Raw genomic sequence first — 71,412 nt, 5'->3', positions numbered from 1 at the left:
ACAGGCCTCAAAAGTTGTGAATTTCGGTATAAAGTAGCCCAACATAATTGTGTACAGTATATATGCATATCTATCAAAATACCTATCTACAGTCTCTCTCTCCACGAGTATATACATACAGACGCAAATAATTTAACTGTGCACAACACCAGTTGAATGCTGCTCCATTAATGCTCCTGTAAGGCTGTTCGAAGTGATGTAAGCCTAAAGTTAATTAACACAGAACTCCTTACTTACTGCATTAACTAAATTTACTTCTCTTTTCTTTAAATTATGTCATTTCTTTTACATTCGCGGAACTGTTTTCTTCTTCACAAAACATAACTCTTACTATTGGACTTAGTCATTTTTTTCAACTTAACGAAAGTATTTTAGGAACTAAAGGAAAGTGTTTTCTTGCGCCTCATTATAATTACATATTTAAATAATTATTCAGTAAGTCTCCACGACCACGTCTTCGCAGCTAAAGATGATCAAAGTCTGCTTCTGCATTCACGAGTCGTGGATGAAGAAAACACGACTGACGGGTGGTAATCTCACACGTTCAGTTCGAATTAAATAGCCAATCAGCGGTTAATGCAAGAGTGCGAAAAATTTAAAGAGGGATGATATTAAAATGCAGTATAGTGCCCTCAAATGCGCCCAGACACCCCCACAAAGAGCCCATAGAGGAGCTAACGACAGCGCGGCGGACTCGGAGCGACAACGGCATAAGTCCGCCCGGGCCGCGCGCCCCTATGACCCGGAACTCTCCCGCCGCCACCACAGCAGGAATACTAGCCTACCTTCCGGGCGAGCCTTCCCCAACCAGTTAAGGGGTGGAGCTGCCTATCCAGCTCCCGCCAGCACCCCACAGACGGCCTGTAGCCGCTTACCCCTCACTAAGGAGACGGCCTGTAGCTGCTCTGAGGGTTTTAGGGAGATGGCCTGTAGCTGCTCTGAGGGTTTTAGGGAGACGGCCTGTAGCCGCTCTGAAGGTGTCTTCCATGAGACGGCCTGCAGACACTCTGAAGGTGTCTTCCTCGAGACGGCCTGTAGCTGCTCTGAAGGTGTCTTCCTTGAGATGGCCTGAGCCGCTCTGAAGGTCCTTGAGACGGCCTGTAGATGCTCACCCCTAGCTAAGAAGATGGCCTGTAGCCGCTCTGAGGGTAATAAGGACACGACCCGTAGCCGCTCCCACCTTCGTCAGGAGACGGCCTGTAGCCACTCCGAAGGTGTCCTTCCTGAGACAGCCTGTAACCGCTCTACCCCCCTGAAGGAGACAGCCTGTAGCCACTCCCGCCTTCGTCAGGAGACGACCTGTAGCCACTCCGAAGGTGTTCCCCCCGAGACAGCCTGTAGCCGTTCAACCCTCCTGAAGGAGACAGCCTGTAGCTGCTCCCGCCTTTGTCAGGAGACGGCCTGTAGCTGCTCTGAAGGTGCCTTCCCTGAGACGGCCTGTAGCCACTCAGCCCTCCTGAAGGAGAAGGCCTGTAGCCGCTCCCGCCTTCGTCAGAAGAAGGCCTGTAGCCGCTCTGAAGGTGCCCTCCCCGAGAAGGCCTGCAGCCGCTCACCCCTCCTGAAGGAGACGGTCTGTAGCCGCTCTGAGGGTAAGAAGGAGATGGCCTATAGCCGCTCTGAGGGTAAGAAGGAGACGGCCAGTAGCCGCTCCCGCCTTCATCAGGAGACGGCCTGTAGCCGCTCTGAAGGTGTTCCCCCTGAGATGGCCTGTTGCCGCTCAACCCTCTTGAAGGAGATGGCCTGTAGGCGCTCTTGCCTTCATCAGGAGACGGCCTGTAGCCACTCCAAAGGTGCCTTTGGGTCTGCTGGCAGCTGCCCACTCCCTCAGGCCACAGCCAGTAGCCGGGCCTTGGCGACGGCCTGTAGCTGCGCCCCCAGGAAGCCATGGCCAGTAGCCGGGCCCTACGGCAGGAGACGGCCTGTAGCCGCTCCTCCGTCTGAAGGTGATGCCTGTTCCCCGACCCATGACACAGAGGGAGTCTTGGGCCTGGAGGAGTATTGGAGATGCCCCTTAGTCTCCCCCGGCCTCTGCTACCTACAACCAGCTCTGGAGGAGACCCACCTGACGGACCCCGACACAGACCAGTGCCGTAGCCCCTTCCTGTCGGCACCGCCAAGCCCTGGGGACCGCAGCCCTCAGGAACCCCAGACCGCCCCCAGGACTCCCAGGCGGAAACTCCCCACACGTCGATGTCGGAGATCTTCGTCCTCCGTCAGGAGCCTGAACGGCCACACTCCTGTCCCCAGCCCTGAGAGCGCAGGATCCTTCGCCACCCACAGTCCTGGATGAGAACGGACACCCCTGCACGTGATCCCGTGGCCTCTGGATACAGAGGCCCCCGGTGGTGCCCAGCCCCGTCAGTAGCGGAGCTGTGATGCCCCTCCACCCTTGCACTTGACCGCCACGATGCCCAGATCCGACCGGAGTGACAGTAATAGTGCAATGTTAATGATCAAGTGATGTAAAGGCAGAATAGTCAACTAACCCTCTAATGGAAGGCAGTAATAATACCCAAGTGGTGGAGTGAATAACAACTACGGTGAACAGTGTATGTGACCAAGGGGTATAAAGACGAAGCAGTGAGCTACCCCTCTGACAGGAGTCAATGATAAAACCAAAGTGGTGGAGTGAGTGACAGCAACTGTTTAAACACAAATACAGCCACCCAATGAAAGTCGAGTCTAACGGGGTAAATATACTACCATCAGAAAATGTCTCCTGAGACTAAGACCATAATCAGACCCGAGTGCCAAAGGAACACTCCCCGGTAGGAAATAACCTTGGTAACTCCACGAGTATAGAAAACCTGACTTCCCCTAATTAAGGACACTCTGCCTCAAGTGCTGTTCACTGTGACCCAAACAGTATTCTGCGTGATACTGATAACCATATTTAGACATAAGAGTTTGTAACTGCCCAGTGTACTGGTGTCTGTAACATCTACTTGCTCCCCTGTCCAACTCAGTAATACACGTGTAAGGTTGTTGCCTGGAGTTTTTGTGTCCTACCTCTCTCTTATTTGTCTAAACCCCGGTTTAGAAAGAAAGCCCCGCTATATGCTAGGCGTTTACGGGATGGGAAGCCGAACCTAAAACACCTAGCATTACAGATATGATAAATTATAATTCAATATCTTTTTGTGTCTTCAAAAGGTAATTATATTAGGCTATATTTTAAATGATACATAATCACTAATCAACCTTTGACTTTCGTCTCATTAGTAGCCCAAGTAAGCCCAACTTACTTTTAAAGTAGCCTAAAAAGTCGCATGCAGCTAAATTCAAAATTTAGTAGTGCAAGGCTTCCAAAACCAGCCCAATTCGCTACTTGTAGCCCAAGCTGGCTTTGAAGGTTGGCCGCACAATCATCCTTGGCGTGGCGATCGCAATTCCAAACAAATGCCTATCGACTTGCGCTGAGGAACACTGGACCGACCGCGCTCGTGCGATCGTAAGTGTGAGCCAGAGCAATCGTATAGAGAGCCAAGGGTACTAAAGAAGATCAATCGTATACGCGAAATATCGTAAACAGAGTGCATCGGATGGCGAGGGATTACTGTATGTATATATATATATACAGTAAACCTTCATTATACAATGCCTCTTTGTACGATGTTTCGCTTATACAATGTCAAAATTTTAGTACCCTATGCCCACTATACAATGGGAATGATTTGCAACAACGATGGATCATCCGCGGCTCAGTGAACAGCGAATGTGCAAACGCAACAAAAACGTCCTCACACTGTCGGCATTAGACCACACACACTTGTCCACTGGTCCAGCCTCATTAGCTAGCCCTGCCCAGCCAGCCAGCCCTGTCCAGCCAGGCAGTTCTGACATTGATGAGTGAGGGCTGTGAGTCCCTGTGACTGTGAGGCCGAGTGCAACTTACAAATGATATCCAAAGCCAATGCTATTGAATGAAAATAGACTTTGATAGATCCCCCTGAGAATTAGTTATTAAAGTATCAGTTAATCAGTAATAAGTATGTTTATAGAAAGACGGGGAATTGTCCTGACGGGGAACGTCCATATTATGACGACGAATTGTCGACTTCATGGCGAATTGTCTAGGAACCACATAAACAACCGCTGCTTGCTTCAGTAAAGGTAAGATCTACTCTATACTGTAGTTTTCATGCTTTTTTCTCTTTATTCACTATTAATGTTACTTTAAATGTTTAAACATAAGAATATTTCATGTATGTGAGTGCTAAGGTGTGTGTATGTGAGAATTTAGGCATGTCTGGGAACGTATCCCCATTGACTCCATGTTATAATGGGATTGCTATACGATGGACTGCTTTACGATGGGGTTTTCAGGAACGGAACCCCATCGTATAATGAGGGTTTACTGTATATAGATAGATAGATATATATATATATATATATATATACACTCGACCCTCCATTTCCTGGATTAAAAGGAGAGGGAGACCAGTCCGGGAACCCCAGAAGTCCAGGAATCGCAAAAATCAGGCCCCACACCATTCCCCAGACTTTTATCATACTTTGTCCGAATTCTCTAATGTTGTCCGGCAATTATTCCCATATTCTAGTGCATTCTGGAATGTGGGTTACCTATACCAACATAACTAACATACACTGTACATGAAATAATAACACTGACACAATAACATAAATACAAAAGCAGTACATACTGAAATAACATAAATATAAACATAAATACAGTATAAATGGAAAGTACAAATACTTAATGAAATGTTGTAGGTGAAACTATGTATGCCGTGATCATATAGTGGGACCCCAGAATAACTTCTTATTTGGAGTCGGAGTCACCAATGACGATTATGAGTGACTGGGTGACACCACTGGTGCCAGGTTGAGATGACTCAACCCGTGTCTATATAATCCAAAATCCGGGAATTTAGGATACAGGAAACGGAGGGTCAAGTGTATATCTCATCTCATCTCATCTCATCAGCCGTTTGAGTGTCCACTGCAGGACCGGCCTGTCCTGACTGAAGTCGGGACGATACAGCCAATGTATCTCTACCAAGTGGCTTAGGCTGTCTGGTAGTGATTGTATGTAGGGTGAGAAGTGCTTGTAAGTGTAACTGTAGTGTTGGAGTGGCTTTGGATGTGTGTGTAGTCTGTGAACCAAGTGTAATCGGCCCGTGCAAGCCGACTGGGTGCAAGCTTACTTTATAGTAAGCGACACTGGTTCAACCACAGCACCCCTGGTGTCCGCCAATGCAGTACGTGGCTGGGTGAACACTCCCAAAGTTTTTTATTATCCTGGCGGGGCGCAAACCCTGGTTCACCCGTGTACGAAACGCACACTGTACCACTGTACCACAGAGGCTCCCAAGTGTGTGTGTGTGTGTGTGTGTGTGTATGTATATATATATATATATATATATATATACTGTATAAATAAAATATACAGATAGATAGATAGATAGATAGATATTGATACAGATATATATACAGTATATATATATATAAGTAATCCCTCTAATATCCGAACGCCCAATATCCGAACATCCCCACTAACCGGACATAATCGTCCCAGGATCCAATATTCCCAAAATGGGCCAAAAACCGCAAAAAATTCGAGAAATCTGACTTTTTTCCCACCCGTAATTTGAAATTGCCGCGTGGCGCCAAACAGCTATTACACCATGGTCCCTTCACCCCTCCTTCCACCCCCCTCCCCTGCCAGGGTTGCCATTTGGTATTTTTCATTACCAAGTGTGGGCCAATTTGGTAATGAAAAATTCGTTTGGAAATGAATCAGAATAATGCATTACCAAATGGATTTTTCACATATGAGGAGACACAGGATGGAGATGGTGGATTGTTTGCTCTCTCTGATCAATTTGGTAGCCTATACAGCGTGATAATAATCAACATGCTGTTAATTATAAGAATAGTGATTACATGTATTTCCACTTGTGTATATAATTAGTGAAGAATAGATGCTAGCTTTACAAATTTGGTAATGAAAATTAAAAATGGGTATGAAAATTGAGGAGTTTGGTAATGTGGCCGTTGCGATCTGGCAACTCTGTTACCAGGCCATCATCAACAGTCACAACCTAACTCCGATTGAGAGCAGATGCTCATAGCAGTGCAAGCACAGGTGCTTGTTTTTTGTGAATAAACAGTGAATAAACTGCAATACCTCACCACTAGAACACACGGGAATTTACAGTGTTGTGCAGTGTTAAGAAATTAGAATTTAGAGTGCAGAGGATTAACTGTGGACTTCAAACTGGCAGTTCAAACCAGTCCAGGAGCCAGGGACTTGTAAGTACCCAGAATGTTTAATATTATATAAACTCACCTCTAAAACCTCATTTTATGGTTCTTTTGCATTTATTTTAGTCTTTTATGTCCCTTATTGGTGTGATTTGGGTCTTAAATAGGTGCAATGCATGTCCAGAGGGAGTTGTATAGGTGTTTTTCTGAGTTAGGGTCCATGAGTACAAGTCCAGGAGGCTGGGGACCAATATCCGGACAGAATCACTATCCGGACATGCCTTTGACTCTATTACATCGGATATTGGAGGGATTACTGTATAATATATATATATATACAGATAGACAGATAGATAGATATAGATACAGATATATACAGTATATATATATACTGTATATATATATATATATATATATATATATATATATATATATATATATATATATATATATATATATATATAGTATGTGGTGGATGGGGGCACCCATCATCCACTCACTCAGTGCAGGGTGATGCCATATGAGCTCTACACTGAGTGACAAGCCAAATGGTTTCCTGTACCCAGGAAACCATTTACAGTACTACACTGGGTGGCAACCACATAACTGGGGTTTCTGGCAGGGTTAAGTGTCCCCCAGAATCCCCTATCCAAAATCACTTAATCATGGCAGTCGTTTCAGAGAGCCTCGGAGGGCCCAATATCTGCCCAAGGCCCCGACCATATGGGCAGATTTGCATGGCCATGTGGAATGTGAGAGGTGTGAATGAGGAGAGCAAGAGGGTGGAAGTGGTGAATGTGTTCAAGAGTGCGAGATATCCTGTGATGGCACTGTGTGAAACAAAGATGAAAGGGTGTGAAGTGGAGGAGTGGGAGGGTGTAAAATATGTAAGATCAGGAATGAATGGGTGAAGAAGATGCAAGGAAGGAGTTGCTTTGTTGATGAATGAGGTGTGGCTGAGTGGAATGAGAGACGGCAAATGTGTCAGTTCGAGGTGTATGTCAACTTCAAGTTTGAGAAGGTGAAAGTGGCAGTGATTGTGGCATATGCACTGTGTGAGGACAGGAGAAAGAAAGACAGATTTTGGGATGAGCAGGATGAAGTAGTGGGAGAAATGCCCAGGAGCTACAAGGTGATCATAATGGGGGATATGAATGGAAGAGTAGGCACTGGTCCTGAGGATGACATAATGGGTTGTTATGGAGTACCAGGAGAAAATGATAGTGGGAAGTAACTAAAGGATATGTGTTAGGAAAGGAGGTTGTGCATTTGTAACTTGTATTTCACACACAAAGGTGCACAAAAATATACATGGTACTGTATAGAGGAAACGGGGATCGTGTTGAAAGAGGCCTGATTGACTACGTGCTCGTAGAGAGGTCGATGATGGGAATGGCTGCTGATACGAGGGCTGTGAGAGGACGATGTGGAGGTCTGTCAGATCACATGATTGTGGTATGCAAGATCAAACTGAGAGGAGTGAGGTGGCTCAGGAGAGAGAGGAGCAGTCAGGGAGAAAGACTGAAAGTTGAGAAGCTGAGGATCAAAGAAATGGCAGATGATTACTGGACCAAAGCAGAGGAGGAGTTAGAATCAGTGAACTAGAATGAAATGGATCTGGACAGCCTGCGGAATGCATATAGGGACTGCTTATTTAGGAATGCTAAAGTGGTGTGGTGTAGCATGAGTAACAACAAGAAGAAAGGTACAGCATGGTGGGATGAGGAGGTTAAGAGAGCAGTGGAGGAAAAGAGGAAGAAGTGGCTATAGTGGTTACAGGATAGGGGTTCAGTTTAAAAAAGAACAGAATAATGAGAGCAAGAAGCATGTAAAGAGACCAGTGAAGAGAAAAAAGGAGGAGGTAAATGATGATCTAGGATGAAAAATGAATGCAAACTACTCTGAAAATAGGAAGTTATTCTGGAAAGAGGTGCGGAAATGTTGAAGTGAAAGCGGAAAGAAATGTGCTGGTGTAAAGGATGTAGGTAGTAGATTATTAACCCAAGGAGATGAAGTAAGGACCAGATGGAAAGAATATTCTGAAAGCCTGATGAATGGGAATAGAGAGAGCAGAGCGGCTGTAAACATGACTGGTTTTGGGGGTGTGCAGAGAAGGAATGCAGTGCCAGGAGATGTGACACTCGCGCAGGTGAAGAATGCTGTGAAGCGCTGAAAAATGGGAAAGCATCTGGGGTTGATGAGGTATATGCAGGGATGCTTAAGTGTAGTGGAGAGAGTGGAATGAAGTGCTTATTGGAGATATGTAAGAAGGCATGGATGAGTGAACCTGTGCCTGCAGAGTGGAAAAAGGCTGTGATTGTACCCCTGTACAAAAATAAAGGTGGGCAAAGTGAGTGCAAGAATTATCGTGGCATAAGTTTACTATAGGCTTTCTATTTTATGAAAGCAGTTTGGGTGGGGCCTCCTAAGACCTCACACCGCTAGCTCTGTTGCCACATCGCCGCCACACAAGTGCTTCTCCCCCCCCCCTCTCTCTCATACTTATATTTATATTAACTACTTCTAATTTTATTTTCTTTATTTTTTTCTCTTGTTTTGAATTTTGATGGGCAAGCTTCCATGACGGGAGTTTGACCGAGCATGACCCGCACACGCAAGGGTACTCTCGTGTCATTCCATTTGACAACGTCGCAAAAGCAAAGCTGACAAGTCCTATGGGATTTATACTATACTGTATTTTTTTAAAATTACATCTATAAAGAGTATTTACAATTCATTATTAAGTAGTTACTAACTGAAAATAGGAGCGAGAGAGAGAGAGGTGAGCAAGCGTAATTATACATGTGTGGCGGCAGTGATGTGGCAACAGAGCTAGTGGTGTGAGGTCTTAGGTGGCCCCACCCAAACTGCCTTCAATAAATAGAACGCCTATAAGTGTGGTAGGGAAGGTACACTATATGGAAGAATTATTATAGAGGAAGTAAGAGAGATATCAGAAGTCCTAGTGAGTGATGAACGGGGTGGCTTTAGAAGTGGTAGAGGATGTATGGATCAAATATTTGCAGTGAGACAGATACCAGAGAAGGCTTGTGAGAATGACCATAAGGTGTTTATGGCATTCATGGATCTGGAAAAAGCATACGACAGTGTAGACAAAGAGGGACTGTGGAAAGTTCTGCACATGTACGGTGTAAATGGTAAGCTGCTAGGTGCTGTCAAGAGTTTTTATGATGGTAGCAATGCATGTGTAAGGGTTAATGGGCATCTAAGTGAATGGTTCACAATCAGCTTGGGCGTATGACAAGGTTGTGTGATGTCCCCATGGTTGTTCAATATATATATATGGATGGGGTGATGAGAGAAGTAAAAACATGAGTAATGGAGAGAGGGATGGCGTTGGTGATGAATGATGATGGATGGAATATCTCAAATTTGTTGTATGCTGATGATGCAGTACTGCTTGCAAGTACCGGACAAGAACTTGGTAGGCTAGTGTAGAGTTCTGCTAATGTCTGTTAGCATTGTGCCTTGAGAGTAAATGTAGAAAAGAGAAAAGTGGTTGTTACTGAGAGAGAAGGCAACTCCCAGTGTGATGTTACAGTGAATGGAGAGAGACTAGAATTGGTGAGAGACTTCAAATACCTGGGTACAATGACAGAAAAGAGAGGGAAATATGCAAAAGAAGCTGAAAGCAGAGTGACACAAGGAAGAAAAGTAGCTGGTGCAATGAAGGCCTTGATGAGAAACAGAGGCTTGAGTGTTGCAGCTGCATGAGGCTTACGCGAGGAAGTGTTAGTGCCAACTTTAACATATGGATGTGAGACTATGGTATGGCATGAAAATGAAAAGTCAGGAGAAACAGCAGTGGAGATGGGACTGCTGAGGAATGTATGTGAAGTACAGAGGATCGATAGGATGCAAAATAATGTCTATCTATCTATTGCCAGACGCCATAATCCCGTAAGGGGTGGCCATTTGACTTTGAGTTAGTTGTTTTACGGGGAGGGGCACTAACCCTCCACCAACCCACTTGTTGACACGTAGGGAGCACGTATGGTTTGGTTATATGGTTACCACCCATGAAAAATGTGGAGTGAGGAAGTCGGTGGACGCTAGAATCGAAGAGAGTGTATTGATATGATATGGTCACGTGAAGAGAATGGATAACAATACAGTGGTGAAAAAGGTATACCTGAGCGAATTTGAAGCAGGGAGGAGGCAAGGTAGGGCAAGGAGAAGGAGGAGCTATATGGTGGATGTGTGTGTGAGGAAGAGAGGTTTGGAAGTCATTGAGGCTAGGAAACTGACAAAAGATCGAGCTGGCTGGATGAATGTTGTGAGGAGAAGTGCATGATCAGGGATTTTGGCATTCCTTTTTAATGTGGGAGCGTCCAGATTGACTCAATCGGATACGTTTATATGAAGCTACAGAATGCGGTGAATGTTTTGGGCGTATCCAATACAGCCAGGATTCTGGGGACTTGAATGATGAGTGAATGGAAGCGTGGCCCATTGGACTGGGCAAATTTGGGCTGTCTAGACACTGCTACTCCTCATCCTGCCCTTGGGTGGGAAAGAAGGTCCAGATGATGATGATGATGATATAGATTTTATATATATATATATATAAAATCATCATATAGCCATTACTGGTAGGTGGGGACGTCCATCATCCACCCACTTGGTGTAGCAGTACTCTATTTTAGGGTAGCTATCAACTGAGTGGCAAGCCAAATCCATCCATCCATCATCCAATCCTATGTTGCCCCATGAGGAGCGTAGGTGCCCAGGCAAGCCAAATAATTTCCTGTAAACCAGGAAATTACTTACAACGCTGGGTGGTAACCTTATTACCAACCAACGCACATTCCCTACATGATGACAACTGGGTTGGCAGAGGGTTAGTGCTCCTCTCTGGAAAACTATTAACTAAAAATATGAACAAGAAGCCTCGGACCAGGACTGACCAACATGTGACAATCAAGGATCGAATAAAGGACATGGAACGGATTGCGACATGGAATGTAAGGGGTGAGAATGATGAGGTGAAAGAGAGAGAGATTGTCTAGGTGCTTGAGGGTGCAAAAGTGGATGTATGTGAAATAAATGAGACCAAATGGAAACGTGGGACTGAGAGGGAATGGGAGTATGGGTGGGGTATATGTGCGGGAGTAGGTGAGAATGACAGGGCTAAAGAAGGAGTTTGTATTGTAGAGTGCGAGAGATGGATGGAGTATATAAGACGAGTACAGATCTATTGCCTCGAGGATTGTGTGGGTAAGACTGACAGTTGGACTACAAATGTGGGTGACTGTGTGTGTATGCGCCAAAGCAAGATCGTGCAAATAGGGTGAAAGAAGAGTTCTGGACAAATGTGGAAGCATGCATGGAAAAGTTTGAACGGAATGAGAGAATGTTTTTTACTGGAGATATGAATGGAAATGTACGGAATGGAGTGGTTGGAGAGAGGGGTGTACCTGCAGAAGTGGATGAGAATGGCAATGCTCTAGTGGACATTTGTGCCGGAGGGGGTTGGTGATAGCCAATACCCTCTTTAGACAAAAATGATCCACACCTATTAGTGGTGAGTGATGAGAAGGGTGGGTGGTGTACTGAATGAACAGAAGGCAATGACTATGTGTGTGTGGATGATAGAATGATGTGTGTAATGGATGCATGAGCATCCAGAGGTTGAGGAAGTGGACTTTCTGAGTGAAAGTCAAGGTTCAAATGAAATGGAAGAGTAGAAGGGAAGGACAGGAGGAAGCAGTCCATACAAAGAGGGTAGAAAGGCTGCAAGAGAGTGAATATAAGAGAGAAGTGGAGGAGTGACTGGGTAAATATGATCTGAAGCAGATGGGGGATGTGGAAGGTATATGTGCAAGACATAGCAGAAATCTGTGCAGCATGTAAAGGGGTGTGTGGGGTGAAGAGAAGACGAAAGGGGGTGCAAGGAACAGCATAGTGGAATGAAGAGGCGAGACAAGTTGTGGTGCAAAAGAAGAATGCATATGGTGAGTGGATGAGAAACAGGGGCGTGGATAAAGTTGAGAGACGGAACAGAGTTATTCGTAGCGAGGAAGAGAGAGGTGTGAAGATTGGTAAGAGGAGTACGAAGAGAGTGGATAAGGAATCTGAGTGTAACTGGGGTGGTCAGTTACACTAATACTAGGGTCTGGGCTGAACTTTCAAGGCTAATGTTGAGCTACCTTACCACAGCACAGTAGGCAAAGACTCCTTAACTTGGAATGACATCCCACAGTGTCTGCAAAGTGTATCCTTCTTTCAGCTTCTCAATGGCCAGTCCAAGTTCTGGGCTGTAAACTGGATGTCGATCCTGGTGGCATCCATCTGCCAGGTACGCAGCCAAGACATCAGCCGTGTCCCCACCGTCATCCTCTACCTCAGCCTCATCCATCTCAGGTAGGTCCAGCTGACTTTCCTCTCCTGGCGGCTGACATTTACAACACAGGGTCACACATAACAGTGTATGCAATAAATTATTTACTAGCAACGTTATTTAGGCAGGTTTTCCATTTACTATCTATCACCTAATCCTTCACTGCATCACCAGAAGTATCGGGCCCACGGCAGCTACTTGGTCCAGATATTTATGGTACGACTGAATGTTTTCCCCTGAGTGACATTATGTGAGCAATAAACTCCAAGCTTCCCTCAGACATAAACCATTAACATCCAACTGAAAAACCTTAGCTCACTACCCCAACAAGTACCATACCCATTGGCTGTAAGGTTACTACCCAAAATATTAAGTGATTTCCTGGTAGCAATGTACACACTCCCCCTCCAAAAAAAAAGGTTCTGCCCCTGGAATTTAATGGATAGGAATCAGAAAGTCTTTCGCACACGACAGATCAGTTAAGCCGGCACAGTACCTTAGACTATATACCTACCTATAGTGTGCTGTTTTATTACTCTGAGTGCTACAGAAGGGCAAGGAGAGTATTTACACCTACAGTGCAGTGTGGCCCATTAATCAAAACATTTTAGCCATGTACAGAACATTAAAAGCAGTAGGACAAAACACTTTTTCATTAACTATACTAGGTAACTGGCAGGCTCATTACAGTACAATGTCCTCATGCATTTTATGTGTAACAGGTATCCCCCAAATCCTCACCAAATACAAAATCTGGCAGATGATAAAGAAGAAAAAGAAAAAAAAAAAAGTGGTAAAAAACAAAACCAATTTTTTCCACTCTCTATCTGGAAATTCTTGGCTAAAATCAAATGTATACTATACTGAAATGTTAGATAAAGCTGACCTATGGTATAAGTCTGGCTTGTACTTCCATTCATATTTAAATTACACTATACATGTAAGCAACTATATTTCTAAGTACAAAAATTAGGTGCAGCAGATGTACGGTATTTTTTTCTGAGTACACAAATTTCTTTTATAGCCCACTCTTACAATTTCAGCATAAAAAGTGCACGCATTTTTATAACAAAACTCAAGTATCTATCAATCTATCTATACAATCTTTTTTGTCCCATCAGGGCGTCGGGCTCCAAGCTACATTATTCAGTCCTGATATTAAGGCAAGGGTGGAAGTGGCGTGCCTTGAATGGCATTATGTTAGCAATAAACCCCAACCACTACTCAGATGCAAACTCTCATGACAACGTTCAGTACAACAAATACCCAATAACAACAACAACATCCAATTCCATTACGTCCCATATAAGAAGTATACAGGTTCTGGACTTGTCTACTCACCTAGTACAATTGGTATACATTTTTGGTCAACTTTATATCCTTAGTCAACTTTATACCAATGATACAAAAATCTTATGCCTGTGATTGCACCAAAATTAAGAAAATACTTACCAAATGGCATTTTTACATGTAATTTTTTATAGAGATTAAATGAGAATTGGATTACCCTTGGGATAAGAATGGTAGTCACTACTCAACTTTCTGAGATTTAAATATGTGAGCCTAAAATGTGCAGGATGCATGATGGCCCTGTACCGTACTTACAACAAAATGTTTTTCATTACAACACACATTAACAGACAATCATTTTTTCAATGTGCTAAACAGTACTTTCCTAGTACATGAAATGCTTAAACATTTAGTGTAATTCTTCAATGACTAAATTTATTTTCAATACTAAATCAGTTGAGGACGCCTAGTGCTGTACAGTAAGGCACACCAGGTTTTGCGGCGTCAAGATTGGCCAAATCGCACTTTGGTGGCAGCCATCAAATATTTCTGTGATTGCAAATTCACAACTATAAAATGCACTTTCACACCCTCCGGCAGCACAAGTTTTGGATTCTCGCCACAGTGACGCCAGAGCTAACACTCAGTTTCGGCCTGTTTCCTGCACGTGTTCAGTGTGTCCGCAAGTTGGGTGCGACACTCTCGCGTCCTTGATTAGTAACTGATGGAAATTAGTCATCTGTGCTTCAAGCAGAGCCAGAGGTGGACTGGGTGATAATGGAAATGTGTAACTAGGTATGATGGGAACGGTGTTGGAGGCAGTTGTGGGGCCCACTCACCCTACCCAAAGCCTCAGATACCCCCTAGCAACAAGTTCATTAAGCCCTTCACCCCGGTCTTTCTGGTGAGTACAGTACAGTATTATGTTTGGATGAAGGGAGTGTGGGCGTTACATGTGTAAGTAATATTGCTAATACATACTGTATTTAAGTGTATTTTATGATGTTTTTGTTTTATTGTTAATTTAGTGTTACTTTATGATTTAATGTATTAACTGCAACAATTCAGGTAACTTAGGACATATTTAAAGTAAGAAATACAGTGGGGGGGTGAGTTTCTTTATTGGCCCAGTCCCTATTAGTTTATTTCCTATAAGGTCAATGTCTCAACTTTGGTGGAATAAACTTTGGCAGTACTTTTTGCTGTCTCTATTAGGCATGAAGCCTGGTGCTTTACTGTAGTGCTGTGCTGGATTATACCACCAAATAATCACATAATTCAGCGTTACACTACTTGCTCACTGAACATACTAGATTACTGACTTGGGAACACTTTCCATATGGCAGATCAATTACATGAATATGTGGTCAAGATGTGTAGCTGAGCGGCAAGGTCAGAGCACCCGATGCAATAAACTTGACTTTTTTTTTTTTTTAATTCCCAAAAAAGGCTTGTGAACTTTTAAAGTAGATTACAATATATACTGCTGTAACTCATAAAATTAAATACCATACAGTTACTATTTTATCTATCTATCCATCTGTTGCCAGACGCCTTAATACCGTAAGGAGTGGCCACAAACAAATCACCTCCATGTCGCCCTGTCCCTCGCCATTTCATTGTCCTGCTCCCAGTTCACACCCCCCTCTCTCATATACCTCTCCACTCCATCCCCCCATCTCATCCTTGGCCTCTCCCTTCCTCTCCCCCCTTCCACCTCACTCACATACACTCTCCTTGTCAGCCTCGCACTCTCCATCCTCTCCACATGGCCAAACCACCTCAGTATGTTTCTCCTAATGCTTCCAATGACATCCACATCCATACCACAACACTCCTTCACTTCTTCATTCGTCAGTCTGTCTCTCCATGTAACTCCACATGCTCCTCTCAAGTAACTCATTTCCACTGCTCTCACTCTTGGCTTCTGTCCCTCCAACAAGATCCAAGCTTCACTTCCCTACATTAGAGTTGGTATCACAATACTGTCATGTAGTAACTTTTTCACTTCCATCCTCACTTCCCTGTTTCTTATCACTGCTTTCAAGGAACCAGCAACCTTTCTTCCTTGTTGTACCCTTTCAAGCACTTCACCCTCTAAACTTCCATCCTTACTCATCACATTACCAAAGTACTTAAATGCACTCACATTTTCCATTTCCTCCTCATCCACCCTCACTGTACATTCACTGACTTCACTTCTCTCAAAGACCATAACATTACTCTTACCTACATTCACCTTTAGATTCCGTTTCTTACACACTCCCCAAACTTGTCCACCAAGCCTTGCAGCTCTCCTTCGTCTTCACTTAACAACATAGTATCATCTGCAAACAACAGCACAGGGAGTTTCCAAATGCTGCCTTCTCTCACTAGGGCCATTCCAACATCCACTGCCCTACCTTGTATCTCTTTTATAATCCCATCCATATACAGATTGAACAACCATGGAGACATGACACATCCCTGTTTCTGTCCAACCTTCAAACAGAAAAATTCACTCAATTCACTCTCCACACGCACTTGCAGCCTTAGCACCCGCGTACATACTCTTCACTGTATTCAGCAATTTCCCATCTACTCCATATATTTTTAATACTTTCCACAATCCTTGTCTATCCACTCTGTCATATGCTTTCTCCAAATCCATGAAGGCCACATTCAACTTCTTTCCCTTCTCTAGAAACTTTTCCACCAAAGATCTAAGAATGAATATCTGATGTACACAACCTCTTCCCTTCCTAAAACCTCCCTGTTCTTCTCCAACTAATTCTTCTGTTATTTAATACACACTGGTATAATAACGTTAAAATTTTTATGACATTGCTTTTTGCTGGAATATACAATAACCTTCACTTATGGGAACTGTCACTCTATACAGCAATTTTTAATAACATACCTTCATTGTAAAGTGAGGAATTACACTACTATGAACAAGCTTCCACCTGGCAGTACTTTAACCCCTAAAACGCGGATCGTCGCATTTGCTACGGTCGGCCCAAAGGACAGAACGGCGGATCGTCGCGTTTGCGATTTGAGTTAATTTTGAATAACCGCGGGCAAGCAGGCTCCAGCTGGTATTGTCTATCAGTACCGCCACCCATGAGCTATGTTTAGCACACTTGACCTTTGTACTACTGACCTCGGTTGTTGCCAAGTATCATTTTTTTTACCCACCCACGCACCGATGCACGGCCCTCCCTCGTCGTGCAATATAGCAACGCGCGGACGGCTCATACGTGTCAATCTGCGCCGTCATCTCGCAAGCACTTTCTGCTATTGGGAAACGCTTGTTTCCCCAGTTGTCACACTGTGATTTTTTCGCGCGATTTGCCCCTGATTAGCGTCAGTCCACGCGAATCTTCCACGGTGACACCAAGTCAAATTCAAGCTCTTCCGAGTCTGTGCCTTCCAGCCCTCCGAAAAAGGGTTTTGTGACCTCAACCCCCTTCCAAACCTTACCAGGAACTGCTAAGGGACTGAGTGACTCTGCAATAGCCAGTGAACTATTGAAAGCTTCAATGGATTATGGGAGTGACGTCGGTGTGTGGTCAAGCCTGGCAGAGTCTGACATGCAATCGAGTGCTGAGTCTGTGCCAGAAGTGACTGTTTCAGTGCCAAGCACCTCAACAGGCAAGGCTCCTGTGAAAAGGGGCCTGGAATATGGGAAGGGGGCAAAGAGGAAAAGGAGTGGTGACCCATGCTCACTGCCATTGTCCCCTACGCCACGTCACGCCACCGCCAGCCCGCCACGCACTCCCAGCCCCATTCTCTCGTCCTCCTCTTCTGCTGCCCTGTCTCCTGAGTCTTCAGAGTCGCCTTCACCACCTCGAAAGGGAAGTAGACGTTCTACTTTACGTAGTAGAGGTTTTCGTAGGCCCAGTGTTCGTGTTGGTAGAGCTAGAACTTTGTCCCCTAGTGTAAGGCTAGCTCGTAAGGAAACTCGCACTAGGCAACTCGCCAGTCATGCCACCGCGAGTGACCTTGAACCCTCTGATAATGTCCCCACCACCACCACCACTACACCAACACGACCTAGGACAGCCTCTGCCTCACGCACTGTCTCACTGCCTGCCTCACCCACTCCCACACGACCTGCCTCACCCCCCGCCGCCCCCAGCAGCCTAGGCAGGGCACTCTTGATGCCTTCGTGTGGTCAGAGGGCTCAGATTTTGTGCCGGAGGATCTGCCCTTTGATGACAGTGGGTGTGGAGTTCAGGCTGACTTCCCTGTCGACGAGGATGGTGCATGCTTGGACTACCTGTTGGCCTTCCTTGACAACGAGGTAATGGAACAGATTTGTACCGAGACAAACAGGTACGAGGGGCAATCTGCTGCAGTTCGCGAAGGAGAAGGTGAGGCGGCAACGCCATACACGTCGCAGTTGGCAGCATGGGTGCCTCTAACGATCAGGGAACTTTTTGTATTTATTGGGTTGATGTTATTGATGCCCCACAATTGGAAACATAAGCTGGAGGAATACTGGAGTTCAGACGATCTTTGCCCAACACCAATTTTCAATAAATACATGAGCCGCGATCGTTTTAGGCAGCTCATGACTTACCTTCACTTCGCGAACAATGATGAGCCTTCCCGAACTGACCCATTATGGAAAGTGAGGGGAATCCTGAACTTGATCAAGGATAAGTTTACGAGGTTCCTGCGCCCTTTCAAGAAAGTGGTGATCGACGAGTCCTTGGTTTTGTTCAGGGGCCGTCTTCGGTTAGTGCAGTACATTCCAAACAAACGGCACCACTTTGGAATCAAGTTTTTCGTGCTGTGCGACTGCAAGACGGGGTTCATCTTAGACTTCGTGATTTACACCGCCAGCAATGTCGATTTGGACAAGACTGACCCCCTTGGATTCTCTGGTTCTGTGGTGAAAGTGCTTTTGGAAAAGTACTTTGGCGAGAATCATGTCCTGTATACGGACAATTACTATACAGCTCCTAAACTCGCCAAGTACCTTTCTGAACACAGCGTCGGATCCTGTGGCACTGTCAGGAGCAATAGGGCACACTACCCTGCCTTCCCCGAGGCTGAAAAGTCAAAGCGGGGAGACGTGCACCTGAAGAAATCTGACAAGATGCTTGCGATCAGGTGGCATGATAAGAGAGTCGTGAATGTGCTCACCACAGTACACAAGGGGGAAATGCGGGCCACAGGGAAGGTCGACAGAAGGACTGGCGAGCCTGTGATGAAGCCTGATGCTGTCATTGACTACAACGTCAATATGCGGCTGGTGGACAAGTCTGACATGATGATCGGAGAGATAGACTGCCTGAGGAAGAAGCGTCGTTAGTACAGGAAGGTGTTCTTGCACTTGATTGATATGTGCATGCTGAACGCCTTCATCCTGTATAAAATCAAGAACAGGAAGCCAGCAAACTACTCTCTCCGAAGAGTTTCTAAGACTTGTGTCTACCAGCTGCTTCAGCGTTATGGCCAGGTACTTGCAACAGGTCCCAAACGCCACCCTCAGACACCTCCAGACCGCCTACAGTGTCAGGCCTACCTTCAGCGACACCACCTGGAGCCACTGCCTGCCACTGCCAAGAGGGGAAAAGCACTGAGGAGGTGTCATGTGTGCAGCCACACTACCAGGCAGGACAGAACCTTTAGGCGCACCTCCTTGCAGTGCAAAGAGTGCAAAGTTCCCCTCTGTGCTTACCCATGTTTCTTTGACTACCACAGCCTGACTAGATTTTGAAAATAAGGGTAAGATTCTTGGAAATAATACTGAGAGTGACAGTGATACTAGTGTTTAGTTTTCTTTTACATACTGACAGTGACAGCCTGATGAGTGTAAATTAGTGTATGTACTTGTAAATGCACTGACAGTGACAGTGTTTTTTGGTGTAAATAATTGTACATAGTAATAATATAAGTATTGCGAGTGACAGTCACTCCAGTGTAAGAAGATGAAAGCATATGTTCCTATTCTATGTTCTGACAGTGACAGTTTGTTGTGTAGAAAAGATTATTTTTATAACAATGGACAGTGACACTGATGAATAAGGCAAAAAAACGGACAGCTACAGTGAAAGTGAGCGATAGAAATGAAGTGCGAGTGGCCTACCGGAGCGAGAATAAAGTGCCTGCCGTAAGGCTGAATAAACTCGCGCCGCGGTGGTCTTCCTCAGTCCCGATCCACAATACTGGCAGTGACAGTGATTTTTATGGCCGTAATAGTGACAAGCGAACGTTTGCAAAGTACTATGATGGAAAATAATGTAGTATACGTGTTTTTAGCCGTGAAAAGGCAAATGTGACAATAGTGACGGGAAGATCGCCGCCGCGCTGCATGTCAGCCGTGCGCTCCGTTCATTTTAGCCTTATTTTCAGTGCTTATTGTACAAATACGGATTCCAAACAACCTGTACGTTGTTGTATACAATGTACTGTGACAGATTGAGGCTGTGGTAGAAAGAAAACCGGGTTTCTGGAGGTGTGAAAGTGAAGACTTTGTTACCCAACTTTGCAAGTCTTCACAAGTCCTTTGGTAGTCCATAAAGGCTCAACATGTGTCTCAGGAGAAAGCTGTATGTAAGTACTATATGCCATAAAAATTTTAATGCTCTAGGGTTAATCTCTGATTTTTGGCAAATATTTTCCCACAGGTACTCAGACCCCGCTACAACCCCGCCACAGCGAGGGGATCGGCCGTACACAGCCGCGTTTTAGGGGTTAATCCTATTACAGTGCTGTGGACTAAATTTCCAGATCTAACATACCAGCATTAAAACAATGAAATGAAATTTGAGTTTAATTCAGTCTCACATACTCTATACTGTAAAAGATATTACCATGAAGTACTGTCCATCCATCCATCCATCATCCAATCCTACACGGCCCCATGAGGAGCGTAGGAGCCCGGGGCCAGGCAGTTGGTCCCAACATTTAAGATGAGAGTGACCAGCCTCACTCATCCCCGAGTGGTATTACATGAGCAATCAACCCCAACCATCCCTTGGATATAAACCTTCGCCGGCTCAATCCGATTGGAGCACAATAATTACCCACTAAAACCACCAGGCGCCAAAATCTGGTTATATGGTTAGCAAAATCTGGTTATATGGTTACCACCCGGCGTAGTAAATGCTTTCCTGGTGTACAGGAAACCATATGGCTTGTCACTCAGTGTTGAGTCACCCACAGGCTGAAGGAAGAGGAAAGAATGAAGGAAAGAAAGACAAAAGAGGGAGTGTAAAGTCACCCGTAGGCAGAAGGACAAGGAAAGAATGAAGGAAAGAAAGACAGAAGAGAAAGGAAGGAATGAAGGATGGAGAGGAAAGGGCAGACAACTGAGAGCAGCACTACATCGAGTGAGTGGATGATGAGCGCCCCCACCTACCACAAACATTCACAATAAACCTGCTGCCTTGCAACTGTGAATAAACAAATATTGCACTGACAACCCCACTCCCTCCTTTTTCCTTCACTTATAGGTTGTTTGGCACTAAGAATGATCAAACCCCCACACTCCAGTTACGTACAACTGTGCAGAGGTAAAGAAATGATATTAATACATCAAGAAGTAAGGAGAAAGGTGTTATACCTAACTTCAATGTGACTGCATTGTAAAATGAATGTAACGCTCCCTGATACTTCATTAATTCTGGAATGGCTGAATGAGTTGGTGTGAAGAGCTGAACTGGATGAATCAGCTGGTTTGTTTGGCCTGTATGGCATTGACTCATTACTGGGTTGCCATATTAAAATGCCTATGTGATCTCACCCTTCATTTCATTCTGTTTATATCTGAGACTTTATAAACAAAATTAAATGAAAGGTGAGTTATGGGGAGGGAAATAATGCACCAAGATGTGCATATCACACATAACCCTCAGGTAGGGTGAAGGGAGGTTGTGTAACACGTACAACTGTCATCTACTAAAATGAATGGATTACCTAAGCACATGTGACATAATAATTCTCCATAGGTGAGCAATAACTACTAAAGATATAGAAAAGGAAATGGCCCAAAACCCAAAGTGAAATGTACAGCACACAATGAAGATGATGATCAGCTAAATACCTGTACAGGGTGACTTCTGTCCTAGTAATAATGACCTAGATCAGCATATAAATTCAAGCCATGCTATGAGAGCAAATAGACACATTCTAGTCAGGTTGGGTCTAGTCCTCTATTTACAATATCTATAAATACTGCCAGACATCATACACTAATTCCATAAAAAGTGGCTACAAACAAATCACCTCCACGTTCCCCTGTCCTCTGCCGATTGGTTGCCCTCCCTCCTCTCTCATATATCTCTCAACCCCATCCCTCCATCTGATCCTTGGTCTCCCCCTCTTCCTCTCTCCCTCCACCTCACTCACATACAATCTTCTGTTGAGCCTACAGTATGCTGACTCAGTATTTGTGAAAGTTTAGCCAGAGTTACAAAGGCTTTTTTCCACCACATCAATGTCATTACAGTGTTCTCCTCAGCTGTTGGTGGTGTCTATTTGAATCCCCAACTTCCCTATTTTTGTGGAGAACAGGAGTGTGTTGCCTCAACCCTTCTTTCAAAGGTGTCAAATGATATTGCAGATTTAAAAAAAAAAAAAAAAAAAAAAGGGGGGGGGGTGGCTTCCACAAAAGGCTGTTCTTATAAACTAGTGTTGGGTGATATGAACCATGCATGAATGGTGAGTAAATGAGTAAATGCTGAATCTGAAAAATTTACATTTGACTAATTTTTCAGAAAAAGTACTTTAATAATTTACACTATAGTATTTTAAAATATACATGCAAAGTGGGTGCATTCAACATAACCAATGTTACACAGGTATTGCAAATATCCAGGCAAAATGTGACACCCAGAAAATTTAAATTTTACCAAAGACACATATAGTACATTAAAATTGCATTATCCAAAGCTATAAAAAAATACTGAAATACAGGTCTCAATACTGATGAATCCTATAGCCATAATGGACATGATTTTAAAACTTCTGATCATATGGTCCTGCATATAAAATAATTCAACCCATCTCCAAAGGTACACTCCCTTAACAAAAATGGGCAACAATGGCACAAAAGAAGTTCTGTCTTCTTTACAAAATCTGGTGGCCATGCAGATTACAGTACTGTACTACAATATTGAACAATAAGCAATATGATGGTCCTAAAACTAATACAGTATATTGTATACACATCTATCTATCTATCTATCTATCTACAGCCTGACGCCCTAATCCCGCAAAGGGTGGCCACAGACAAAACACCTCCAAGTCACTCTGTCACCCACCATTTGACTACCTTCCCCCCAACTCACTCCCCCCTCCCTCATATACCTCTCAACTCCATCCCTCCACCTCATCCTTGGTCTTCCCCTCCCTCTCCCTCCCTCCACCTCACCTACATACACCCTCTTATTCAGTCTTTCATTCTTCATTCTCTCCACATGTCCAAACCACCTCAGTGTATTTCTCCTAATCTGCATCAAGTAATACTGTAATCTTATGAATAGGCTGGATATTTACTACTGTACATCAAATCCCCACCCAAACTTCTCAGTTCATACCCATGATAGCTCCAGTTATGAAATAATAAAAAATTCAGTATATTACATACAATGTGAGTTATATATAATGTATAATCACATCATATAAACTAAGCCCTTATTTTCTGTACATCAAGCCAATATCTGCCAACTGTTCTATGAAGTCTGTTCATGGGGAAAGGAAGATGAGAAATACATTATGTCACACATGGTAATATGAAGCAACGATGATTATGGGGGGTAAGCCATGCCTGCCAGCATCCCTAATATAGCCAACCATATAATGAAAAAAAAAAGACATAACTCTAGTATAGTATCTGATGCATTCAACTGGCTTTATCAAATCCTATCCCTCAGCCTTCTACTGTTTCTTTGTGATGAAGTAATCATAAGAGCTGTGGCTTTCCCTTCCACTGATAAAATGCCCATCCTGCGCTGCAACAGAGGGATCAAGAATCCATTAGCTTCTCCACAAATTAACTCTCTTAGTGTCTGAGGGGTGGGGAACTCTCAAGGCACCTGGCAGTTTAGCAAACCTCATCCAAAATACATTTAATACCATGCCATACATGTACCTTCTCATCCTCCTTGCATGGTCCTACCCACCCTTACCCCCATACATCATTAGTGTGCAGCATAGCCAGGTGTATGAAAATAGTTATAAAAGACAGACTTCATACACATTTGCCTTGTATGAAAACCCCCAACATGAGAATTAGTTCTTAGGCATATAATGCGTGAGGAAACACTGAAAGAGCCAGTTGAGCACTTCTGATCCATGAGAACATAGAGCTATACAGAAATAATGCTTAATCAATATTTGCATGCTAAGTAAGTTCTGCCTTGTGATTGTGAATTCTTCATTTACAGAGAAAAGTACCATACTGAATATATTGGTTTGCCGATCATATTTTGGGCCAGTAATGTAGTGGTAAAGAGTCAAAGAAAGAACAAATAAGACATCATGCATCATCAATTGCAAAATAAACAGAAAAAAAGCATTGATGGAGACTCAAGGAACCACAATAACTTGATCTGACCCTTCCATGCTGGATCAAAGCTGCTGGGTATAACAATGGCAGTTCCTGAGTACCCTGCTAGATATATTTAGGAAAGCCTGCTAATTTTACCTGAGTATTATTTCCTAATCATATACACTGAGAAGGCCCCTCTCCTTCAAAAATGCAAACTGCTAGTAAGCATTAAAGAAATGAAAGTACTGTACAGGATAATTTAATATTTTTTTCTGCTGAGTAACCCACAAACGTTTATGCTATATACATTATTATGTTGGATACTATTTCAAAATCATACTGTCAAACTTAGCAGTTTTACTGAAGTACCAACTCTGTATGCACTTGCAATTAATTATGACATGCAGTGTTTCTGTACTGCATAAGCAATATAATACTGTAAATTTGCTTGATACACCATGATGTACTCTTAAATAATTTCAATCATAACTAATTGTGATCTACCAACAACAATGCATATACATCATACTGTATGTAACAGAATATTGTGAGCAGTGCACATCATAAGGCAAAATATAGCAGATTCACTATGCAAAGTCTATGAAGCAACTGCATTAACATGTATGACACTAGCAGGGTAAGATCATGTACTGCGAAGCATCATTTGCCTACCTGGTCTGCACTGACCAACATAAAGGCTCGAGGAACTGAGTTCATATTCATACCATCCAAATCTACAGTCCCCTGCAAAAACACTAGCTGTATCATATCCTTTTTACCTAACTGGGTTCAATTAGCATCCAAATACATATTATTTACTAAAATTTTCTGGAAAATAAATGCCACTGCACTGATGCATAACTTCAGTATATACATATTTTAAAAGAATATTCAACATCATTATGGAGAAATAATCTACACATAAAGCAAAGTAATATAGTTTTCATTCAATACATAACAAAACAATATGATTAACAAAACAATATGATTAAACAGCTACAACTAGTAATATTTCATACTAAAAATGCTGCATATGCTTGCTGAAGTACTGTATGCACTTACAGCATATGAAATAAAATTATAAGAAGTGCGTTCCTACTACAGAAGTGGCTTCATCACTATATTCTTTTTACCTTAACTTGGCAAAGATTTGCATCCTTTTGCTGCTTATTTCATGTAGCAGAGTGACAGAAAAGGACAAGGTTATGGCTTTTCATTCGTTCCATATCACCTCTTCAAGACTAGCATTATGGCTTTACATTCGTTCCATACCACCTCTTCATGACTAGCACCGTATTCTAGTATTAATCTATTGCTACAAAAGACAGCATTTATGATGGAGAGATGGCGGTTTTAGGCCAAGTTATGGTAAAAGCAGCATAACACTAGTGCACATTATAAAATACAGCCATGGGATTGTCACCAAGCCAGTTTTAATTAACTACAGTAATGGGTCCTTATTAGGTTTAATGAAGGTCTAATTCCTTCAGTCCAGTGACATTTTTTGTTTTTGAATCAGTACCACATGAGATTTTGCTACTCAGCTCAACCCATGGAATGCATGAGTACCTGCCCTCATACCTCCTCCCAGGTGTGATAAAAGAAAAAAAAAAACCTTTACTGAAGTTTTCTATCACTGAAGTGACAGATATACAGTCAGGACCAGGAATGCATATACCAATTTGTGATTTCCCAGTTTAATGACTGCCATTTTTAATACTTCTGTGGACAAAAATGCACATGTGTGCTTTTGAAAGGCTGGGAAATAACTTTATACTGATGAAGACAATGCCTATACAGTAATCTTTCAATTATCCAGCATAATTCAGCCAACCCTCACACCGGATATTGCACAGGTACCCCCAATTGGCTATCCATTCGGCAATGAAACAGATAATGTGTGACTATCCTATGCTATTTGTCTCGAACCTCTATCCTAAAAACTTTTCAACAATATTACCCATGAATAAAAGATTAAAATCAAACATAAAATACAATACAATATTGATACAGTACATAACATAATCATAATCATATTGTACTCACCTAGTGTTGGCATTAATGGAGGGCAGATATGTCCAGATATATCCTCACTAAACAGTAGTCACAGCAATAGGGCACAGAGTACTGAGGGGCCCACAAGGTTAGTCACAGCACTACAGCACTGAGCAAGGCATGAGAGGCCAGACTCAAATCATAGCACTAGGGGTTAGCCACCACATGGGTCACAAATGCAGAGTGCACAGATACATCCTCACTATACAGTGTCCAAGGGAAAGAGTGAGAGAGTGATGGTAGGCTTGGCATGTGGGGTGGGCGGCTCCCACAACATACTGTGATTGGTTGGCTCTGCCTGCGCGCTGACTGGGTCCTGTGTACGAGCCAAATGATACAACTCATCGCTGGAAAGTGCATACTACTGCCAATTGCTTAACATTTCTGAGCTGAATATTGCCAAATTTTGCCAGATATTATTTTAAAAGAGCAGAGTAAAAGGTGCCTAATATTGCAATGACAGATAAGTGAGAGATTACTGTATGTGCTCTTGCAAAAGCTGCATCAGTAGTATATCAATTTGCTCTAAATTCTCAGTATGCATTTTAGCCTCGAAACGCTGCTTTTATCAACTCTGCTAAAAAGTAGTGACCACCAAACAATTATGACAATTGAGAGTTTCTTAAATCAGCTGTCCACCAAGGTGTTAATACCCTGCCTGAGCTAGATAATTTGCCCATGGTGGTAGGTGGGGATGCTTACCATCCACTCATTTGATGTAATGCTGCCTTGGGTGTCTGCCCTTTCCTCTTTTCCTTCCTTCCTCTTTTGTCTTTCTTTTCTTCATTCTTTCCTCTTCCTTCTGCCTACGGGTGACTTTACACTCCCTCTTCTGTCTTTCTTCCCTTCATTCTTTTCTCTTCCTTCTGCCTATGGGTGACTCTACACTGAATGACAAGCCAAAAGGTTTCCTATACGCCAGGAAACCATTTACTATGCTGGGTGGTAACCATATAACCAAATTATGGCACCTGGTGGTTTAGTGGGTAATTAAGGCACTCCATTCGGATTAAGTCAGTGTAAGTTTATATCCAAGGAGTAGTTTTTTTTTTTTTTATGTGAGTAAGAAGGAACCAAAAGCTAGGAGCCCACAAACAATTCCTTCCAAGAGAAAAAAAAAAAAAAAAAAAAAAAACAAAACAAAAATACATAAGTGAGCCAAATTCAAGATCTGTTCATTTTGAGATGCCTGGACACACTGCATTTGAAAGACTGAAGATCATAGGAAGTAGGAAATATAGACAGAGAGAGACAGTTCCAGAGTTGACCTGTTGCATAAATGAAGGACTGGGAGTAACAGTTAACTCTTGCATTAGAGAGTTGGACCGAAAAGGGATGAGAGTTTGTTGCCAGAAGGGTGCTATGCGCCCGTCGTAGAGGTGGAGGGATGCAAGCAGGCAATTCAGGGGAGCAGTGACCATGGAAGCAGCGATAGAAAAGAGATAAAGAGGCAACAGTGCGGCAAAGAGACAGAGGTTGAACGAAGCCAGTAAGAGGAGGAGGGTTAATGAGATGAAAAGCCTCTGACTCCACCATATTGAGAAGAGCTGTATGTGGGGAGCTGCCCTACACATAAGAGTTGTATGCTACACAGGGGTGAATAAAACCCATATACAAAGTCAACAACTGTGCAGGAGTAAAGAAGGTACGGAGTCAGCTAAGCACACCTAATCTCTTGGAAGCTGATTTTACAAGAGATGTAATATGATCTTTCCAAGATAAATCCCGAGTGAATGAAACTCCAAGCATGTTCAAGGAGGATGCAGGCTTGAGCTGGATATTATTAACCCGCTGAGGGAGATAGGCCTCATTTGGGACTTATCAGAATCAAAAGCGATAGGCCTGAAATGAGCACGATTTTCAAAGGCGTACCAAAGCTGTGCCACAAGGAGTAGGTGGCTGAAATTTGTATGGGAAATAGGGGCAGGTGGTAACTCTCGATACCACCCACGCACTGCCCCATATACGCTCAGAATATGCGCGCGCGCACACTATGGAGCACACACATAAATTTTCCTCATTTTCCTCCCATGACGCTTCCAACCCCACACTAGGCACTAAGGGATCTAACACACACACGAGAGAGAGAGAGAGAGAGAGAGAGAGAGAGAGAGAGAGAGAATATAGAAACAGCAGATAATGCATCCCTTGCGCGAATGAGGACATAGGCGTGACAGCTGTCCCTCCTCTCTCTGTCATTGTCCATTCCCTCCCTCCTCTCTCGGAGAGGGAGAGAGAGAGAGAATAAAACAGAGGAATGGCACAGCGTCCCTTCGTCCCTTGGAATGAATGAATGACGTCCTTCTTGTCTTTCACTCTCCATTCCCATCCTCTCTTGGAGAGAAAAAGAAAGAGAGAGAGAGAGAGAGAGTTATGGGTAAATTGTATATATGCTTTGTTGGCCGTGTGTAAGGTAATTTATCGTAGTTTGAGAGAGAGAGAGAGAGAGAGAGAGAGTAAAGGTTGATGAGACAATAATCGCATGATCATTGCCAAGGCCATTGTAAATATAGGCTGTTTTTCCCAAAAAATGCCCCATTCCTTGCCCCAGTCACCACGGGTGGTGGGTTGCTCGCGCCACCAGATGTTCATCTTCTGGCTATTTGATCTCACAACCATGTGAATTTATGTGGTCATATATATATATATATATATATATATATATATACTGCCGGATGCACGCAAACATTTCCAAGATGATGATGTGTGTTTCATTCAATTCTCTAAGACTCGAAATTTCGGCCCAGTCGTCGCTTCCCAGCAGGTACCTACAGAACGATCATTGCTCTCCACGGGTTAAACATTAGTGGGTACTCCTGTGGAAGATTCTGTCAGGTTGACAGGTGTAAAAACTGAGTCTTTGATTCATTAAAAACAACAAGATTATTTTTACCCCAGTTAAAGATACGAACCAAGTCAGACATTGAGTGTGCCATAGCCTCATCCTTTGTTTGTTGAAGTAATTGCTGGGATGGATGTTGCGGGAACCAAATGAAAAGGTGGAGGATGGAATCATCTGCGGACGAGTGGATAGGGTTAGATGTACAGCTTAGATGATCGTTGATGAATAAAAGGAAGAGCATTGGTGATAGGACAGAGCTCTGAGGAACACCACTGTTGATAGATCTAGGAGAAGAACAATGTCCATCTACAACAGTGGCTATAGAACAACCAGAAAGGAAGCTGTACATGAAGGCACAAATAGATGGATAGAAACCGTAAGAGGGCAGTTTGGAAATTAAAGATTTATGCCAGACTCGATCGAAAGCCTTTGAGATGTCAAGTGCGATGGCAAAGTTTTCGCCAAAGTCCCAAAAGAAGGATTACCAGGAGTCTAAAAGGCAGGTGAGAAAATTGCCAGTGGAGCATCCCTGACGGAACCCATACTGACGATCAGAAAGAAGGTTGTGATAGGAAAGATGCTTTACAATTTTTCTGTTAAGAACAGACTCGAAAACTTTTGAGACACAGGATGTTAAAACAACTGGACAATAGTTAGAGGATTGGAAATGGTCACCCTTCTTTGGGACTGGCTGAATGAGAGCAAACTTCCCGCAAGACGGAAAGGTACAAGTTGAAAGACAAAGGCGAAAGAGTTTACCTTGGCAGGGTGTAAGCATAGTAGCACAATTCTTGAGGACAACAGGAGGGACCCCATCAGGCCCATATGCCTTGTTAGTATTGAGGCCGGTGATGGCAGAAAATACATCAGCTGAAGAAATTTTAATGCCAGCCATGAGGAAGTCAGAGCGAGGAAGTGGTGGAGGAACAGCACCAGAATCGTCTAAGGTGAAACCAGAGGAGAAAGTCTGAGTGAAGAGATCTGCTTTATCAGTAGAAGAAATAGCTACAGAGCCATCAGAGTTGAAAAGAGGAGGGAAGGATGATGAGGTAAAGTTGTTAGAAAGGTTTCTGGAAAGGTGCCAGAAGGAGCAGGAAGAATTCGAGTTGGAAAGTTGAGAGCATTTAGTATGGATGAAATTATTTTTAGCATAGTGAAGAACAGACTTAGCACAATTCCGGGCAGAAACAAAACAAAAATGTGATTCAGGGGTGGGTTGGCTCTGGTACCTTTAATAGGCCTTCTCTTTGTTGCAGACAACATTAGAACAAGTGTGATTAAATCACTGCTTTCTTGCATTAGTTAAAGGATATGAGAAAGGAATGTATGCTTCCATGCCTGAGAGAATAACCTCCGTAATGCGCAAGGCACACTCAGATGGCTTCCAGCCATGGGAACAACAATCATTCCAGGGAAAATCAAAGAAGTCCTGCCTGAGGGCCTCCCAATCTGCAGATCCAAAGTGCCACAGTCGACATTTCTTTGGAGGGTCTGCAGGCCGTACTGGAGCGACAGGACAGGTTAAGGTAATAAGGTTGTGATCAGAGGAGCCCAACAGAGAGGAAAGATTAACAGCGTAAGCAGAAGGATTAGTTGTAAGGAAGAGGTCAAGTATGCTGGAGCTCTCTGCAAGGTGGTCAGGGATACGGGTAGGGTGCTGTACAAGCTGCTCAAGGTCATTAAGGATAAAAAAGATGTAGGCTTGTTCACCAGGTGGATCAGTGAAAGGAGAGAAGAGCCAAAGGTGGTGGTGAACATTGAAATCTCCTAGAATGGAGATTTCAGAGAAACGAGAAATGGATAGAATGTGTTCCATCGTAGAAGTAAGATAGTCAAAGAATTTTTGATAGTCACCATCATCCACTCACTTGATGCAGTGCTGCCTACTTCTTCCTTAGCTTTTATCATTCTTTTTCTGTGCCTGCCCTCCTCTCTTCCTATTTCTCCCATCTTTCCTGTCACATCTTATTGCTTTTCTTTCCATTACAGGTGGCTTTACATTGAGTGACAAGCCAAATGGTTTCCTGTAAGCCAAGAAACCATTTACAACGCTGGGTGGTAACCATATAACCAAGCCATACGTGCTCCCTACGTGTCAACAAGTGGGTTGGTGGAGGGTTAGTGCCCCTCCCTGTAAACCAAATAACTCAGAGTCAAATGGCCACCCCTTACGGGATTGTGGCGTCTGGCAATAGATAGATAGACAGTAGAATTAGGGGACAAGTAAACAGCACAGATATATTTAGTCAGAGAATGACAGGAGAGCCGAAGCCAGAGAGTAGAGAATTCAGAAGAATCAAGTTCAGGAACATGAGAGCAAGATAAGTTGTTGCATACATATACACAACAGCCACCTTTGGCTTTTAAATGAGTACACTCAATCCTCGTAAATCGCGTGTTTATAAATCATGGATTCGTAAATCACGGCTAAGTGGCTGTAAGACTGCCGGCACCCTTAAATCGCTGTTAAGTAACGAAAATCGCGGACCTAGGCACCATAGTGGGCCTTTTCATGAGGAGAATCGTAAACTGCAGCATTCAATTTGAAAATAGCGACCCAACAACCAATCATCACCCGTCCCTGGTGGCAAGTGCGCATACTAATGCCGCCACGTTGTCGTTGTTCTTCCCATCAGTCCACACACTACAGACCATCGCCGTGGAGTACGAGAGCTACGTGCCTTTATTTGTGCACCTTCCCCCCCGCCTCTTACCTTCCATGGCCCCTCCCGAACCCCCGATGAAGCGCTCTAAGCAGTATGGCATCAAGAAGCAGCCGACGTTGTCGTACAGTAAACGTTTGGAGCTCATTTGTCGTGTTGAGAAGGGAGCACCCCCACCTCATGCTGAGAGGTTCTAAGTTCTTCCCAACACCACCCCACTCCATTCACTTAAGCAATATTGTCATAGGATTAAGGTGAGATCCCTTAACATTGCTTATTTCTACTAAATACATGCACTGAATATTCCTAAATTTGTATGTTTGTGTTTGATGGTGCCTAGATAGGTGTAGGTAGGGTGCTGTGGGGGGTGGTTGGCCAAAGTCCAGACCCAAATTCATTTTTCACAAAGAGTTATCATTTATAAACCACGGAATTTGTAAATTGCAACAGTGGTCCAGACCCAAATTGCCGTGATTTACAAGGATTGAGCGTATAGAGAAAGTAGGAGGATAAAGAAAAGGGTTTGCTGTCAGTTGCCTCAGACAGCTGAGTCTCAGTAAGGAAAAGAAGGTGAGGTTTAGAGGAGGAGAGGTGATGTTCAACAAAGAGAAAGTTAGAGGAAAGGCCGCAAATGTTGCAGAAATGAAGAAGAAGTGAGTCAGACAGTGGTTCCAGGCAGCTCTTAGAGTCGTCACCAGGAGAGGGGCGGATGGTGGGGGCATTTATAGCCCCCCCCCCCGGGACTCCGTGGCATCATTAACATACACCATTTTAATTTTTTAATTTGGCCATGTGGAGAGGATGGAGGGTGAAAGACTAACGAAGAGTGTATGTGAGTGAGGTGGAGGGGGGAAGAGGGAGGGGGAGGCCAAGGATGAGATGGAGGGATGGAATGGAGAGGTATATGAGAGAGGGGGGGGTGAGTTGGGAGCGGGGCAGTGAAATGGTGGGGGACAGGGTGACGTGGAGGCGATTTGTTTGTAGCCACCCTGAACGGGACTGAGGCGTCTGGCAATAGATAGAAAGATAAAATTTTGAAAAGGGAGTGTAGTGTGTACAGTGCATGCAGTTTGGTGTTGACAGAGAAACATGTATTAGAGAGCACGCTGGCCTACTCTCTGTGTCACTGAAACACTGAAAAAGTTCAGCAAAGGGAATGGTCAGGAATTATCCAGAGGACTGATGAAACAGGAGCTCTAGCTCTCCCTGTCATCAGCTTTCCACCCACCCTGGGAGTACTGCCCTGCTTGACTGGTGCTACAGTCTACTCCTGTAGTTGGGGTTTATTACTCACGTAATGCCACTCAGGGATGAGGGAGACTAGTCACTCTCATCTTAAATGTCAGGACCAACTTGCCTAGCCCCGGGCTCCTACACTCCTCATGAGGCAACATAGGATTGGATGATGGATGGATGGATGGTTTTGACAACTGCCATGCTGGGGCAAAATTAAGCTTAGTGCACCTGGGTATTGTTTCTTACCTGCAAAGTGACACAGTTATGCAAATATCATGAGTGCATTATTAATGTGAATTATAATCACTGTTTCTGGAGCTTTTATGCATATTAGAGAAAAAAATGGGTAAAATACAAGTGATGCCACATATTTCAATGCATGGAAGCTGACCTTGGGTTGTCTTAGTACAGGTGTTTTGACTGTGTGCCATAATTATGCTAAAAGTATTACTGAATTAGTAATATGAATGTTAAAAATTAGTTCTTGACTTCAACTGATGAGTGAATTAAGAACTATAGTTAGGCTGATTTTGGACATGGGAAAAGTTAGGTAAAGTAATATAAGAGTGACCCTGGTTGGCTTCCTGAAATATCCCCTTTAAACCCATCTTATAACCTCCCTGGTGTTCAATTTCTCAGTACTGTATGTAATTCAGAAAAAACAACCCAAATCTATACTGGGTCCTGCACATATAAGCAGGATATATGGCAGTGAAGAAAAAAATATATTCTATCAGTCCTCGCTTTGGGCAGTAACCATCCATCCATCCATCATCCAATCCTATGTTGCCCCATATGAAGCACAGGAGCTCAAGGCTAGGCAAGTTGGTCTTGACATTTAAGATGAAAGTGACCAGCCTCACTCATCCCTGAGTGGCATTATGTGAGCAATAAACCCCAACCACCCCTTGGATATAAGCCTACACAGGCTCAATCCAATTGAAGCAACTTAATTACCCATTAAACCACCAAGTGCCATAATTTGGTTATATGGTTACCACCCAGTATAGTAAATGGTGTCCTGGTGTACAGGAAACCATTTGGCTTGTCACTCAGTGTAGAGTCACCCACAGGCAGAAGGAAGAGGAAAGAATGAAGGAAAGAAAGACAGAAGAGGATGTGTGAAGTCACCCACAGGTAGAAGAACCAGGAAAGAAAGAAGAAAAGAAAGGCAGAAGAGGAAGGATGGGAGAGAGGAAAGTGCAGACACCCAAAGTAGCACTACATCGAGTGAGTGGATCATCTGGTAAATGATATTACAGTATATACGAGTCACTTTGGGCAGTAACTCGTACATAATTTCATTTACAAGGTGCTATACAAAATTTTCTAGACTGGAATCTTGATGCCTAAATGGGTTGTAGTAGTGTGATGTGCCTCTAGGTGGCAGTACTAACATATATTGTGAGTCAGTGTGCCATGCAGCATGGAGCTAGGAGGACATGGGAAGGCGATGGCTGAATCGGTAGAGATGTGGCCTGCAGTCCTGATGGACCCAGGTTCAAATCCCGGCTGGGGCAGGGAACAGATTAAGGATTTGAATTTCATAAAAGCAGACTTTCCTGGTCTACCAGATGACCTGCCGACATGTCATAAAAGTACCCCCGCTAATACCAGTACACCAGTCCTGTATGAGACAGCCTTAGCATGTATTCAGTATGGACGGTGGGTGTTAGCGCCGAAGTGGTGACATGTAGAGAGGTGTATGGTATGTAGGAGGACTACTGGGCCTTGAAAGCAGGCTGTGAAGCCTATGCCCAGAGTCGGACAAAAAAAAAAAAAAAAAGTAACATTTGTTTGTTTGCTGTTGTACACATGTATCAGCCAGACAGGTGAAAAGCAATGTCAAGAGTATGCTGACTGTTTTCTTTGACATCATGGGGATTGTGTACAAGGAATTTGTCCCAACTGGCCAAACTGTCATTTTCAACTTCTACCGTGATGTTTTGTGGTGACTGAGTGAAGATGTGAGAGGGCGGTGCTCCAACCTTTGGCGGGACAACAACTGGCTGCTTCACCATGACAATGTCTCAGCTCACAGTGCACTCAACAACCAGCAGTTTTTGGCCAAGAACAACATGGCTATTGTCCTCCACCCTTCTTACTTGCTGGATTTGGCCCCCTGTGACTTATTTCTGTTCCAAAAATGAAGATCAAGCTGAAAGGGCGTCATTTTGATACCAATGAGGACATCCAGCAGGAACAGCAGGCAGTGTTCAACACTCTCATCAAGTAAGGACTTCCAGAGACCATTCCAACAATGAAGAAAATGCTGAGACCAGTGTATCAACGCGCAAAGGAACTACTTCGAGGGTGATGGCAGCCAATAATAGTTATAGTGAGTTTGCAGTTTTATATAGCACTGGTCTGGAAAATTTTGGATAGCACCTCCAATGGTAGACAAATAGGCATATGTGTGATGTCATCACACGAAGAATGGTACGTTACCACTCTCCACGGCATCACAAGTGAAATTATGACGGTGCTTGTGATGGCAGAATGAGAGGAGGGCTGCCATAATGAGATTTCAATGCATGCTTTTCTCAGCCACGATAAGAGAATCTGGAATGAAACTGTAAACTGGCATAGTCTCTCCTGAGGTTGACATCCCATATATACATAGCTGGAGATTTGGCTGCCACTCCATGGGTTACAGGAGATCTCTTGAAGTGAAGAATTTAAGTGAACTATATCTAGCATCTACAGTTAAAAATATATCTCTTAAGCTGAGTAAAATCATCTGTGGTACAATGAACAAAAAATGACATTGTACTGAAGAGGTTAAGTGCCCACTGTAATATACAATATACAGTACATGAAATCCTCAATCAAATGTCATAGGATTTACAACCTTACCTTGTCCTGCAGAACATACTCCACGCCAAAGACTGGGCACTGAGAGTACACTGTGTCAAGGGCAGCAATCTCCTTGTGCACCTCGTGTAGTTTCTCTGGTGGGTCGATCCTAAAGCCCAGCACATATCCCCCACTGGCCTCACAGCTCTCAACCACCAGTGCCATCCCAAACTTTGACTCTCGCACCTTCACCTTTTATCCCATGTAAAGTATGGTCAGTCCTCAATTACAGTCTATGATATATACAAACAAAATGCAATTTTAAAAGAAAAAACTTTAGGAGAAAAATGCTTCTGGTTCATGACCAAAGAGTTGGAGTTATGCTGAGATATGAGAGAGAGAGAGAGAGAGAGAGAGAGAGAGAGAGTCAGACTTTATCATTCTTAATCAAAAGCAACTTTATATGAGAAATAGATGGTAATTCACTGACATCCTAACGTAACAATACTTACTGATGCAATCTGTAGATACGGCAGTGAAATGTTGAACAGTTCATTCATGTTGGCAAACCACACAACTCGTACATTTGTTATGATAAATGTTCCCAAGTTGCCCTGTAGAAAGTAATGCACAAAACAATCAGCATATACAGTACTATGATATAATACGAGGGTCAAAATCCCCAAACATAAGAAGCTATGAAAGTATGAATTTGTTAATTTGGGGTGTTTAATGTGAAATATTTACTGTATAAGAATAAGGTGCTTATCATGCTGCCATAATCTGTTGTTACTCAAAATACTGTCACTTTCTCCACCCTACACCAAGCAGTTATTGAACCTGCTTACTTTCAGCACCAGTACAGTCAGCTGCCATTCTTTTAAATGACAAAACTATCTGAATTATGGACAACATTACTAATTTGCTATACAGCATATAAAGTAGTATATTCTATTCATCAGAACATTAAACAAATGTCAATGAGAATCATAGCTTCTAGTCTTCTGGATCCTTCCCAGTCTTATGAAATGATAGTAAATATCATCATTATCATCATTATACACCTGCTACAGCAGATGATGACAATGATAATGAAGTTTTCATAATTTCAGGCCTTTCAATATGGCTGGGGTTGGACCACATTAATTGGGAACTAGCTTTACCAGAGGTGTAGGGGACAAGAAGATAATTTTATATGCTAAGTAAATGTGTAAAAATGTGAGGATTGGAAATTGACGTAGAAAAAGCATTACAGTACTGAATGAAATAAATTAATGCAAGGAAACAGGTTACATCATCACCCTTCACTGCCCCATGGCATACAGGCCAGGGGCTATTTTATTTTTGTTTTTAAATAACAGAATGGAGGAAGGAAAAACAAATGAATAAAAAAGAAATAATCCATACACCAGATTACTGGTGTTCTCTGTTCATAAAATACAGTAATCCCTCCACTATCCAATGTAATAGAGCCAAAGGCATGTCCTGAAAGTGGTCCCATCCGGAAATTGGGCCCCTGGTTCCTGGACTGGTACTTACGGACCCTAACCCAGCCTAACTTTGAAAGCCACCTAAATAACTCCCTACCGGACATGCATAGCACTTATTTAAACCTATTTAAGACCCTATTCACACCAATAATGGACATAAAGCATGAAATAAATGAAAAGGAACCAGAGAATGAGGAATTATAAGTATGGAAAATACTTAGGCCTAGCAGTGTACAGGGGACTGTACTTACAGCACGTCTGTGACCGCCTCCTCTAACTCTCTAAGACTCAGGTTGTTTTGACAATGCCCTTGAAGCACGTCTAGTAATCCGGTGTTGTGCTACACTTAATTCTTTGCACTGTGAGTTATAACTGTTTAACACTGCACATTCTTCTTCATATCACCATGCCAGTTTCAACCGCCAGTTTCAGCCACCACTTTGCACTCCACACTCACTCCACACTTAATCCTTTGCACTCATGGTATTGCAGTTTATTCACTGTTTATTCATAAAAAACGAGCACGTTTGGCATCCACTGCGATGGACGTCTTCCCAGAACGAAGGTTAGGCAGTAACTGGGGACAGGTTGCCAGATCTGAACTCGGCCACATTACCAAACTCCTAAGTTTTCATTACCAAATTTAACTTTTCATTACCAGATTCTTAAAGGAAGCATTTATTCTTCACTAATTATATGTACAAATGGAAATAATCACTCTCCTTATAATCAGCAGCATGTTTATTTTTGCACTATGTATGCTAGGAGATTAATCAAAGAAAGCAGAGTCCACCGTTTCCATTCTCTATATCTTCATACATCTGAAAAATCTGTTTGGTAATGGATCATGCTGATTCACTACCAAAAGAACTTTTCAGTACCAAATTGGCCCACATTTGGTAATGAAAAATACCAAATGGCAACCGTGACTGGGGAGAGGGGAGGGGGAGGAAGGAAGGGGTAAAGGGGCCGTGGTGGAAACAGCTGCTTGGCACTGCGTGGCGCACGGTAATTTCAAATTATAGGTGTGAAAAAATTCGGATTTGGGGGGTATTTTTGTCTTCTTCTGGCCATTTTTGGGTTCCAAAGGTCCAGGCCCACAATGTCCAGTAAGTGGGAAGTCCAGAAACTGGGCGTCTGGAATGTACAGGGATTACTGTATCTGTAACAGTTAGACTTGAACAGCTGTGAGTTGAAATTTGGAAAGAAACAACTCTGGGGAAGCAAGTTCCAGAGAGATGCAGTTCGGGGAATGAAAGAATTCTGATAGGCAGAAGTTCTGCAATATGGCTGTGTGACATTCCAGTCATGAGCGCTACCAGATGCCCGTGTAGCATGAGGGAAGGCATGGAGAGGTGGCACCATGGACGCGACTTTGTCTGAGCATTTGCCCAAAAAAATCTGTAAAATAATGCAAGGGATGCAACATTCCTTCTTACTTGAAGGGGAGCTAGTTTATTTGCAATGGCCGAGTTGTTAATAATTCAAACAGCTTTGTTCTGAACTTTGTCTAGTTGTTTTAATGCAACCTCTCCACATCCATTCCACAAGGGTGAGCAATATTCAAGCTGACAGCACACTTGACTCTCATAAATTATAGCTAAATGCTCATCAGTGAAGAAGTTACAGACTCTGTACAACAATCCAAGCTTCCTTAAGGCAGTTTTAGCAAGTGATCTAACATGAGAGGTCCAGCTGAGGGCACTGTTAAGTGATACGCCAAGAATTTTAATACTTTTGGAGATGGGAATATTAGTAACACTGAAGGTAATGTACGAATCTGGCAAAATCTGTCTATTAGTATCCATCCATCATCCAATCCTACATTGCCCCATGAGAAGTGTAGGAGCCCGGGGCTAGGCAGTTGGTCCCGAAATTTAAGAGGAGAGTGACCAGCCTCACTCATCCCTGAGTGGCTTTACATGGGCAATCAACTCCAACCATCCCTTGGATTTAAACCTTCACCGGCTCAATCCGATTGGAGCGCAGTAATTACCCACTAAACCACCAGGAGCCAAAATTTGGTTATATGGTTACCACCCAGAGTAGTAAATGGTTTCCTGGTGTACAGGAAACCATTTGGCTTGTCACTCAGTGTACAGTCACCCACGGGCAAAAGGAAGAGGAAAGAATGAAGGAAAGAAAGACAGAAGAGGGAGTGTAAAGTTACCCACAGGCAGAAGGACAAGGAAAGAACGAAGGAAAGGAAGACAGAAGAGGATGGAAGGAAAGAAGGATGGAGGAGAGGAAAGGGCAGACACCCGACAGCAGTACTACATTGAGTGAGTGGATGGTGAGCGCCCCCACCTACCATACTGTCTATTAGTAAACTGTATATATTTAGTTTTACTAGCATTAAAAGAGACAAGGTTGTTTTGTCCCCATTCACTGATCGTAGATAGGTCTTGATTTATGGAGATGGCTGTACTAAGTTGTGAGGTAGAGATATTAGACTTTGTAAATGGATGTCTGAGTGTGAACGACCTATGTAGTGTTGAGTCATCTGCGTATAAGTGGATGGGATTGTGAACGACAGATAAGAGATCATTAATATGAACCAGGAATAGGGTTGGCACCAGAACTGACCCCTGCAGCATGCCAGCATTAATTGAGTTGAAATTGGAATATACATCATCTACTTTTACTCTTATTTTCCTATCACTAAGATATGAAGAAATCAAAGGAACAAAAGATGTTAGTCCATAGCAAGGGAGTTTGGACAGCAAGGAATGGTGCCATACTCTGTCGAAAGGTGAGAGTGATCAGTCATTTGCCTCTTACTGATTATGTGAGCAATAAATGCCAACTATTCCTTGGACTGAAATCCTTATGGGCCACATCTGGCTGAAGCACCTTAACCCACCAAACCACCTGCCATTTATTAGCTGGTAATATAGTTACAGAGTAAAGTGATGGTTATTGAGAGAGAAGGTGACTCCCAGTGCGATGTTACAGTGAATACAGAGAGACTGGAATTGGTGGGAGAGTTCAAGTACCTTGGTACAGTGATAGAAAAGAGACGAAAATATACAAAAGAAGTTGAAAGTACAGTGACACAAGGAAGAAAGGTAGCTGGCACAATGAAGGCCTTGATAAGAAACAGAGGCTTGAGTGTTGCAGCTGTACAAGGCTTGCATGAAGGAGTGTTAATGCCAACTTTAACATATGGATGTGAGACTATGGTGTGGCATGAAAATGAAAAGTCAAGAGTAAGAGCAGTGGCGATAGGACTGCTGAGGAATGTATGTGGAGTACAGAGGGTGGAAAGGATACGAAATAATGTGATTTGTGAAAGACGTTGAGTGAGGAAGTCGGTGGACACCAGAATCGAAGAGAGTGTACTGAGATGGTATGGTCATGTGGAGAGAATGGATAACAACAGAGTGGTGAAAAAGGTACAGTATATCTGAGTGAATCTGAAGGAGGGAGAACATGAGGTACGCCAAGGAGAAGGTGGAGAGATATGGTGGATGAGTGTGTGAGGAAGAGAGGTTTGGAAGTCGGTGAGACTAGGGAACTGACAAGAGATTGAGCTGGCTGGATGAACAACGTGGCAGCGTCCGGACAGACTCTATTGAATATGTTTGTATGAAGCTACAGAACGTGGTGAATGTTTTTGGTGTATCTGATAGAGCCAGGATTCCAAGGGCTTGAATGATGAGTGAATCGAAGCGTGGCTGTCTGGACATTGCTACTCCTCACCCTGCCCTAGGGTGGGAAAGGAGGTCAGGATGATGATGGTGATGATGATGATTATATAGTTATCACTCAATGCAGTAAAAGGTAAATGAAAAGAAAATACAATTGTACCTGATCACTTGAAAGGTTCCAGACACCATTAACTCGAGAAAATATCTGTTCCTGAGGCAAGATCCGCAGCTGCTTATTCTGTATGATGGCACCACGCAGCTTCAGCTCTCGGTACATTTTGGAGGAATTATATGCCCTGTGGAAGGAATAACCTTATTGGGTATTGGACTACACTACAAATGTCCTCATACTGGCTCTCTCTCTCTTTTTTTTACATATGGTAATTATTGCTATTAAGCCCATCGTAAACCTGGCCAAGAAAGTTCTACTGCTGCCCATAAAGCTGATATGCCAGTTCCCCTAATTTTCACAATAAATTATACAGAAAATTTATTTATTTTTTTTTTTTCAAACACATTCTTGACTTATAATGAAGACTGCCTTTAAAGTGGAAAGTACAGATTCATTCTGCAATGCTTCATATCTGATTCATACACTTCAATACATCTCAACTACTGTATCATGCAGTCTCATCCATACAACACATCTCATCAAGAAATGAGATCCTCTAACATTCTCCTTCCTCTCTTACAAACTCTTCTTCTCAAGACATACATCATACATCTCGTCATGAAATGCACCCTGAACATTCTGATTCCTCTCTTATAGATTCTTCTTCTCAAGATACAGAACTTTTTCTCTCCCTCCTTTCCACATCATAATACACACATGTATCTTGTGCTGTGAGGTACATTCCTCCCCACCCATCACTTTCACATCATTACGTGCCTTTATTGAGGGTCCCTAACTAAAAATGTAATCACTCTGTCTTCTAGCACCTCCCACTTCATATCTACTCAATCCCCTCCTTTTGTAAACAATGTGTTGCTTCCAACCACATCCAGTGCACCAGTGAATTCTTCTCACCTTCATCATTCCTAGTACCCTAACCCAGCCTACCATGCAATCCCTCGTACCTATAAGCCTCTCCATCAACATATCCATTTAGATCACTACCCAACACCACAATCTCTATTTTACCTAGTTAGGCCACTACAAGGAACTATTTAACCTAGAAACTATCTTTCACCTTTCACACTGCCCAGCTTAAGGGAAATAAGCAGATACAATAGCCAGAATATAACTATCAACCAGGATCTTCATAATTAGTATCTTCCATTCAATCTCCTCACTTCCAACACCTTATCCATTCATCACTATACTCAGTTTTTTTTATCACGGCGAAGATGCGTGGTCATGATTAGCTGAATGCAACGTTATTTCATAATCTCTTTACTCGCTAGCATTATTAATTGACAACATATATCTGAGGGGGAAATTTGGGTTAGTAAATGTTATTTGGACATGTTGCATTCAGCCAATCATCACAAACTTGTCAAGTGCATCTTCACCTCATTAAAAAAAACTATCTATCTATCTATCTATCTATAGCCCGACGCCCTAATCCCGCAAAGGGTGGCCGCAGACAAAACGCCTCCAAGTCACTCTGTCACCCACCATTTGACTCCCCTCCCCCCAACTCACCCCCCCCTCCCTCATATACCTCTCAACTCCATCCCTCCACCTCATCCTCGGTCTACCCCTCCCTCTCCCTCCCTCCACCTCACCTACATACACCCTCTTAGTCAGTCTTTCATTCTCCATCCTCTCCACATGTCCAAACCACCTCAGTGTATTTCTCCTAATCTTTTCAACCACATCCACATCTACCCCACAACGTTCCTTCACTTCTTCATTCGTCAACCTGTCCCTCCACGTCACTCCACATGCTCCTCTCAAGTAACTCATTTCCACTGCTCTCACTCTTGACTTGTTCCCCTCTTGCAAGGTCCACGCCTCGCTTCCATACGTCAGGGTAGGGATCACAATACCATCATGCAGTGACTTCTTAACTTCCATACTCACCTCCATATTTCTCATCACTGCTTTCAGTGTACCAACAACATTTCCTTCCCTGCTGTACCCTTTCATTTACTTCATCCCCCAAAGTTCCATCCTTACTCATCACACTACCCAAGTACTTGATTGCACTCACATTCTCCATATCCTCACCATCCAACCTCACTGCACACTCTGTGACTGAGTATAGGTAATTATAATCTCGACTCCACCTACTCCAAATTCCTAACCTCTCCAAAAGAACTTAAATCTATCACAACACAACACACAGAGAGCTGATATCTGGCAAAAGACCCTACACCTGTTAGCATAGTCAATGGTCTTTAAACATAAATATAAATGTACACACAGACATCCCTATTACATATCTAGCTGAACTCCCCTTCTACCCTGTCTCTTGAAACAGCATATATCAATATTTTCTCTCTAGTGTCCAAAACCACTTCCTCCTCTTCCTGTTACCATTCACATATTTGGGCTGGCTTATCTGATCTCTGAAAGATCCCCTTGGTGAGTTTATTCCAAAGATCTACATCTTGTGAAAACTAAACAACAGTTAATCCTCATTTAAAGATGTATAATTTTAATGCTACTTGTAGGATAGCATCTTTCTTCACTTACTGTTGTTCAAGATTCATTCTAAAATTGTTATGCAGTCAGAAGTGAATGCTTTTTTGTGCTTAGAAACCTTCAGCCATGAATCTGAAGCATGTCTCAAAGCAGCCCTTTGCCTGCACAAGCCCAAGCCTTTAATGTGAAAACTCACTGACTGTTGCATGTAATGTACAGTACTAACTTATACACCCCCATGACTGATGTAAAGAGCCGTGGGGTGCCAGGAACCAGGTTTGTGAAGATGAACTCAAATCTTGTATTGTTGGCCTTGGTGAGAATGTACAAAGCCTCAGTCAGTCCTCGCAGTTTCTGAAAAAAGTTAACCAATACACATAGACAGAATATCCACTGCACAATAACATCATATACATCATGCATTATAATTATTACTTAAAACCACCACAGAAAATGTCCGTACAGTAAAACCTCACTATAATGGACTAACTGGGACCCAAGCCATTCCAAAAAAAGTGAAATTCCAATAAAAGCAACATCCGGACTTCCCCCTGCCAACCCAGACTTTTTCCGATGTATCAGACATTAGTCCGGATCGCACCAACACTTTTTAGACTGTTTTCACTACCATTGCAGTACTGTACTGTATTATACCTTCACTAAAATAATCAAATGGTACAATATATATATATATATATATATATATATAAAATAAGTGGGGTTGGTGGAGGATTAGTGCCCCTCCCTATAAAACAATTAACTCTAAGCCCTTGGCCACCCCGTTCGGGATACATGGCATCTGGCAATGAATGATGATGATGATGAATAATGTACTGTACACAGATAAACATGTCTTTTATTTACCTTATTGTGGTGAACACAACTGAAGTGGTCAGGCAGTCCAGACTGCTTCTGGCTTTATTGAATTTTCTCCAATATACCAATGTGAGAATTTAGTCCGGTAGCTCCCCAATTCCGATAAAAGCGAATTCCGGTGTACTGAAGTCCGTTATATTGAGGTTTTACTGTATTATAAACAGCCCCCATAATCAACAATTAATACTTCTGCACTCTAAAACTCTCTGTAATGTTAAAGCAACTATTCAGAGTGCTGCATAATTCTGTTCAAGAGTAGTACTTATAGAGTCCAAACTGTTCTACAGTGGAACTGCACCATAATAGTAAACAGTGTGCTGTGCATAAATGTTAAATCAGTAGCAATATACTCTCAGCAAAACACTGAATCATTTGGAGCACTTACTGAATTAACTGTTTTTGTAGTAATGTTAAGGATGCAGTTGAAGCCAACAGCTGTAATTAAATCAATATGCCATATTAATTCACTATACAGATATCATGAATGGAAAACTTGTTGCCAACAATATCATCCAAATTCTCTTCTCACAATTAAATCAAACCAGACGAGACCAATCTACAGCATGACTCTCTGATATCTTTTAGACTATATAAAAAAAAAAAAGTCAGAGTTCCAATCTTCCCCTAATACATTTATCGCAGGAGCTACTAGGCAGCTTGCATATGTCTGGAAAAAGCAAAAATAAAGTAGTAATACGTTCTCTAACTGACTGAGTTAAAACAAAATGAAGGGAATATGTGGGCATTTTTTTTATTTTTTATAAATCCCTAACTGATACTACAGTAGGTGACTTCTGAATACAACTGCCTCTGCCATCAGCTGTTATGAAAGACAGAGCAGTAAATGATGTCTTACTAACTTAGATCTCTGTGCCTGACTGAACTGAACTGAAATAAAAAAATATATATATACAGTAAACCCTCAAAGATCCGGACTAATTGAGGCAACAACCCTGTCCGGATCTCGAAAAATCCGGATCTTCCAGAAATTATATAAATTTGCTCATATGAAAGAAAACTTATGGTGGTTTAGGTATAACTTAATGCAAAATAAAAACAAACAGTTATTTTTTATATTCACCTTGCCAATACAGTAAAAAATTAATAGGATAGTATAATAATGTGTACAAATTTTTTTTTCGTAAATTTTAATTAATAAATTGTGTATCTTGTAGCCTATGTTTTAAACTGAAAATCTGCCAAGAAATGGTCCGGATCTTCGCAAAATCCGGATCTTTGAAGTCCGGATCTTTGAGGGTTTACTGTATATATCTACACTGGCAATAAATAGATAGACAGATATTTACACTTGTGCAATACTGAATTCTGAATCATCAACAGTACAACCATTACCTCATCTCAGATAACCATGCCACAGACTTGAAACAATCCAGAAACCATAAAGAATTATTGGTGGGAACAACCACCACAAAGTGTTTAGTAAAGTAGGTTACACAGTGATTCACTCACCATTTTGACTTTTAACATTTTTGGTTCCATTTCACAAACTGCAGATTCCAATAGGTGCTAAGCTTTAAGAGGCATATAACTCTCATCATACTAATTTTTCTGGGGAAAACAAAGTTCATTCTGTTCAATCACTTTATAATTCTTTTAATTCCAATTCTCATTCTCTTATGTGGTCATTTACCAATCCTATCGTCTTTCCTCTGTTTGCCAACTTCTTACTACTTCAGCTCTTGCCATTTTTTTTCTCTGTTTGCAAACTTCATATTACTTTCAACTTAGCACACAAACTTTCTACTGTACAGGAATTATTTCTTTAAATGTGACCACCTGCATAATCATTCATCTTTTGAGCAGCTAATTTACTCCACATTTTTCAAGTACAGTGCTTACATTTTTTCCACAATAAACATGTGTTTGTCCTAGTTCATCTTGTCACACTGCTTCCTGACCTATAAATATCTTACAGTCTTTCTCTCATACTTATTCCATCTTACTTAATGAAAAAAAAAAAAAAAAAAAAAAAATGCATCTGGGCATTTGGGGAGCAAGCCTGAAGAGGGTTCAAGGCAGGCCAAAACTGTCATCTCTCTCCAATAACCAACTTTTCCAAATGTGGGTATTATTCCTCCACTGCACAAGTCACAGAACTATAAAAGCAAAACAGACAGGTATTTTTCATTGTCAACAAACTGTTTCTATTGACAGAGCTGGAAACAGAGTTACCTACCCTTAAGACGTACAATATAGACTTTCTCATGTGCAACTGTCATCCTTGTTGAATGGAGGCTGGGGAATGCATTTCACTCTCAAAATGCAGAAGCAAATGGTGGCCCTGAATAAGAGCAGCAACCCCAATGCTGCACTAAAGTACTTAAGTGTAGTACCAAAGTAAAAACCTGTACCTGTATCAATGATTGTGAGATAGTGCTCAGACATCAGTACTTGTAGCAACTCACTCACAACAAGATCACAGCACAACCTGTCTGTACACAGGGTGTGGGCAGCTACAAAGTGCAGCAGCATGGGGTGTTTCAGTCTCACCTCTCTAACTATTACAAGAGGTACAGTGTGTTCGTCAGTCTCCAAGATAATATCACTGTGTCTTGACTGGAGTCAGTCTGAAATCCTCCAATTCAAAAATATCTATTAAACTACACCTTTGCACATAGATATTTTACCCAATACACAACAACAACCCAACAAACACTACAAATGTTTCTTGTTTCCATTTTCTGGCAATGGATGGATGGATGGATTCCATTTTCAGTGTATCTTTTGTCCCAGTACTCTTAGAATGTATAACTGTGTCCTTGTACTATGACAATGTGCTTTCATCATCCTCATCATCCTGACTCTCTCTCCCACTGAAAGTCAGAATGAGATGATGTACTTTAACTAATACTAAACCACTTCATCCTTTAGCCAAAACAAAGCACTATCCTCACAAAATTTTATCAAGATACTTCCACCATAACATTTTTTGTATGTTAATATGGTGAATTTACAGAGGCATGTAGGTAGGGAAGAAAACTTAACTTTCATCTGCTTTTGGTGGTATTAATAATAAGATTCACAGTACTGTTTACTTAAGTTACGAAAGGGCCATTACAATACAAAACTAACTTACAGAGTGAGACCCTTGGAGTTGTCTGGGAGTGCCAAATCAGTCGCAAGTTTGTGATGATAAGTCGTCCACGGTCTCCAGAATTGCCCTTGGTGTCTTCAATAGAATCCAGCTTGTCAATAACATGCTCCCCAGGCCTCATCTTCATCTGTCTGTGGTAACACATATTTACTAGTTACCATATTTTAAACATATGGTCCAGAGAAGAGTTGACTTAAAAGAACAATATACTGTATATACTGCAAAAATATATTAACAGATGAGAACTGCTGTACACTAAAATGACAAATATAATATCTCAACACTGTAAAGCACATCCCATGGCCAAACTATCACTGAATACTTAACCTTTCATTAAGTTTGGCTAAAACTAAGGCCATTAGGTTCAACTCAAGTCAGTCTGATTAGAATATAATGATGCTCTAGTCTAAGTGAAGTCTTGCCTTGCATTCATGGATTCAATCCCCTTCACCCAATAGGAGATTTCTGATCATGTAATGCCATCAAAGGGAGTACCGGTAGGGTGAATGCTACCTTTAATCTCTCTAGCTAAAGAGTTCTTTCCTAAGATACTGCAAAATTATCAGGTGATCACTGGAATAAAAATAGAAAAACTGTCATTATGGCAAGGACCTAAATAGCAAATACTTCTAACCCTTAATCTGAGAGACCTTCCAAGGTTAAGAAAAATCATGCAAGTTGTAATGATATTGAAAGGTTTACATAAAATGTACAACAGCAGCCTACGTTAGGGTCTCAACATCTCCAAATAATATACGTATGGTAAATAAGCAAAAAACTATCATACAACAGGTGTCTCCATAGTGCACAGTAAAGAAAAAGAGATCTGCCTGGAGACTGTAAAGGAACCTTAATGAATGAGGCTTCAGACACTACATTACTGTGCACATACATAAAGTGAGTGAAGGATTTACCCCACTCGGCCAACAGTTCTGGTGAGAGTTGCTGTAAGTTCACTGTGCTTGCAAATTATTATAAAATTTTCCTTAATTCCTAAAGTTATGGCAAGCTGATGCTCAGTGCATCATCAGCTCACATAATCTGGCTCAATCTTAACTTTGTTTTGTTTCTTTTTTTGAAGCAAAGGTGGGAGAAGATAAGGAAGTTACATCAATTCATCTCCTGGCAATGTGAACATCACCAAAGAATGCTGGGCATCAAACCTAAAATCCTTAGGTTATGGTACACACTCCCTCATCTGATACAGTGGCACACTTGAATGATGACCCACTACCAACTTACGGTCTCTGGTCTCCCCTGGCCCCCTACACTACCAACACCTCTTCTTGACCTAATATACTACTCACAGACTGCACCTTCACTGCAGCACTGGACATTGCAACTTGCACTTACACAATGTGTAACTACTGCTTATGTAGCAAGCTGATATTTATGTCTTTTGAGGCCAAGCAAACTAAGCCTACAATCTTATCCTAAGCTCTCTTGTTCAGGGACAGTCCACCTGCATTTCTGCTACCTACCTCAGCTGGTGTTACTGTCTCTTAACAACACATTTAATGTCCCTTTCCTTTAACAACCAGCACTTTGGGTGTGCAACTGTTTTGGTATTCCCAGTCCTTCCAGCCAATGTGCGATACAACAAAGCTCATAGCCTTTGGGGCCTTCTGGCCTCTCCTGCCCACTTAACAGGATCTACAACTTCCAGTGGCAGCATCTACAGCTTCCAATAACACTGGCATCATTACTGATACTTCTGTACTAGATGTGGAGCTTGATGACTCACTACAGACACCACATTCTCAATCCACCACCTCTGTCTTTAACAGTGGTTCAGAATACTGTATTGTATGCTATTTCTTGAGTCTGCCCTCCTCACCCAACATCTGGGGCAATACTCCTGACGATCCAACAACTGCTTAAGACTTCATCAACCTCCTCTGACTGGAAGATGATGGACCCTTACATCACTGTGCTTAAGGCATCAGAAGACTTCTATTGTACTGGTATATCATAGGCAGCTTGGTCACAAAACATTCCCCAAACATCGAGGTGAGGCAGCTGGATCTGCTGAAAGTCTTACCTCCATTCTCTGTTTTTAGAGTAGACTCTACTATGGGACAGTTTCATGATATCAGGGTGCATCTTTTTGGGCAAGGCTTACACAGACTGAATGTATCCAAATACAGCAAACCTTAAGTTGGCAGAGCAAATCACCACAATGATACCATCCACAGAGGTTAAGAAAAAGGAAAGTATGATTTCATGTCTGACAGCATAATCTCCATAGCCTCCTCATAACATGTAATGTAATGGTCATCTGTGTAAAAGTAAAAGATTCATGAGATGTGCATTTGATGCTCAGTTCATCAGCGCTGTTTATGGCTGACCGTGTTTTATGGGTCCCACAGGACAATTGATCTGCAAAGCTGTGGAACACAATTTCCATCACTGTAGAAGTGACCCACCCTCACCCAATTCTTAATGCACAGGAATATGTGTGGAAGGCTTTTGGAATGCATGTGGAAACTGTTCTGGAGTGACTGAGTTTGAGAGTGAAAAAGTCTGTATTGGTCGACATCTCAACAGGGTGTGAATAGGCTATGTGAGAACATGTGAAATGACATACAAATGTAGCCTTATAACTATTCATCCAAAGTTGGACTGAACTTAGGTTTGGAGGAATGGTGGGCATACACACTACTGCTGGTCTGTGCCGAAGGCTCCAGATAAAAACAATGTATGGAAAAAAATGCCACATACAAAACCTCTCCCATTACTTTCCATGGGCAGATCCAGGGGAGCTGCCTAGGCAACATCCCTAGTTTACCACATTAAGTAACCAGGGCATATATAACATTAACTTTTTATTGGCTGTTAAGTTTGTTTCTCCCAAACAAACCATCCTTGCTGATAAACGTTACTTAGTTGACTTAGAGCAAGGGGATGTCAAACCCTCATTACTTTGGAAAATGATATAGGCAACATCTCAAAAATATTCCTGGATCTTCACCTGCTTCTACAAATTTTTCAATGTACTGTAATCACGTAATTTTCACATACCTTCCCACATCAAAAAGTTCTTCTCTAATACAATATTCTGTACTCTGTGCCATATACTGTCAATCGCTCTCTACTCTGCAGAATTAACCCATTGGTACCCAGTGTTCAATACAATGGACAGAACTGGGCATTTTCAAAATTTAATAAAGAAGGGAACCCTGGGGTAGGGACCTATGAGCTTCACGACTATGAGCCGATAGGCGTAGGGCGGTACACTTAGTATCGACCCGACAAAATCCCTCTCCCAGGAACTCTGGCCACTAATGGATTAAACACTGGCAAATCTATCAGCTTCTTTAACCCATTGGTGCCCAGAGTCCAATGCAATGAACAGAACTGGGCAATTTCAAAATTTAATAAAGAAGGGAACCCCAGGGTAGGGACCTATGAGTTTCGCGACTACGAGCTGATAAGCAGAGGGTGGTATGCTTAATACCCGTCCAGCAAAATCCCTCTCCCAGGAACTCTGGCCACTAATGGGTTAAATCCCTAAGATATGTGCAGATCACTTCCTTTTTTACCCATTAACCTTGATGACATTAGCAAGATAACATGAAGTTTAAAAAACACTTCTTCAGATGGCTACCTGCCATACAATAATCTCTTCACTATGAGTTCTCCAATTACATACATACTGTATGTACATAAGACCATGAGTAAAAGTTTGATGACAGTCTTCTGGCAACACTGTGTCATACTTTCCCTATGCAATTTTCCTTTTCCCCCTCAAACAACAGAATATCTTTTCTTCTTATACTCTTTTGTTGTGTGCTTCATATTGTCATCACATAAAAACAGTTCATGTAACACCTTCCACTGCCACAAAAAGAGGAGAAATATCATCAAACTTTTATTTATGGCTGTATATACATACATTTTCTATCTATCTATCTATCTATCTATTGCCAGACGCCTCAATCCCGTTTGGGGTGGTCACAAACAAATCGCCTCCAAGTCGCCCTGTCCCCCGCCATTTCACTACCCTGCTCCCAACTCACACCCCCCTCTCTCATATACCTCTCCACCCCATCCCTCCATCTCATCCTCGGTCTCCCCCTCCCTCTTCCACCCTCCACCTCACTCACATACACTCTCTTCGTCAGTCTTTCACCCTCCATCCTCTCCACATGGCCAAACCACCTCAGTGTGTTCCTCACAACGCTTCCTATCACATCCACATCAACACCACAACGTTCCTTTATATCCTCATTCGTCAGCCTGTCTCTCCACGTGACTCCACAAGCTCCTCTTAAATAACTCATTTCCACTGCTCTCACTCTTGACTTGTGTCCTTCCAACAACGTCCAAGCTTCACTTCCGTACGTTAGAGTTGGTATCACAATACTGTCATGTAGTAACTTTTTTACTTCCATGCTCACTTCCCTGTTTCTTATCACTGCTTTCAAGGAACCAGCAACCTTTCTTCCCTGCTGTACCCTTTCAAGCACTTCACCCTCCAAACCTCCATCCTTACTCATCACACTACCCAAATACTTAAACGTACTCACATTTTCCAATTCCTCACCATCCAACCTCGCTATGCATTCACTGACTTCACCTCTCTCAAAGACCATCACTTTACTCTTCCCTACATTCACCTTTAGGTTCCGTTTCTTACACACTCTCTCAAACTCATCCACCAAGCCTTGCAGCTCCCCTTCATCTTCACTCAACAACACAGTATCATCTGCAAACAACAGTACAGGGAGTTTCCAAACACTATCCTCTCTCACCAGGGCCACTCCAACATCCACTACCCTACCTTGTACCTCTTTTATTACCCCATCCATGTACAGATTGAACAACCATGGAGACATGACACATCCCTGTTTCAAACCAACTTTCAAAGAGAAAAATTCACTTAGTTCACCATCCACACGCACTGCAGCCTTAGCACCATCATACATACTCTTCACAGCATTCAACAACTTCCCATCTACTCCATATATTCTTAACACTTTCCACAATCCTTGTCTATCCACCCTGTCATATGCTTTCTCCAAATCCATGAAAGCCGCATACAACTTCTTTCCCTTCTCTAGAAACTTTTCCACTAAAGATCTAAGAATGAATATCTGATCTACACAACCTCTTCCCTTCCTAAAGCCTCCCTGTTCTTCTCCAACTAATTTCTCTGTTCTTTCTCTAACTCTGTCTATAAGTATCCTACCATACACTTTTCCTATTATACTAAGAAGACAAATGCCCCTATGATTACCACACACTTCTTTTTCCCCTTTTCCTTTGTACAAGGGAATAATTATACCTGACTTCCAATCCTCCGGGACTCTACCTTCCTCCCAGGCCAATCTGCACATCTTCCACATCCATTCTACTACTATCTCTCCCCCATGCTTCAGCATCTCACCACACACTCCATCAATTCCTGGGGCTTTCCCCGATTTAACTTTCTTCACTGCTTCCACAACCTCTATCCTACTGATTTCTACCTGTCTTCTCACCTCCCTCCTTCTCCCAGCCATTCCCCAGCCACTTATACTCGCATTACTTCCATCCTCTACGTTCAACAATTCCTTAAAGTGTTCTCTCCATCTGCTCACTTTTTCTCCCTTCTCCACTAGTAATCTACCATGTTTATCTTTCACTCCCCTGCTAACTTCACTTCCACCCTGTCTTACTCTTTTCACTTCTCTCCAGAACATTTTCTTACAGTCCCTCCACTTTACACTCAAATTCCTTCCAAATTCCTCATCCACTCTCTTCTTACTCTCTCTTACTAATCTTTTCACCTCTCTCTTCCTTTCCACATATAACTCTCTCTTCTGCCTCTCAACTTCTTCCACGCCCTATTTCTCATCCATTCATTGTATGCTTTCTTCTTTTGTGCCACAGCCTGTTTCACCTCTTCAGTCCACCACGCTGTTCCTTGCACCCCTCCGTCTTCTCTTCCTTCCACACACCACATCACATGCTGCACATATTTCTTCTGTAAATATCTTACACACACCTTCCATGTCTCCCATCTGCTCCAATTCATATTTGCCCAATCGTTCCTCCACTTCTCTCTTATACTATGCCTTTTTCTCATCCTCTTGTAACCTTTCCACTCTCCTTGCAACTACTCCTTCCTCTTGTCTTTCCCTTCTTCTATTCCTCCATCTTACTTGCATCCTAATTCTGGCCACCACCAAGTAGTGGTCAGAAAGGCCACTCCCCCAACCTCTATAAACTCTTGCATCCAATATACATCTTCGCATCCTTTCATCCACACACACATAATCAATCATTGCCTTCCTTTCATTCAGTTCACCACCCACCCTTCTCATCACTCGCCATGTATACCTGTGGATCATTTTATGCCTGAAGAGGGTATTGGCTATTACCAACCCCTCCCAGCACAGATGTCCACTAACGCACTCCCATTCTCATCTATCTCAGCAGGCACACCCCACTCACCAACTATTCCATCCACCTTCACATTACCAACTTTACCATTCATATCACCGATCAAAAACACTCTCTCATTCCTTCCAAACTTTTCCATGCACACTTCCACATTTGTCCAGAACTCTTCTCTCACTCTTCTAGCACGATCTTGCGTTGGCGCATACACACACACAATCGCCCACATTTGTATTCCAACTTTCAACTTTACCCACACAATCCTTGACCCAACTGATCCATACTGTCTTATGCTCTTCTTCCATCTTTTACTCACAACTATACACACTCCTTCCTTTGCCCTCTCATTCTCATCTACTCCTGCACATATACCCCATCCATACTCCCATTCTCTCACACTTTCTCCTCTCCATTTTGTTTCAGTTATTCCACATACATCCACTTTCGCATCCTCAAGCACCTGGACAATCTCTCTCTCTTTCACCTCATCATTCGCTCCTCTTACATTCCATGTACACATTACCAAGTCCTTTGTCCGGTCCTGGGTCGTCAACGTTTGGTCAGTCCTTGTCCGAGGCTTCTTGTTTGTTTTTTTAGTTAGTTGTTTTCCGGGGAGGGGCACTAACCCTCCGCCAACCCTTTTAGTCGCCTTTTACGACAAGCAGGGATACTGGGGGAGTATTCTTGAAAACCCCCTACCACCTAATGGCTACTTTCCAAACTTCACAGTCTTCAGCATTCCAGTCATGTCCCCTTGCCCTAAGATACTATTTTTAGGACCTCATCCTATGTTCTTGGTTTACTAGCAAAAGCTATTCCTTCCACATACAGTACAGTATTACTGTCTGTACAATATTTCACCATACCTGCTCTCAAGGTTTCCCACCACGTGTCTAAACCACCTGAGTCTACTCATGTGCATCAACTTCCATGATCAATCACAGGTTAAAATAATATTGTCTGGGATTAAGGGGAAAAAAGCACACATAATCCCTTCTGCTATGGTATGTTGTCTTTATGTTATTCTCATTACCTCTGGACAATTTGTTGTGAGGGATTTAAAAATTATCCATTCCCATTACTGGTAGCTAACTCCTTCACAATCTGATTTCTCTTCCTATGCTGAAGAAAATCATCTGAACATAAGAATAAAATATATGGCAAGGGACTGATCGGGTCAAGGGGCTACTGGAGACTGTTTTTAATCTCTTTACTGTACAGTATCATGAAAAATCTCCTTAACCCCTTGAATCTGGACAGTCCTTTCAGTTTACTCTTACTATGGTGCTAAGAGACGATTTTATTCTATCTATCCATCTACAGCCAGATGCCGTAATCCCATAGGGGGTGGCCATATGTCTTTGAGCTAGCTGTTTTAAGAGGAGGGCACTATAAGTCTCCATCTGCCCACTTGCTGCCATGTAGGCAATACTGTACATATGGGTTGGTTAGCCTGTATGATTACCACCCACCATTGTAAATGTTTCCTGGCTTACAGGAAAACATTAAGTTTGTCACTGTAAAACCACCTAAAAAGGAAAGACGAATAATAGCAGGTGATGGGAGAGGTGGAAGAAATAGAAGGAGAGAAGGGCAGACACAGAAAAAGAATAATAAAAGTGAAGGAAGACGTAGGAAGCACTACATCAAATGAGTGAAATGGTCACCACCACCTAGTACCAATCTAGGAAAGTCTCTTGCACTGACAGGGTTTACCAATGCTGCATCTAAACCTTCCAGCTGAAAAGTTTATCCTATGCTGAATAAAATAATATGATAAAAATAAAATGGAAAAGACATCTCCAAGCTCAGTTGGTTAACCAGTAGCAAGGAAAAAAAAAAAACTATACCATATTGAACTACAGTATTGACAATTTCAAGTTCTTTGTTCTAAGAAAATTTAAATTGCTCTCTAGGGCTCTAAGGTATGTTTATAGAAGAAAAGCTTCCTTAGAATAATTATAGACTGTATAATTTAGGCCTGGTTTTGCCCAGCAAAAGTTTGGTGTACAGGTTAAAATAAATATACCAGTACTGGTATTTATTCTGTATCTATCTATCTATTGCCAGACGCCTCAATCCCGTTTGGGGTGGCCACAAACAAATCGCCTCCAAGTCGCCCTGTCCCCCGCCATTTTACTGCCCTGCTCCCAACTCACCCCCTCTCTCATATACCTCTCCACCCCATCCCTCTATCTCATCCTCGGCCTCCCCCTCCCTCTTTCCCCCTCCACCTCACTCATATACACTCTCTTCGTCAGTCTTTCACCCTCCATCCTCTCCACATGGCCAAACCACCTCAGTGTATTCCTCATAACGCTTCCTATGACATCCACATCCACACCACAACGTTCCTTTATATCCTCATTCGTCAGCCTGTCTCTCCACGTGACTCCACAGGCTCCTCTTAAATAACTCATTTCCACTGCTCTCACTCTTGACTTGTGTCCTTCCAACAATGTCCAAGCTTCACTTCCGTACGTTAGAGTTGGTATCACAATACTGTCATGTAGTAACTTTTACTTCCATGCTCACTTCCCTGTTTCTTATCACTGCTTTCAAGGAACCAGCAACCTTTCTTCCCTGTTGTACCCTTTCAAGCACTTCACCCTCCAAACCTCCATCCTTACTCATCACACTACCCAAATACTTAAACGTACTCACATTTTCCAATTCCTCACCATCCAACCTCGCTGTACATTCACTAACTTCACCTCTCTCAAAGACCATCACTTTACTCTTCCCTACATTCACCTTTAGGTTCCGTTTCTTACACACTCTCTCAAATTCATCCACCAAGCCTTGCAGCTTCCTTCGTCTTCACTCAACAACACAGTATCATCTGCAAACAACAGTACAGGGAGTTTCCAAACACTATCCTCTCTCACCAGGGCCACTCCAACATCCACTACCCTACCTTGTACCTCTTTTATTACCCCATCCATGAACAGATTGAACAACTATGGAGACATGACACATCCCTGTTTCAAACCAACTTTCAAAGAGAAAAATTCACTTAGTTCACCATCCACACGCACTGCAGCCTTCGCACCATCGTACATACTCTTCACAGCATTCAACAACTTCCCATCTACTCCATATATTCTTAACACTTTCCACAATCCTTGTCTATCCACCCTGTCATATGCTTTCTCCAAATCCATGAAAGCCGCATACAACTTCTTTCCCTTCTCTAGAAACTTTTCCACTAAAGATCTAAGAATGAATATCTGATCTACACAACCTCTTCCCTTCCTAAAGCCTCCCTGTTCTTCTCCAACTAATTTCTCTGTTCTTTCTCTAACTCTGTCTATAAGTATCCTACCATACACTTTTCCTATTATACTAAGAAGACAAATGCCCCTATGATTACCACACACTTCTTTTTCCCCTTTTCCTTTGTACAAGGGAATAATTATACCTGACTTCCAATCCTCCGGGACTCTACCTTCCTCCCAGGCCAATCTGCACATCTTCCACATCCATTCTACTACTATCTCTCCCCCATGCTTCAGCATCTCACCACACACTCCATCAATTCCTGGGGCTTTCCCCGATTTAACTTTCTTCACTGCTTCCACAACCTCTATCCTACTGATTTCTACCTGTCTTCTCACCTCCCTCCTTCTCCCAGCCATTCCCCAGCCACTTATACTCGCATTACTTCCATCCTCTACGTTCAACAATTCCTTAAAGTGTTCTCTCCATCTGCTCACTTTTTCTCCCTTCTCCACTAGTAATCTACCATGTTTATCTTTCACTCCCCTGCTAACTTCACTTCCACCCTGTCTTACTCTTTTCACTTCTCTCCAGAACATTTTCTTACAGTCCCTCCACTTTACACTCAAATTCCTTCCAAATTCCTCATCCACTCTCTTCTTACTCTCTCTTACTAATCTTTTCACCTCTCTCTTCCTTTCCACATATAACTCTCTCTTCTGCCTCTCAACTTCTTCCACGCCCCTATTTCTCATCCATTCATTGTATGCTTTCTTCTTTTGTGCCACAGCCTGTTTCACCTCTTCAGTCCACCACGCTGTTCCTTGCACCCCCCTCCGTCTTCTCTTCCTTCCACACACCACATCACATGCTGCACATATTTCTTCTGTAAATATCTTACACACACCTTCCATGTCTCCCATCTGCTCCAATTCATATTTGCCCAATCGTTCCTCCACTTCTCTCTTATACTATGCCTTTTTCTCATCCTCTTGTAACCTTTCCACTCTCCTTGCAACTACTCCTTCCTCTTGTCTTTCCCTTCTTCTATTCCTCCATCTTACTTGCATCCTAATTCTGGCCACCACCAAGTAGTGGTCAGAAAGGCCACTCCCCCAACCTCTATAAACTCTTGCATCCAATATACATCTTCGCATCCTTTCATCCACACACACATAATCAATCATTGCCTTCCTTTCATTCAGTTCACCACCCACCCTTCTCATCACTCGCCATGTATACCTGTGGATCATTTTATGCCTGAAGAGGGTATTGGCTATTACCAACCCCCTCCCAGCACAGATGTCCACTAACGCACTCCCATTCTCATCTATCTCAGCAGGCACACCCCACTCACCAACTATTCCATCCACCTTCACATTACCAACTTTACCATTCATATCACCGATCAAAAACACTCTCTCATTCCTTCCAAACTTTTCCATGCACACTTCCACATTTGTCCAGAACTCTTCTCTCACTCTTCTAGCACGATCTTGCGTTGGCGCATACACACACACAATCGCCCACATTTGTATTCCAACTTTCAACTTTACCCACACAATCCTTGACCCAACTGATCCATACTGTCTTATGCTCTTCTTCCATCTTTTACTCACAACTATACACACTCCTTCCTTTGCCCTCTCATTCTCATCTACTCCTGCACATATACCCCATCCATACTCCCATTCTCTCACACTTTCTCCTCTCCATTTTGTTTCAGTTATTCCACATACATCCACTTTCGCATCCTCAAGCACCTGGACAATCTCTCTCTCTTTCACCTCATCATTCGCTCCTCTTACATTCCATGTACACATTACCAAGTCCTTTGTCCGGTCCTGGGTCGTCAACGTTTGGTCAGTCCTTGTCCGAGGCTTCTTGTTTGTTTTTTTAGTTAGTTGTTTTCCGGGGAGGGGCACTAACCCTCCGCCAACCCTTTTAGTCGCCTTTTACGACAAGCAGGGATACTGGGGAGTATTCTTGAAAACCCCCTACCACCTAATGGCTACTTTCCAAACTTCACAGTCTTCAGCATTCCAGTCATGTCCCCTTGCCCTAAGATACTATTTTTAGGACCTCATCCTATGTTCTTGGTTTACTAGCAAAAGCTATTCCTTCCACATACAGTACAGTATTACTGTCTGTACAATATTTCACCATACCTGCTCTCAAGGTTTCCCACCACGTGTCTAAACCACCTGAGTCTACTCATGTGCATCAACTTCCATGATCAATCACAGGTTAAAATAATATTGTCTGGGATTAAGGGGAAAAAAACACACATAATCCCTTCTGCTATGGTATGTTGTCTTTATGTTATTCTCATTACCTCTGGACAATTTGTTGTGAGGGATTTAAAAATTATCCATTCCCATTACTGGTAGCTAACTCCTTCACAATCTGATTTCTCTTCCTATGCTGAAGAAAATCATCTGAACATAAGAATAAAATATATGGCAAGGGACTGATCGGGTCAAGGGGCTACTGGAGACTGTTTTTAATCTCTTTACTGTACAGTATCATGAAAAATCTCCTTAACCCCTTGAATCTGGACAGTCCTTTCAGTTTACTCTTACTATGGTGCTAAGAGACGATTTTATTCTATCTATCCATCTACAGCCAGATGCCGTAATCCCATAGGGGGTGGCCATATGTCTTTGAGCTAGCTGTTTTAAGAGGAGGGGCACTATAAGTCTCCATCTGCCCACTTGCTGCCATGTAGGCAATACTGTACATATGGGTTGGTTAGCCTGTATGATTACCACCCACCATTGTAAATGTTTCCTGGCTTACAGGAAAACATTAAGTTTGTCACTGTAAAACCACCTAAAAAGGAAAGACGAATAATAGCAGGTGATGGGAGAGGTGGAAGAAATAGAAGGAGAGAAGGGCAGACACAGAAAAAGAATAATAAAAGTGAAGGAAGACGTAGGAAGCACTACATCAAATGAGTGAAATGGTCACCACCACCTAGTACCAATCTAGGAAAGTCTCTTGCACTGACAGGGTTTACCAATGCTGCATCTAAACCTTCCAGCTGAAAAGTTTATCCTATGCTGAATAAAATAATATGATAAAAATAAAATGGAAAAGACATCTCCAAGCTCAGTTGGTTAACCAGTAGCAAGGAAAAAAAAAAAAAAACTATACCATATTGAACTACAGTATTGACAATTTCAAGTTCTTTGTTCTAAGAAAATTTAAATTGCTCTCTAGGGCTCTAAGGTATGTTTATAGAAGAAAAGCTTCCTTAGAATAATTATAGACTGTATAATTTAGGCCTGGTTTTGCCCAGCAAAAGTTTGGTGTACAGGTTAAAATAAATATACCAGTACTGGTATTTATTCTGTATCTATCTATCTATTGCCAGACGCCTCAATCCCGTTTGGGGTGGCCACAAACAAATCGCCTCCAAGTCGCCCTGTCCCCCGCCATTTTACTGCCCTGCTCCCAACTCACCCCCCTCTCTCATATACCTCTCCACCCCATCCCTCTATCTCATCCTCGGCCTCCCCCTCCCTCTTTCCCCCTCCACCTCACTCATATACACTCTCTTCGTCAGTCTTTCACCCTCCATCCTCTCCACATGGCCAAACCACCTCAGTGTATTCCTCATAACGCTTCCTATGACATCCACATCCACACCACAACGTTCCTTTATATCCTCATTCGTCAGCCTGTCTCTCCACGTGACTCCACAGGCTCCTCTTAAATAACTCATTTCCACTGCTCTCACTCTTGACTTGTGTCCTTCCAACAATGTCCAAGCTTCACTTCCGTACGTTAGAGTTGGTATCACAATACTGTCATGTAGTAACTTTTACTTCCATGCTCACTTCCCTGTTTCTTATCACTGCTTTCAAGGAACCAGCAACCTTTCTTCCCTGTTGTACCCTTTCAAGCACTTCACCCTCCAAACCTCCATCCTTACTCATCACACTACCCAAATACTTAAACGTACTCACATTTTCCAATTCCTCACCATCCAACCTCGCTGTACATTCACTAACTTCACCTCTCTCAAAGACCATCACTTTACTCTTCCCTACATTCACCTTTAGGTTCCGTTTCTTACACACTCTCTCAAATTCATCCACCAAGCCTTGCAGCTTCCCTTCGTCTTCACTCAACAACACAGTATCATCTGCAAACAACAGTACAGGGAGTTTCCAAACACTATCCTCTCTCACCAGGGCCACTCCAACATCCACTACCCTACCTTGTACCTCTTTTATTACCCCATCCATGAACAGATTGAACAACTATGGAGACATGACACATCCCTGTTTCAAACCAACTTTCAAAGAGAAAAATTCACTTAGTTCACCATCCACACGCACTGCAGCCTTCGCACCATCGTACATACTCTTCACAGCATTCAACAACTTCCCATCTACTCCATATATTCTTAACACTTTCCACAATCCTTGTCTATCCACCCTGTCATATGCTTTCTCCAAATCCATGAAAGCCGCATACAACTTCTTTCCCTTCTCTAGAAACTTTTCCACTAAAGATCTAAGAATGAATATCTGATCTACACAACCTCTTCCCTTCCTAAAGCCTCCCTGTTCTTCTCCAACTAATTTCTCTGTTCTTTCTCTAACTCTGTCTATAAGTATCCTACCATACACTTTTCCTATTATACTAAGAAGACAAATGCCCCTATGATTACCACACACTTCTTTTTCCCCTTTTCCTTTGTACAAGGGAATAATTATACCTGACTTCCAATCCTCCGGGACTCTACCTTCCTCCCAGGCCAATCTGCACATCTTCCACATCCATTCTACTACTATCTCTCCCCCATGCTTCAGCATCTCACCACACACTCCATCAATTCCTGGGGCTTTCCCGATTTAACTTTCTTCACTGCTTCCACAACCTCTATCCTACTGATTTCTACCTGTCTTCTCACCTCCCTCCTTCTCCCAGCCATTCCCCAGCCACTTATACTCGCATTACTTCCATCCTCTACGTTCAACAATTCCTTAAAGTGTTCTCTCCATCTGCTCACTTTTTCTCCCTTCTCCACTAGTAATCTACCATGTTTATCTTTCACTCCCCTGCTAACTTCACTTCCACCCTGTCTTACTCTTTTCACTTCTCTCCAGAACATTTTCTTACAGTCCCTCCACTTTACACTCAAATTCCTTCCAAATTCCTCATCCACTCTCTTCTTACTCTCTCTTACTAATCTTTTCACCTCTCTCTTCCTTTCCACATATAACTCTCTCTTCTGCCTCTCAACTTCTTCCACGCCCCTATTTCTCATCCATTCATTGTATGCTTTCTTCTTTTGTGCCACAGCCTGTTTCACCTCTTCAGTCCACCACGCTGTTCCTTGCACCCCCCTCCGTCTTCTCTTCCTTCCACACACCACATCACATGCTGCACATATTTCTTCTGTAAATATCTTACACACACCTTCCATGTCTCCCATCTGCTCCAATTCATATTTGCCCAATCGTTCCTCCACTTCTCTCTTATACTATGCCTTTTTCTCATCCTCTTGTAACCTTTCCACTCTCCTTGCAACTACTCCTTCCTCTTGTCTTTCCCTTCTTCTATTCCTCCATCTTACTTGCATCCTAATTCTGGCCACCACCAAGTAGTGGTCAGAAAGGCCACTCCCCCAACCTCTATAAACTCTTGCATCCAATATACATCTTCGCATCCTTTCATCCACACACACATAATCAATCATTGCCTTCCTTTCATTCAGTTCACCACCCACCCTTCTCATCACTCGCCATGTATACCTGTGGATCATTTTATGCCTGAAGAGGGTATTGGCTATTACCAACCCCCTCCCAGCACAGATGTCCACTAACGCACTCCCATTCTCATCTATCTCAGCAGGCACACCCCACTCACCAACTATTCCATCCACCTTCACATTACCAACTTTACCATTCATATCACCGATCAAAAACACTCTCTCATTCCTTCCAAACTTTTCCATGCACACTTCCACATTTGTCCAGAACTCTTCTCTCACTCTTCTAGCACGATCTTGCGTTGGCGCATACACACACACAATCGCCCACATTTGTATTCCAACTTTCAACTTTACCCACACAATCCTTGACCCAACTGATCCATACTGTCTTATGCTCTTCTTCCATCTTTTACTCACAACTATACACACTCCTTCCTTTGCCCTCTCATTCTCATCTACTCCTGCACATATACCCCATCCATACTCCCATTCTCTCACACTTTCTCCTCTCCATTTTGTTTCAGTTATTCCACATACATCCACTTTCGCATCCTCAAGCACCTGGACAATCTCTCTCTCTTTCACCTCATCATTCGCTCCTCTTACATTCCATGTACACATTACCAAGTCCTTTGTCCGGTCCTGGGTCGTCAACGTTTGGTCAGTCCTTGTCCGAGGCTTCTTGTTTGTTTTTTTAGTTAGTTGTTTTCCGGGGAGGGGCACTAACCCTCCGCCAACCCTTTTAGTCGCCTTTTACGACAAGCAGGGATACTGGGGGAGTATTCTTGAAAACCCCCCTACCACCTAATGGCTACTTTCCAAACTTCACAGTCTTCAGCATTCCAGTCATGTCCCCTTGCCCTAAGATACTATTTTTAGGACCTCATCCTATGTTCTTGGTTTACTAGCAAAAGCTATTCCTTCCACATACAGTACAGTATTACTGTCTGTACAATATTTCACCATACCTGCTCTCAAGGTTTCCCACCACGTGTCTAAACCACCTGAGTCTACTCATGTGCATCAACTTCCATGATCAATCACAGGTTAAAATAATATTGTCTGGGATTAAGGGGAAAAAAAAACACACATAATCCCTTCTGCTATGGTATGTTGTCTTTATGTTATTCTCATTACCTCTGGACAATTTGTTGTGAGGGATTTAAAAATTATCCATTCCCATTACTGGTAGCTAACTCCTTCACAATCTGATTTCTCTTCCTATGCTGAAGAAAATCATCTGAACATAAGAATAAAATATATGGCAAGGGACTGATCGGGTCAAGGGGCTACTGGAGACTGTTTTTAATCTCTTTACTGTACAGTATCATGAAAAATCTCCTTAACCCCTTGAATCTGGACAGTCCTTTCAGTTTACTCTTACTATGGTGCTAAGAGACGATTTTATTCTATCTATCCATCTACAGCCAGATGCCGTAATCCCATAGGGGGTGGCCATATGTCTTTGAGCTAGCTGTTTTAAGAGGAGGGGCACTATAAGTCTCCATCTGCCCACTTGCTGCCATGTAGGCAATACTGTACATATGGGTTGGTTAGCCTGTATGATTACCACCCACCATTGTAAATGTTTCCTGGCTTACAGGAAAACATTAAGTTTGTCACTGTAAAACCACCTAAAAAGGAAAGACGAATAATAGCAGGTGATGGGAGAGGTGGAAGAAATAGAAGGAGAGAAGGGCAGACACAGAAAAAGAATAATAAAAGTGAAGGAAGACGTAGGAAGCACTACATCAAATGAGTGAAATGGTCACCACCACCTAGTACCAATCTAGGAAAGTCTCTTGCACTGACAGGGTTTACCAATGCTGCATCTAAACCTTCCAGCTGAAAAGTTTATCCTATGCTGAATAAAATAATATGATAAAAATAAAATGGAAAAGACATCTCCAAGCTCAGTTGGTTAACCAGTAGCAAGTAAAAATAAAAAAAATATACCATATTGAACTACAGTATTGACAATTTCAAGTTCTTTGTTCTAAGAAAATTTAAATTGCTCTCTAGGGCTCTAAGGTATGTTTATAGAAGAAAAGCTTCCTTAGAATAATTATAGACTGTATAATTTAGGCCTGGTTTTGCCCAGCAAAAGTTTGGTGTACAGGTTAAAATAAATATACCAGTACTGGTATTTATTCTGTATCTATCTATCTATTGCCAGACGCCTCAATCCCGTTTGGGGTGGCCACAAACAAATCGCCTCCAAGTCGCCCTGTCCCCCGCCATTTCACTGCCCTGCTCCCAACTCACGGGCCCCGCTCTCATATACCTCTCCACCCCATCCCTCTATCTCATCCTCGGCCTCCCCCTCCCTCTTTCCCCCTCCACCTCACTCATATACACTCTCTTCGTCAGTCTTTCACCCTCCATCCTCTCCACATGGCCAAACCACCTCAGTGTATTCCTCATAACGCTTCCTATGACATCCACATCCACACCACAACGTTCCTTTATATCCTCATTCGTCAGCCTGTCTCTCCACGTGACTCCACAGGCTCCTCTTAAATAACTCATTTCCACTGCTCTCACTCTTGACTTGTGTCCTTCCAACAATGTCCAAGCTTCACTTCCGTACGTTAGAGTTGGTATCACAATACTGTCATGTAGTAACTTTTTTACTTCCATGCTCACTTCCCTGTTTCTTATCACTGCTTTCAAGGAACCAGCAACCTTTCTTCCCTGTTGTACCCTTTCAAGCACTTCACCCTCCAAACCTCCATCCTTACTCATCACACTACCCAAATACTTAAACGTACTCACATTTTCCAATTCCTCACCATCCAACCTCGCTGTACATTCACTAACTTCACCTCTCTCAAAGACCATCACTTTACTCTTCCCTACATTCACCTTTAGGTTCCGTTTCTTACACACTCTCTCAAACTCATCCACCAAGCCTTGCAGCTTCCCTTCGTCTTCACTCAACAACACAGTATCATCTGCAAACAACAGTACAGGGAGTTTCCAAACACTATCCTCTCTCACCAGGGCCACTCCAACATCCACTACCCTACCTTGTACCTCTTTTATTACCCCATCCATGAACAGATTGAACAACTATGGAGACATGACACATCCCTGTTTCAAACCAACTTTCAAAGAGAAAAATTCACTTAGTTCACCATCCACACGCACTGCAGCCTTCGCACCATCGTACATACTCTTCACAGCATTCAACAACTTCCCATCTACTCCATATATTCTTAACACTTTCCACAATCCTTGTCTATCCACCCTGTCATATGCTTTCTCCAAATCCATGAAAGCCGCATACAACTTCTTTCCCTTCTCTAGAAACTTTTCCACTAAAGATCTAAGAATGAATATCTGATCTACACAACCTCTTCCCTTCCTAAAGCCTCCCTGTTCTTCTCCAACTAATTTCTCTGTTCTTTCTCTAACTCTGTCTATAAGTATCCTACCATACACTTTTCCTATTATACTAAGAAGACAAATGCCCCTATGATTACCACACACTTCTTTTTCCCCTTTTCCTTTGTACAAGGGAATAATTATACCTGACTTCCAATCCTCCGGGACTCTACCTTCCTCCCAGGCCAATCTGCACATCTTCCACATCCATTCTACTACTATCTCTCCCCCATGCTTCAGCATTTCACCACACACTCCATCAATTCCTGGGGCTTTCTCCAATTTAACTTTCTTCATTGCTTCCACAACTTCTACCCTACTGATTTCTTCCTGTCTTCTCACCTCCCTCCTTCTCCCAGCCATTCCCCAGCCACTTATACTCGCATTACTTCCATCCTCCACGTTCAACAATTCCTTAAAGTGTTCTCTCCATCTGCTCATTTTTTCTCCCTTCTCCACTAGTAATCTACCATTTTTATCGTTCACTCCCCTGCTAACTTCACTTCCACCCTGTCTTACTCTTTTCACTTCTCTCCAGAACATTTTCTTACAGTCCCTCCACTTTACACTCAAATTCCTTCCAAATTCCTCATCCACTCTCTTCTTACTCTCTCTTACCAATCTTTTCACCTCTCTCTTCCTTTCCACATATAACTCTCTCTTCCGCCTCTCAACTTCATCCACGCCCCTATTTCTCATCCATTCATTGTATGCTTTCTTCTTTTGTGCCACAGCCTGTTTCACCTCTTCAGTCCACCACGCTGTTCCTTGCACCCCCCTCCGTCTTCTCTTCCTTCCACACACCACATCACATGCTGCACATATTTCTTCTGTAAATATCTTACACATACCTTCCACGTCTCCCATCTGCTCCAATTCATATTTGCCCAATCGTTCCTCCACTTCTCTCTTATACTCTGCCTTTTTCTCATCCTCTTGTAACCTTTCCACTCTCCTTGCAACTACTCCTTCCTCTCCTCTTTCCCTTCTTCTATTCCTCCATCTTACTTGCATCCTAATTCTGGCCACCACCAAGTAGTGGTCAGAAAGTCCACTCCCCCAACCTCTATACACTCTTGCATCCTTTACACATCTTCGCATCCTTTCATCCACACACACATAATCAATCATTGCCTTCCTTTCATTCAGTTCACCACCCACCCTTCTCATCACTCGCCATGTATACCTGTGGATCATTTTATGCCTGAAGAGGGTATTGGCTATCACCAACCCCCTCCCAGCACAAATGTCCACTAACGCACTCCCATTCTCATCTATCTCAGCAGGCACACCCCACTCACCAACTATTCCATCCACCTTCACATTACCAACTTTACCATTCATATCACCAATCAAAAACACTCTCTCATTCCTTCCAAACTTTTCCATGCACACTTCCACATTTGTCCAGAACTCTTCTCTCACTCTTCTAGCACGATCTTGCATTGGCGCATACACACACACAATCGCCCACATTTGTATTCCAACTTTCAACTTTACCCACACAATCCTTGACCCAACTGATCCATACTGTCTTATGCTCTTCTTCCATCATTTACTCACAACTATACACACTCCTTCCTTTGCCCTCTCATTCTCATCTACTCCTGCACATATACCCCATCCATACTCCCATTCTCTCACACTTTCTCCTCTCCATTTTGTTTCAGTTATTCCACATACATCCACTTTCGCATCCTCAAGCACCTGGAGAATCTCTCTCTCTTTCACCTCATCATTCACTCCTCTTACATTCCATGTACTCATTACCAAGTCCTTTGTCCGGTCCTGGGTCGTCATCGTTTGGTCAGTCCTTGTCCGAGGCTTCTTGTTTGTTTTTTTAGTTAGTTGTTTTCCGGGGAGGGGCACTAACCCTCCGCAAACCCTTTTAGTCGCCTTTTACGACAAGCAGGGATACTGGGGGAGTATTCTTGAAAACCCCCCTACTGTATAAATTTCATCAAAGTTCTCATATTTTCTGAGACACTGCTGAAACCCTAACCTTCTTGCCATCACACATCTCATCAACTTCAAGGACACACTGAATAACTTATGTCCATTTACAGTAGATCAACAATACCCAGGTGAAGTGATCGGTTTCCAGAAGTCCACCAATTTCACAACCAGATGAGTCTGGTAAACAACAAAAGTCCAAAGATGTAATGTACAGCTCTAGGGGTACAAGATATGTAACTGCTCCGAGTAGTATATACATGAAGTTGGTGTTACAGGAAAAGACATATTGCACATGTAGGAATTCTGGCTCAAACCACATTTGTAACTTAAAAGTAGGGTATTTGTGAACAGGTTGCCCAGTCCCATTGCCTAAGGCTCATTACTAAGCTACCATATTCCAGATTTATGGGTATGAGATCAACCTTTGTGGTAGGTGGTGGCAACCATCATCCTCTCACTCAATGTAGTGCTGCCTTCTTCCTTCTTTATCATTCTTTTTCTGTGTCTGACCCCCCCTCTCTTCCTATTTCTCCCATCTTTCTTATCACTTTTCATTACTCTTCTTTCCTTTTCTGGTAGCTTGACACTGAGTGACAAACCAACTGGCTTCCTGTAAGCCAGGAAACCATTTACAATGCTGGGTGGTAACCATATAAGCAACCCATATGCGTTCCCTATGTATCAGCATGTTGGTTGGTAGAGGGTTAGTGCCCCCTCCTGTATAACAAATAACACAGTTAAACGGCCAACTCCTAAGAGATTATCAACCTCAGGGCCAAATTAACTTTGTTGGGGGGCCTTCCAACCCGGGGTTGGGGCCCTCATATAAAGATCTAATGATCATTGGATCTGGTACGATGTCTGCTACTATAATTTCCATCATTTATCTATTACATTTTGTTGTATTCTTTTTTCAAATAAATGGGGTCTCCTTCAAAGGTGAAGGCTCTTAAGCTACAGCTTATGGGTTAATCAACAACGGGAAAACCTCGTCGCCCAGATTCTTTTATAGTATTTCGCATAGATTAGACCTACTGTATTACGTGGTTTTACCATGAAACACTCAAATAAAACTAAAGATCACTATGAATGTGATGAAAATATTCAGTTACCATACAATTATGAACTCTCATGTGGCCAAAAAGCTAACGAAAAATTATTTTGAAAAATAACTCCCAACACAGCTCGATTAAACTGCCAGTAACTTGTCATTTTGTGTGATAAGACAGAAATATCTTGATGACTCATCAGAGGCTTAACAATATTTACGCACTGGGGAGTAATATCAAACCGAACATCTCGATCTTCCCACAACATGACTACAACTATGCTGAATGTTTACCACCACTCGCACGTGTTGCCATGACTACCGCCAAGTACTTAAGTACGATTTTTTTTTTTTTTTTTTAAGAAAATCACTCGTGTAGTTCGCTCATTTCGACATGAATAAGTGGCAACATAACATATTTAACAAGTCATTATAATTCCAGATAGCGTCAGAAAAATAAAATCAAACTTCAAGAGAAAGCAACGTTTTTAGTTAAGCCTGCTGATGAGGCATCTTAAGGCTCCTACCATACATAAATTCAATAAAACTCTGACACCATGCATACTTGAAAATGCTCACAACGTCAACACTGATAATAATAACAGATCTCATCTGAAGGTCTGAAGAGAATGACTTCAACGTGCCTGCCAGACGTAGGTGTCGCACATTCATTAGCCAAATAAATAAATACATAAAGAAAGAAAGACAAAATTCATTATAATTGTTCTCATGTCTAATATTTCTTTTTGCCATAAGAACTGGAGACACCGAGATAGCCTACATGAAGCACGTACCTTTTCCTCGCCCTTCATGGGAATACAGTCTTCTTCCGCAGCTTTGCCCATGTTACGGGGTCGCTGTTTCTGACTAACCGTCTCCAGTCTCTTCTGTGTCCAACTGCATCCCCGTGCTATAGTCTCCTCTCTCATATCTCGCTGTATACAGTCCATCCACTGTCTCCTCGGCTGACCATCTACCGCTCCACTTCCATGCCCATCACTCTTCTACCCACATTGTCCTCGTTCCTTCTCATTACATGTCCATACCATTGTAGTCACATCTCTTGCACCTTCTTTGAGATTTCTACAACCTTAAACATTCCCCTAATTCTCATGCCCGATTTTATCCAATTTCGTGACCCCGCTCATATATCTCAACATCCTTGTCTCCGCCACCTCCAGCTTTCTCTTCTGAGACTTCTTAATGGGCCAAGTTTCCGAACCGTATACTTAATCATTGCAGGCCTTACCACCGCTTTATATAATATTCCTTTCACTTTTGCACTGGCTTTTCTGTCACAAAACATTCATGGCATAGCCCTCCAGTTTCTCCATCCTGCTTGTATCCATCAGCCCACCGTCAGCTGTTATATTCGAGCCCAAATACCGGTACTTGAATGTCCCAGCTCTTTTCAACTTTTCTCCTGGCAAACTCACATCTCCTTGTTCTTCTTCATTAAAACATATACATTCCGTATTTTTCCTACTACTTTTGAGTCCTCTATCCTCCATTTCCTTTCTCCACTCATCCCATGGAGCCTCTTCAGTGATGCCTCACCCAGAAAAATCCATTACTTAACAAATAGATATAAGGACTCAGCAAGGATCCCTGATGTAGCCCAACTTCTCTGTCACACCAACAGTACTTCTGACCAGAGTTCTCGCCTAGTCATATAGCCTATATATATATATATATATATATATATATATATATATATATATATATATATATATATATATATATATATATATATATATATATATATATATATATATGTCATCAGCCATAACTAGTCCACTGCTGAACAAAGGCCTCCCCCAACTTTTTCCACGAATTCCTTGACTGAGCCAATCTTTGCCACGTTTTCCCTGCAAATTTCTCAATCTCATCTCTCCATCTCCCGTCTGGCCTTTTTTCTGCTACGCTTACATTCTCTTGGTGTCCAGTCCGTCGGCCTCTTGCTCCATCGGTAATCCCTTATTCTTGCTATATGGCCTGCCCACCTCCATTTC

At 42.6% G+C, this 71,412-nt stretch overlaps 1 protein-coding gene across 1 annotated transcript; it reads right to left on the bottom strand.

The window, feature by feature from the left end:
- Positions 1 to 12,409: 12,409 nt before the first annotated feature.
- On the bottom strand, positions 12,410 to 69,706 carry BBS5 (Bardet-Biedl syndrome 5 protein). The gene is made up of 9 exons (XM_080281001.1): positions 69,626 to 69,706; positions 47,661 to 47,809; positions 44,949 to 44,998; positions 43,914 to 44,041; positions 41,258 to 41,393; positions 36,470 to 36,571; positions 36,018 to 36,209; positions 25,038 to 25,109; positions 12,410 to 12,643 (listed from the first exon to the last, which is right to left on the bottom strand). The coding sequence occupies exons 1-9, from the start codon at positions 69,667 to 69,669 to the stop codon at positions 12,428 to 12,430; spliced, it is 1,089 nt and encodes a 362-aa protein (XP_080137127.1). The 5' UTR covers positions 69,670 to 69,706; the 3' UTR covers positions 12,410 to 12,427.
- Positions 69,707 to 71,412: the final 1,706 nt, after the last annotated feature.

This window comes from Coenobita brevimanus, chromosome 87 (assembly GCF_032717465.1).
Source record: "Coenobita brevimanus isolate Jiangsu-jjx chromosome 87, ASM3271746v2, whole genome shotgun sequence".
Classification (NCBI taxonomy): Eukaryota; Metazoa; Arthropoda; class Malacostraca; order Decapoda; family Coenobitidae; genus Coenobita; species Coenobita brevimanus.
Note: the sequence above shows the minus strand (reverse complement) of the source record. Positions and strands in the feature narration are given on the sequence as shown.

What these genes read in the sequence shown, in the direction of transcription:
- BBS5 (XM_080281001.1), bottom strand. Translation starts at nt 69,669, where the DNA reads ATGTTGTGGGAAGATCGAGATGTTCGGTTTGATATTACTCCCCA. An exon ending in TCAGTCATGGGGGTGTATAA is followed by an intron (nt 41,394 to 43,913) that starts GTTAGTACTGTA and finishes TTCCTTCCACAG; the next exon opens with GGCATATAATTCCTCCAAAA. An exon ending in AGTATGTTCTGCAGGACAAG is followed by an intron (nt 25,110 to 36,017) that starts GTAAGGTTGTAA and finishes GTGTTTTTGCAG; the next exon opens with GGGACTGTAGATTTGGATGG.